This window comes from Haliotis cracherodii, unplaced genomic scaffold (genome assembly GCF_022045235.1).
Source record: "Haliotis cracherodii isolate W230 unplaced genomic scaffold, xgHalCrac1.p SCAF_4, whole genome shotgun sequence".
In the NCBI taxonomy this organism is placed as follows: Eukaryota; Metazoa; Mollusca; class Gastropoda; order Lepetellida; family Haliotidae; genus Haliotis; species Haliotis cracherodii.
In genome coordinates this window covers 42,512,032-42,584,120 of record NW_027266297.1, presented here as the reverse complement: position 1 = coordinate 42,584,120, position 72,089 = coordinate 42,512,032, and the positions used below count along the sequence as shown (strand labels likewise).

Here is a 72,089-nt window from a genome sequence, read left to right as displayed (position 1 = left end):
TGTGGATGGCATTTTTTGTGGCTGGTGGGGGCTCTACCACAGCGGGAGTCATCTTCCAAACTCTCTCTCACGCTTTAATTCCAACACCCAACGGTAATTTCCAACATATCATGGGGCAGCCTCCCTATAAACAGCATACAACCGTTCATTAATATTACGTTATGATTGCCCCCTAGGTTAAAAAGTGTGATGGTCGCTCTATACTCAGTTTGTCCATTTCAATGTTAATAGCCAGGTTCCTCATCAGAGTCGAATTACATGACACCAGGGCTTATCGAAAGGAGTATTCATGTACATATACAAGTTAGATTAAGATCACTGTTCGCCAAATACATTCAAACAAAGTCCGTGCTGCTTACGTTGACAGAAATGGGAAGTAAATTATTGGAGATTGTTAGTCCCCTGTGGTGGTGGACAGAGACTCACGTAACTATGCGTTAGGCTTGGCGGCGATTTGAAGTGCATTTCATACAAATCTCATAAGCTTGATGTTAGAGGAAATGCCAAAGTCATGTATGTGTCAAACGTTTACTGCCTTTATTAAACCCACGAGCTCGGGTATAGTGATAACAAACGTAGAAACATGAGACGCCTAGGGGAAGCAACTTTGCATAGTTTATTGCAGCGACTACATGTAGGTCACCCATACCCTCTCACAGAACGAGGGAGAATCTACATTTCAATGCGACACATACAATTCAATATAAAGATAAATCATACCTATACTAATATTCAGAGATTCATTGCACATAAAATACACAAAACCGAAGCAAACAGCATGCACGAAGCACATGCAGTCGAGCCACGTTATCAGGAACCCAGCAGTGCCATTCCAGATAGATCAAGTAACAGAATTATAGATGCATTGCATTACAATTGAATGGCTACACAGGAAATGAAGAACACAATATATGTGACAACGGTAACAAATTGAAATGTAGTTAGCCAACAATGATTAGTATCAATGGTGACAAATTATGTACAGTATGTATTTGCCTTCTCAGGGACAGAAGCAATCACTATTTAGTCTGTCACTTGACAAAATCAACAAAGTGCAACTCTCAGCTCAAGCTTGTTAACCCACAGCTTGGTCGTTGTGAGGACACGCACTTTTATTCTTTAATCCGACTTCAGTTCGAGACATCAGTACAGAGAAAACCTTGTTCGCGATCACAAGGTTCAATTGTCTTCCAAAATAAACACACGCTCAGAAGCAACTTATAACACATTATGTTCCCATTTTATAGCATTCGTATTAGACAGGCAGACAGACAGACAGACAGACAGGCAGACATGCAGACAGGCAGGCAGACAGACATACAGGAAGACAGGCAGGCGGACAGGCAGACAGATAGACAGACAGGCAGACAGGCAGACTACTTATTTCAGGCATCCAACCTACAAGACATTATAACATACAATTATAGTACAAACATGCATACACAACATTTCAACTCCAAGGGTGAAGTAGCAAAGTCCACTATTTCATAACACCAGTGTCTTTCATGTTACTACTTTGGAAAGAACCCGTCCGATGCTTTTCAAAATATTAGTATAATCAGCTGACATTAGATTTATATGTGTTCAACTGTAGGATGTTAGGAGGAATTCAACGTTACTCAAAACATTCATATATATTTGTCACATCCATGTCTAGCACACATCACCATAACGTGGTATTCATCTTCCACCAGGCTCAAATCTCATGAGCGGCTGGATGTACACACACATGTCCACCACACTCAATGGTTAATCTAAGCGTGTTACATCTGAACATCGATATCGCATTCATATCATACAATATGTGTCCGAGAAACTGATTCCCAATGTATACGCCGTGATATAACTGGAATACTGTTAAAAGCGCCGTTAAACCCAACTCACTCACCCACTCCTAATGTTTGAGAAACTTGATTTAATTATCAATGTTGCCGTTACATGATTAGAGAATACAATACTTTCATGATATCACGTTCTGCTTGAAGCTCATTACCACGTCAGAACCTACGTCAAATTTATTGCAACTACTCAAGTTGTATTTATTCGTAACAAAGGTACACATGAAATATATGCGTCAGCACAACATCTGCCCAGAGGTAATTAATTTGAACACCTCTGTCTCCATTTCTTCTATTAATGATACTTTGGCATGCCCAGAAGACTAAGAAATAAACTGTTTCCATTAATAATGCACCCAGCATTAAAGGACCATGGCCCTAAAACATTTTATATTGAAGTAACTGCTGACATCAGAAACACATTATTGTAACATTTAGTCATCAATTCTTGCCAAGAACAATCTTCGAAAATCTCATTTTCATTTCTCGTTCCTTGTGTTATTTCGTATTTTATTGCCAGTGTATGCTTCCGAAAGATTGTGTATTGCCTCCATAATTGTAATTGAGGTCACATGGTTTAATTCCCTTATTTCAATAACAAATGTGCAATACTTTTGTGTAGAGAAGCATCGGGGACAATTCAAACAACCATAACTCGTCTTTCGATGGTATATAGGCAATAATTGTTTGCACGTTCACAAGACCAACTGTACAGTGAAACTCCGTTAATACGGACTGCAGCGTTTCCTGTGGAACAGTGCGGATAAATATCCGTATAAACGAATCATGGGTACGAGGTAATGGCCACATAATGTTAATGGTGGTAACGTAGCAACAAGTCATGGCACGGTGATCGGGGTTTACTTAACGTGCATTATGTTTTGTTTAAAATCAAAGTTGTTGCCTCATTGGTGTCCAATTACATAGAGTCTCACCAGATTATTATCATAAACTTTAGCCCCTCAAGCTGCGCACATTATACATGTCTACAAATTTCCAAAAAGCTGTATCTCCCATTTAAATGCATCACATCACATTATGTGTATCGTCCCAGCAAATCATACATCTGTTGGTGTGCTATTGACTGGTTGCCTCCCGTGAAGATTCCGGGGTAGAATAGGTCTTCAGCAACCCATACTTGCCGTAAAAGGCGACTATGCTTGTCGTAAAAGGCGACTAACGGGATCAGGTGGTGAGGCTCGCTGATACATGTCATCGTATCCCAATTGCTTGGATCGATGCTCATGATCTCAATCATTGGATTGTCTGTTCCAGACTCGATCATTTTACAGACCGCCTTCATATAGCTGGAATATTGCTGAGTGCGGCGTTAAACAACAAAAAAAAACAAATCTTACACTAAGGGAACCCATTATCTAATGAAAAAAAAATGACCAAAACAAACCATAAGTTTAATTTTATTTTGAGTAGACCTTTTTGTGGTAAACCCTTTGCGTCCCGACAAAACATCCCCTCCAAAGGCAGTTGTTAGCTTCGTACAATTATATTACTACTGTAAGATAGTGATGCATTACTTCCGACCCTACATACTAGATCATCAGCTTGTAGTGTCCTCTGCGTTCTCAGGTCCATTGGCTGGTCAAATATTGTTATCAAGGAAATCCAGAAAATGTGTTGTTATGATAGCATATGATTTAGTGTTGCTGGCCTCAGCGGGTGAGATCATTTAGGGGCTATACGATCACACCCAAGGACGTGAAGGGATATTGGGTTGATGAGGTATTACTGAGTAAGGTATGGCGATGGTTTAAGGCTGACCTAGCATGATAAAGTGGTTTAGTCGTAATGTTTTTGGGCACTCAGGTTCAGAGACTGTAGCAGTTGACGTCATTATCTGCTGTAGAAAAGTACAGGGACATCACGGTAATGAAGTGCTTGTCGCAAGCTATGTACCATTAAATAGTGCCTTCTCATCCTGCTGTGAGGTGGGGTCTGTTTGTCTTTCACCAACCATAATAGCAAAGTACTTGGTCATAAACACTGATCTTAAAAACAGGGTTTTCTGTGTTTGAATTATTTATATTTTGTACTTGCTTTGATATATATAATTTAACCATGTAACCACGCTGTATCACTATATTTAGAAGGGGATATAGGCTCATTGGTCTCCTGAAGCGATGTCTAGTGGCACATGCTTTCATAAATGGTAATGTTGTATTAACATATGTATTGAATTCTACTTGACTGGAAAGCACCTTGGCACGACTCAGTGCGTTGGCATAGCTTGATACGTGTGTCACCATAACCCAACAACCAAACCTCTTGTGCCCATCAGACCTCATTACAAGCTTCCAAAGTTTCAAGACTGAAGCAAACCTACACCATCTGCACTTAGACAAGCATGTGAATGTGTAAGCGGACATACACTTACCCTTCACCTTACTCGTAAGTCCTCTCGCTTTATCCAAATTCATTCATGACCCTATTCAGTAGTTATTAAGAGGAGTCATATCCCCATCATCGATTGGTATAATGAGCTGTAGACTTTGTTGCAACGTCATATCGAGCATACAACGTTTGAAAAGGTCACGTTGAATTGTGCTTTACCGTGGAACACAATGGTCATTTTGGACTAGGTTTCTTACTTCAACCCCCGCTGAAGACCTGTTATCGACTGGCGAAAACCCAGATTAGTTATCCATGATTCAACTGTCATTTTACCTTCTCACTAAATCGCAGTGTCAGATCAACGTAAAACCTATTTCTACGTCATGACAACAAACGTGTAGTTGTTTCTAGGACCAAAACGATTCACGGTGTATCGACCCCAAACTAAGCTCAGCCAATGTGAAGAATCGAACGACGTGCATAAAATTCTCCATGAAGTTCTTGTGTTGGGGAGTATTTCATAGTATATTGAACGTGTCAGATGTCTTACCAGTAGAACGGGCTGACTGATATCAATGTTTGTATAATGACATTTAGCAATATTTAGCTAAATGGTGTTATTGGCCCGCATGATAAATCTACCTTAACTTATAATCTTAATGTAATTCAAGGCATATCCAAGTTTGTTTGTTTGTTTGTTGTTTAACGCTGCACACAGCAATATTCCAGCTATATGACGGCGGTCTGTAAAATAATCGAGTCTGGACGAGACAATCCAGTGAGTGAGATCATGAGCATCGATCCACGCAATCGGGATCGATGACATGTATCAACCGCGTTAGCGAACCTGACCACCCGATCCCGTTAGTCGCCATTTACGACAAGCATAGTCGCCTTTTATGGCAAGTGTGGGTTGCTGAAGACCTATTCTACCCCGGAATCTCCAAGTAGTCTATATCCAAGTAGTCTATGTACATCATGTATTCCCTTTCGTCCACATGGACATATAGGGGCACACTCATCCATTCATACACATGCATATTCAAGTTTACAAAATCACACTAAGTTACAATCATAATATGATTATACATTCTGTGACTGGGTAATAATTAACACCGTTTATGATACGCAACAACCACAACGATAACACGTGGCCTTGTTACCAAACAAATTCTTCTTGTTATCGTCTTTGTTTGTTTCTCAAGAGACGTCATATATACTACGTCATTTCAAAAACACTCACTTCGCCATCTTGTAACCGCGTCAGTACACGAGTACACTTACATAAAAATTATCCACCCTCCCTTCCCTCGCTCTTGTCGCACCTTCATGTACATTGCAGCAAAATGTAAAAACATTATGAATGTTGTTATCGTTATCGCTGATTATCGTTTTATATCAATAAATACCGTTAGGTGTGGCAAGGTTTGGACGGGCGCTGGACCGATAAGGTTTCGCTCGTATGCTCGGTTGCCTGCTTGTACAGTTGGGGCCCATTCCAGCCCTCATGCTTCCGTGGCTGGACACAAATGCATATAGCTCTCCTGCTGTACAGTAGAGAGCACATGGTTTTCGCTGCTGCTGGGAGTTATCTCCCTTTGCTCGGTCTAGCGCCCGTCTCCGCCTTCCACACCTGGCCTTTTTATATCAAAATATTCTCTTCTGTTATCTAAAATATATACAAATTAAAACACTTATGTACAGCAAGGTTCATTTTCAAAAGCATTCTTAGATCTGCAACGTTGGTGTGCCTAGCTCTGGGATCGTTGTGTGCACAATGATGACACCAGATGTTCTCGAATAGGTTACAAACAGACTAACACCCAGGTACACAATACTGTGAAACTCGCGGTATGGTCGCGGCTCATACAAACATATCTCACTGTGGTGTATTGATTGTACAACGTGGATATCTAACGAAACTGAAAAAAGAGAGTCAAGAAATAGGCTTTAAGTTATCATAAATAGCTTTCTGAAATTTCACAATAGAATCTCTGGTATAAGCTTTGTGCTGTAACACCACAATCATCAAGATGAATATCGACAGAGTGAATATCCTCCATTATTCATTTCATTTATGGACTTCTCATAATGTTCCTTTTGAAATAGGTTTGCCGACAGTTAAACGGTTTTTTAAATTCTTATCACAAGTAAGACTCATGTAACTCTATATAACGCTATCAAAATACTACTGATAATAATCCGAATTTTTAGCTGATTTATATTTCATGTTATTCAGAGTCACGATTGTGCATGCAAAACGATCTGATTGACTTTTATATTATTGTTCAAAGGTTAAAGAATATATGTCACTGTTACCTAACCTAAAAAACATTTGAGTCAGCGTTTTATATTTAAATAAAACATAATGATGTTTTGTAACACTTAAACTCACTGGTTAAGTAAAGGCGTCCTTAGGTCATTCGGTGTACGAAACTACGCAGTGATATTGTAGTTACTGATGGGGATTGCCTATGCATGTATTAATATGCTGTTGAATGTATGGATGCAAGCATTATTGTTGTTTGTATACGTTGGAGACATGGGTTTGTGTGCGTGGCGGCGCGGGTGCTTCCGGTAGGGCAGGACATGCTGACCTTTTTCGTGAACACCTAATGCTATCAAGGATATTCAGTGATTCATTCGTATGATTTGCATTTATATGCTGCTCAAAGGAAATCTGTTTAGTCGGATGATTGAGAATGTTTATTTAGCAGACATACAAACAAACAGACATATCGTTTTGATGTATCTCCTCTTACAGTAATACGGTAATAAAAATATGTGTAATCAAAACAATAATGAGCCACCTGTTTACAGTTAAGAGAATAGACATGGACTATTTACACAACAATTGGTCATCACATTATTATTAATAACCCAACAATAATAAAACAAACTCAGCCACAATGGTATAAAAGTTGTTTTCTCCTTTCGAGTAAAAGATTGCAGGTTTGGGCAGTAATACTACACAATTCTGCGTGTGATCAGATAGCAGGCGTGAGTCTATGAATGTTCTTTGGCGTTGATAGCAAGCGTGGGTCAATGTATATATGGGTGTACATAGCAGTTGTAGGTAGGTCAATGTATGGAAGGGAGAAGATAGCAGGCGGGGGTATTTGTATGTATGGGCGTATAATATTTCTCACCAACTGACATCTTTTCCGCAACGCCTCTCCTCGATAGACATGTGCTATCTCTTCAAAAGTTAAGATTCATCATTCATAGCTGTTTCGATGTGTTTTACAGGTTTCTTGGCGGCCATAACTTCTTAGTCGATCTGGTCGCTTTAAAAGTCATGTTGTGAGCGACCCGAAATGTATGGACTCCAAGGATTCTTGCTTCCTCTCGGTAGCATAGTGATGAATTCAGGTCTCATCACCTGTCTCTACCCTAAAGTGAAAATCATTAGGGTTGCGATTACATCTGGTTAACGGGGCATTTGAGGTGGTGATCCGCGTAGCCTTCATTTCATCCGATAGCATTCTAGGGACGCATCGCGTACAATCATTTGACATATATAGATGCCAATGAAGCACAAATTCTATTGATCCATATTTTTAACTGGAACTCTGTGGTCTCCTCTAAGAGGGGAGTGGGAGGGGGGTTGTGGGTGACAGTGGTCTGAAGTGTCCATTAATCAGAAGCCGGTTGTGAACGGCATTTTTTTTGTTGTTGTGGCTGGTGGGCAGCGGGAGTCATCTTCCAAACTCTCTCCCACGCTTCAATTCATTCACCAAACGTTAATTTGCAGCATATCATGGGGCAGCCTTCCTATAAACAGCATACAACCTTTCATTGATATTACGTCATGATTGGCCCTCCAGATTAAAAAGTTTGATTGTCGCTCAATATTCAGTTTGACCATTTAAATGCTAATAGCCAGGTACCTCATCAGAGTCGAAGTCAATTAACAGTAAGTCACTGGAAGAAAGCGCGCCAAATTGTGAAAGGTGAATCCACAAACACATTCAATACTAATATACTGAGTCAAATTAAAAACTTCCCATTTTTAAAAGTAATCCCATATATGATATACAACGGACAGATGTATCAGAGAATGTAATTTTTAATCATTAATGTCCAAAGAAGGATTTTGATTAACGGTAACCATAATTTGTTCCAGGCACCTACGGTATTCGGTAATAACATCAACAGTTTAAATCATAAGTCCCAAGCACGAGAATCTGATGGCACACAAGTTCAGTAGCGTGTATGGCCACCATGTGCGTTGACAACTGCCACACAACGCCTCCGCATGGACCTTGTGATGCTTGTTAACACATGATTGGGAAGACGACGCCATTGTTGCTGCTTAATGGTGCCAAGATCTTGCAGATTCTGTGGTCTGTGTTCTGGAGACTGCGCAGACTTCTGCCAAGAGCATCCCAGACGTGTTCGATGGGATTGAGGTCGGGAGACCTTGACGGTCAGTCCATGACGTTGACTCACGCATTCTGAAGGAAATCCCTTGTCAAAATTGTAGTGTGGGGTCTGGCATTGTCGTAGCGGAAGATCAAACCGGGTCTATGTGCTGCCATAAAAGGCAGATGTTCTGGTGCCAGTACCTGGTCGCGGTAAGCAGCAGCGTTGAGGTTGCAACAGATGACAAGAAGCCTAGAACGTGCATTGCCACAGAAAGCACCCCACACCATGACACTTCCGCCTCGAAATCTGTCAACTTCCTGTACACAACACAGGTCGTAATGTTCATGACGGCGCCTCCACACCCTCGCCCTACCATCAGCAAAGCGAAGATTAAATCGGGATTCATCACTGAAGACGACTTGATTACATTTCCTCTGAGTCCATCGTAAGTGTCGCTGTGCCCACAATTGAAGTTGACGTCTGTGTAATTGATTCAGAATCGGCCCGCAGTATGGCCGTCGTGCTTGAAGGTGAGCAGTTCTCAGACGGTTTCGAACAGTTTGCGCACTCAGTCTACCCCTAAACAGTTCATTTCTCGTTGATGTAGCCGTCAAAAATCGGTTACGGAGGTGACGTAAGACAATCTGACGATCCTCTGACATGGTCTACCTGGCCGAGGGCGATCAGCGGTGGTACCCGTTTGCTGTAGACGCGTCTGTAAATCATAAACAATCCGTTGACTACAACCCATCGTCCTTGCGACTTCAGCTACGGACGTTTCCGTCTGCAACATGACGATGGCACGTTCACGTTGCACATTTGAAAGGCGTGGCATGAAAAATGGCCGTAAAGACTTTGGTTTTCTTGTGTTTTTCTTTTTTTGTTAATGGCTGCTAACAAGTATGGCTGAAAACACGTGCGGTATTATGGCCACGTGACCAGTTGCACGTGAAAAAACACTTTTGCCACTATAGTGCTGTGCACATGATTTTGATCGATTCACCTGCTCAAAAACGGGTGTTATCTGAAGACAATACGTGGCCATTACTGTTTAAATACACAATAAGGGCCCGCAATGATAACTGGTTAAAATTTTAGGATTGTGAAGTTTTTAATTTGGTTCAGTATATATGTCAACAACCCAGATATACCAGGCTCTAAACGTTCTGACATCTCCTCGTATCTACAAACCTGCATATGATGTGTCCAATCAATTGTATAACGTCTATAATCAACAATCTACATATCAAGTTTCAAACCAACTTTCTGCAAATAACCTTTCGTACCAACAACCTTGCTTGAACTTTTGTCACCAAAATCAGATCATTTCGTCTGATGACTGCAAAAGCACCAACACTACTCTAAATTCAATCAAGTTCAGGAGTACCAAAAAGGTAATGGCCGCATATTGAAACGACAGGTCGATGTCAAACGAATTAGACTGAAGGATGATTCTCAATAGATAAAAGGGGTGAAAGTGGCCATCTACGTTTCCGTGTTTGGTAGTACTCTAGGATGTACAGCTGGGGATGGTAGTGAATACTCAACAGCAAAATGTATGCATGCACTCTCCTCCTCATCAGAGATTAATGGACATCTGTCAGACAGCTGTTGTCTATTGCAGACGCTGCCATTGATTTCATAGATTCCATTGTTCTCATTTATAAATGTATATCATGGATAAAAGTGTGTGCATAGGGCCTCTGGGTCTTCATGTAATAAGTCTCCCTGACAATATCAATTTTCATTCGAGAAGCGGACACTGATTGGTAGATCAAAAGCTTTGCTGACAATAACAGCATAATATTTCATGTGCACGGTTATGAGAGGAATACAACATCAGAATGTTATTCTTTTTGTTTTTCATCACAATATTGTGGAAAATAGTTAAAAGCGACAAAACATAATCACAAATAATATCTGCTAAACGAGTCATTTGTACTATCTGACAACATAAACAAATGTTTATGAATTAATATCAAATAGTAATGATACCAGGTGTTCCCGAAAAGGTGAGCGTTTCTAGCCCCATTAATGACACCAGTCACACACACATTACAAAGCAAGTCAAGTGTCCATGTTATGTTGGCGTACAATTAGTGGTATGTAAACGCTGTGATGTAGGTACACCTCAGAACCCAACTCAACGTCGTGAAGAGACAGTGGCGTCAAAACACGTTCCATAGGACTTGACAGACAAGGAATTAATGCATTGTATATATCTTGATTCGACAATCAGACATTTGGAGAAGAAAAAAGTGCATTCTGGACAGAGGTACAGAACATATCGTATGGAAGTTGACATCTTACTGGTTCAAACGCATCTTGACTTTCGATGTTCTTGAGATTCTGGGAATCGACATTTATATAAAATATGTAGTTTAAAGCCATTTCAGAGTTCAACACTATGTTAGGCTTGGACTTATGATAACATGCCACTTATAAAGCGTATGAGTTCTCCCCAGAGAGAGGCATACTCAACATACTCAACTATTATTACCCCAGAAAACTACTCAGAGCGCATTCAATTTGCATTCGGACTTCCCTCGGGAGTATACAACCGAAGCTGCCTTTTAGGCAGTAGAAAGGTTGTATTTTGCTGGGTGGACAACGGCAAATTGGCTGAGGCGTCACGATATGTTGTGTGACTCGGTGTGTTTAACTTAGGAACAGGACAGAAACTCGCAGAAGTCCAGCTTGCTTGGCACCCATCCTTCTACTCACCACCGCCAGCTTTCTTTGAGATAATTTGACTTGTGACTCATGTCCAATGTACAGGAACATGTCTTAATGTAAACTTATTTGTTAACTCAAACTCCCTCATGTGTACCTGAATATTAATAGATAAATTTCACACATTAAATGTTAGACTTAGTTTGAGTGTGTTGTTGGGGATTTAAAAGACTAAAACATCAGTCATCACGACATTTTCTTTCGAATTATTCTTGTCTACGCAGTTGATTTGGCTAACATGGAAGAAACCTCACTCCGGTGATACCGACTGTAATTTATCTAAGCAATAGCACGTAATATTTGCATTTCCCTTTTTCTTACCCCCGCAATCCCTTCAAGAGGTATTGTGTGTAAGTCAGAAGTTAATTGATCAGAGAGTCATCATTCAACCAGCTGCAGAGGAGATGAAAGAGCGACGCAGCTTGACGGATATTGAGAGAATAGGGGATTTCGTTTTAAGTCCAGGATCAGTTCGCAAATCTGGATGTACAAGCCACACCTACGTAGTGTCTGACACAATTAGTCATGAGCACTGTTAGACTTTCATATTACCCGAGTTCTTTGTTTCCTAGGCTGATGTATGTCCATGTGGTCTACATTTCAGACGTCCTTGAATAAAACAAACCTATCACATTTAGGGAATTAACCAAGTACTTGTGGGCTAGGAGCAGTGTCCGGGTGGGGTGTCCATGTTAACCTGCGGCACGATATCTCAGTGGCCTAGCACTTTTGGACAGGCATTAGTCCGGTCTAGTACAATCACACACACACGCACGCACGCACGCACGCGCGCGCACGTGTATGCTCGTCGCTATATAAATATGCGATCATATCTCTGGCTGGCAAAAAATAGTATTCTTTACAAACAGCGTATCTCCATCATGTATGTCCAAAGTTAATTTAACCGAACATGACACCCCACATGAACATGATGGATCTTGTCGCTGGTGTGGCCTACACATTGCTCTGTGTCCAAAGGGCAGGACTTCTGCAAATTGACGTTACATATATAGGGGATATCCCGGAGTCAGAACTGCAGCTGTGACCAGATGTTTAAGCAGGAGACTAATTATGCCCCGTTAGCTACCGTAGGTTTCGTGAGGGCAAGACTATCTGTTTATTGTCTGCTCAGGAAGGTAAAGCCGTGTTAAGTAACACGAAGTTAGTGCAATCGGTTGTTGTTACTGGTACATAGTTATCCCCGTCATCAGGTCACATGAGTGCAGTGTCAGGGCAGCATCAGGACAGTATCGGGAGAGGCCTCTTAAAAGTGGGTAGTATTTGCTTGAGAGGCATAAACAGCAATATATATTATGTTGGAATCAGATATATATTTTTATATGATTTTGTTTTTATTCTTTGCACTTTGCCATATTTTTAAATCGTCTATATTGCTTGATATCAGCGTTGTCACTGTTTATACGTTGTTAAACAACTCTCGTGTGTCTACAACAGTCACGCATCTGCCTGGTAGTTCGGCTATGAAGCAAATATGCTATTGCCTATTGACTTAGAAACACATTTTTAGACGTCAGTTGACTGATCAAAATACTGATGTTATATAAAACAATACCCTTAACTCGCAAAAACCGATGTATTGAAACAGTACAATAAATCAACGTCACTACGTTATGTGACTTATGATGTTTGGATGTCTGACAGTTAATACTCTCAGAGCCTTTCAAACATTTGAAGAAGCAAATTCAACCTGACACACATGAATACTTCATATTCTTGAACACAAATTGTAAAAAAACAGTATTGGAAACTCCATATATGTCCGTGAAATGTACTACCAAGCTGACAAAACTAAATGACAGACTAAGAGCACTTCTCTCTGACACAAACACATTAAAGTGGATTTAGCTATTAACATAGAGCATGTAGTGATGATCTTAGGGATCAATACGGACCGCTTGGATCAAAATCTGGTCGCACTTCAAAAGAGAGATGTGGTCAGACGACGTCGGTCTGGTGTCGTCATGGAGGAGGCATCTCTCAAAAGCAAAGACATAGTTCTTCCATCACCATAATGACTTCAGTCGGAGCTAATTTGACACTACAATGCTATGCCTTGTCTGGTGTTCTCTATCATTTAATCAGAAGTTGAAGAAATAATTGTTTACATGTCCAGTTAATCAGATCAATAAGATGATTTATGAACTCAGAACGTGTTCAGGTGAATCATATATAATATAGTGTGTTACTGAATCATGTGTTAAAAAGCTGATTTTCTTTGTTATATTTGAAGTTTGACATAACAGGTGTTTCGAAACATTGGTCACCACTAATGCGCTAAACATCTTATAAGTTGAGGGTCACGAAGTTCTTGGAAGAGTAGACGTTGTCCAATAAATTTGAATAAACCTGAGTAGAAACAACACCGTTTGCATTGCATAATTTCAGTGTACTTTATGCAGTCTGCAATTTCAGACGATTCGGGTGTATTTTAAACGCAAATTCTGACCTCAAACAAGCTCTTGTGACTCTGGGTCCCACGTTTTCAATTATATATTTTCCCACTCAATCAGACGAAACTGAAACGGACTGAATCCTCTTTGCGATGATTTTATAACCCGCACTTCGACATTTCGTAATCCTGAAACGGTAGTTCTTTGGTGAATTGTTATGGAGTATGATCAGCCCCACGCAATCAAATATTGTATGATTGCCGTGAAACCTTTTCTCAATGTTTCATTGATTGTATTTGGTTAAACAAAGCTTGTGAAAAAGTTAACCACGTTCTTGAATCCCAAACTAAGGTTCATTCCCCCATGATCAACGAATCCTTGACAAGATTTTATCAATGACGTTGTGTGCCTGAAAAGTGTTTTAGTAATTCAAAAGCATAATTTTCTCCAATTATCCAGATTTCGAGATACGAAAGGTTGTGGATTTTGGCATAAATGTGTAACCGAAACGGCTATGCGTGACATGTGATGATTGATTATACGGCTCTGTTGGATAAAAGAGGGCTATATTTTGATTCCAAGGTTCTCTGAATTTGTATAAATTGAAAATAGATTAAATAATGATGCATAAGGAAATAATCCAGGAAAATCTAGTAAAGCCTTAAGATATGTATCGAGTTCAAGAAAGTGAGGCTTTACAATAGTTGCATGACTCTTCAAAACCAGGATATATATATGTGTATATGTTAAAAATTTTAACAAGCACAGAACTTAGACGCATAATAGATGTCTTGTGGTCATGAACTACACAAATTCAACTTCCTGTAATTTTGAAAAACCTCACTGCACCTCTCGACAAGATTGTATAATTTTCGTCCTACTTATAGAAGACCATAAGGGGAGTTGAGCATACAAAACTAAATATCATCTGACAGTAAATGCACCATAACCTTGTCCTAATATAGCATAAGAGATGGTATTTCAAATCATCCGGTTTCAACCCACCCACACAAAACCCTTTGTCATTACAAGCTTCTTCCTTTTCAGGAAGCGTACTGCTCATTTGACAAATTTGTCGGAAATGGAAAGATCTTCTCCACGTCATTTTGATGCACTGAACAATATTAAATAAATAAAAAGAAATAGTTTCCGTAGAATACTTATGCTGTTAGATCTTTTTAATAACTATATATATACTCTCACAAAAAAGAAACGCAAAGCCAGATTTGTGTGAGGTATGAAAATACATTTATACGAGGAACAGTACAAGGTATTGAGCCAAAATGTTGTGGAGAGAACACTTGGTGATTGTAGTCATCTCAGTTATAGGTACATAAGAAAAGTCCAAGGCGAAGGTCAGCTACCATCAATAACGCGTGTGTCCCCCGTTGGAATCGATAAAGGCCTGACATCTCCTGCCCATGGAAGAGACGAGTATGCGAATCACATCCTTGGGAATGGTAGCCCACTCGGCCTGCAACGCAAAGCCAACTGCTGCAACGTCTGGGGTTGTTGTTGGCGTCGGCGGTCTATCCAATTAATCCCACAGGTGTTCAAATCCGGTTCAAATCTGGGGATCTGGAGGGCCAGGGGAGAACATCAACGTTGTTGATGTGTAGATAGGCTCCTGTGATCTGTGCTGTATGCGGTCGAGCGTTGTCCTGCCCGAATACACAGTTGCCGTTGGCTGCAATTGGGAGGACGCGTGGGAGAAAAATTTCGTTGATGTATGGCTGAGCCGTAAGATTGCCCTGGATATTGACCAAACCTGTCCTGCCGTAAAGAGAGATAGCCGTCTACATCATAACGCTACCCCCACCAAACCTGTCCACTTCCTATACGCATTTTCCGGCGTCACGTTTTCCCCGACGTCTGTAGATCCGTGCTCTTCCAAATCTTGATTCGTCGCTGAACCAGACATCTCTCCATCGTGTGGACGACACCAATGCGGTCGTTGTTGACGATGTTGTCGACTCAATACGAAGCATTGAACGCGAGGTGGCTGTGGTCGTCCTTTCACGTAGGTGGCGCAGTCGGATGTAGCGATCATGGACGGGAGTGGTTCCGCTTGGTCGTCCCGATCTTGGCCGATCACGTGTTGACCAATGCTGTTGAAACCGATCCAATAGCCTTGTGATGTGACGGGCGCTACATTGAAAACCCTGATTACAGCTGATCGTGATTCCCCTGCCTGCAAGCGGCATATGACGTTGTTTGTTTGCACTTCTGTTAATCGTGACATGTTCTTGAACTGTCACTGTTCGATTGACGCAGCCAGGCAATCAAAAACCCTGCACTGTAAAACCGTTAATAGTGCTGCTGTGCGTGCAGTGCGTGCAGCTCCGTGGCCCCAATTGTTAATACACTGGGTGTTTATTTCCGAATCGTACGTGTTTCCCAACTAATGGTTTGCATGTATTTGTTGTGATCATTTTGATCCGGGAAATCTGTCACTGACACTATAACACATTAAACCTCTTCGTTTTGCACCTCTTGATCCGCTAATTGTGCTTTTATGGCCACAAAAATCCGTTTTGCGTTTCTGTTTTTGAAGAGTAAACATGTAAGTCTACAAAGTGGAAAGAATAGGTATCGTTCTTGCAGCTTGTTTTTATTCTAAATGAAGACACTTTTTCCATGTGTTCCTAACAATGGGACTTCTGTGCTGTATTATAACTATGTATAACAACGATGGATTCTTAAAATATGACCACCTGAAAAGAAAGCTGATACATTTTCTATAAAGTTGAAGACTAATTAGTTTTTCGCTAAACTTAAAACAATTTTAAAAACATGACAAGATTTTTTTCATCAAATGTTTGCTTGTTGAGTACTAGTAATAGGCAGGCAATTTGTCTTTTCAGCACAATTGAGAAAACAATTTTTAGTTTATTACTGCCATTCTACTTTCATTAATCTACCATAATTATATTGTTGCACAACATCCATGATAGATTAACAATACAAATCAACTACAGAGAAATAAAACACTTGATCAGAATTACAATGGTCTTTTCCCTTGAGTAATTTTTAAACGACAACGCCAAAGAACAATCAGTAGTTGGTTCGAAGATTGACGCCGTTTATAACGTTTCGTGCAATGGCGCCGTGCGATTAGAGTCAATCAGCTTCTACTACCATATTGTCAATTCAGTTAAAAGGGGTACACTTACAAAACATGCTAGTGAAGCAGACAACTTTTTAGAAAATCGCTTGATCATGATAATTCTTTTAATCTGTTTCATGTGTACCCTTTCTCTCGATGTTGACATCCCCCGGAAAGTAATTTTGCCTTGACCTTTACTTTCGTTATAGGGTGAAAGATTTTTCAGATCACTTGTCTGTCGTTTTAGATGTTCACGTAAAAGGTTTCATTAATGGCGAGAAAATCTACTTGTACTGGACCACAGCCAAAGTGTCCAAGAAATAATGGATGAACTTTGTTATAGATGAGTGGCCTTCCATTTAAAGCACGGCGGGATAATCTCTGATTAGGTAGACCATTTTATACATTGTTAAACCTGTCCTCGAACCAGTAACCCCGTTAAATTAGGGGCTATAGACATTATGGATTTATTGGAATGGGAGAGACAGTCTGGGTGAGATGTACAGAACAATAATATACTTTGGTGTTTCGCTCCACATGCAAATTTCATTGTGAATTCCTGCAAATAAATAATATATTTCTCAAGTATGAATTTAGAAAAACCTTTCTTATTATTTGAAAAACTGAAGAGTTAAAAGGTATTTTTACGGTTCGATTCTTTATTTCTTCTTGTTTTGTCTCGAACTGGATGAAGGATGTTCCTGCTGATAGAATGGCAACACAACAAAAGAGACAATTTCCGGACCTGCGAGCGGTATCGTTCCCATTTAAATAGTCTGGATTAACAAATGTTAGTATTAACGAGTCCTTTATTTTGAGTAATGTCGTTTGTTAATAGGACGAACAAAGCGGGGTTTCCGGACTAACGATACCAACATCATATATTTAGCGTGAAGTTAGCAGATTGTTTGTTCTCAATATTCGTTTTTCGAATAGCCTAAAACAAACTAACAGCGGGTTTGTTATTCAACAGGCTGTACGCTAAACATTCATATGAAGTCCGTTTGAAACTACTAACGCATGTAAAAAGGGAGGAAATATTCTGACGGATACATCATCTTCTAACAACTTTTAAGGTATTCGGTACTTTTAAATAACCTAACTAACAGCGGGTTCGTTATTTACTAAATCTATAGCAATTGTAACTAATATAAGATAATCTGTCATCCAATTGTTGTTGAGTTATTCCGTAAAAACGAATGAATTAAACTAACCCTCTCCAAAGTTTAGGCTTCTCATGAGGCTCAATTAATAATCGATCGTATTCGTATGCGAACAAAGCATTGTACTCAAATCTAGGTGTCATTTGTGTCGAAAAAAACACAGACTCTATTACAACTATTATTGATTATTATTTGTCCTTGGCACTATACGCTCACTTTATACCACATTTATTTCTTTACGCGAGGTGGCTACACGACGATTGAGGATTATATATATGGAACGTTGATGAAACGTATAGAAACGTGTCCTTTGAGAGCTTTAGTGAAGCCTTGTTTTGTATCTGTGGTCACAGCGGCCATATACACGGTTTGCTTATAGGAATGCTGACGTCACTAGAATGGTCGCGGTGACGGTCATTGTACAAGTACGTCAACAGTTTCACATTCAAGTCACATGCAATTCAGCAATCGCTGTGAGAAAATGCGCATCTGTACACACAACTGACGGACGGTTCTTTGGCAGGTTGACGTTGGCAATAACAATTAGTTTAATCGTCGGAATTCTTCGTCAAACATATGTTGTATGAACGTGGCTCGAGTTATGATTGTTGTTCCTAGAGTATCCAACAGGTTTCAAAAATAGAACAAATGCTGCTTCTTGCAATGACGTTGTGGACACATGTCAACGCGGATTTGAAGGACTTTCCAGGTGTTTTTTATTCGGTAAACACAGAGCCGGGAGAAATAAGGTGTCGACCCTATAAGTTCATCGGAACATTCATTCCATGATTGGTAATAAACGGGAAATGACCTTCATGTTCTAGAGGCAATTTTCAGTCTAGACTTTCTTTGTAGTGTCCTATGTGAAACTGGGGTATTGTGTAGTCATGGTAGCTATTAACTGCTAGATTGATATACATCATAAATTAGAGTCAGCAAATATTCAAAGTGGTGTTTGAACGACATGCATCAAACTGGGATTAAAAATTTGTCCGATCTGGTGACACCCATAATTTTAGTTTACTTTACTTTTGAGTGAATTCTGAAAATGGTCAATTCGTATAGACAATCATCTAGACAATCACCATCTGGGAATACGATAGGTACTTTATAACCGAATAAGAACCATTACATTGCGAAACATTTACTTCACATGCAATGCCATGCAAAGTAATGTCAGATACGTTATCCTTGTCATATGTAATTACATCAAAATAAAAACCATTTGAACTGACGTTCTTTACATTCAGTCCAGTGTTTGATTTATCCTATTAACAACAACCAAAGTGACAATGCATCAGTTTAGAAAATGGAAATATGACCAGCTGTTAATCTGTAGCTGATATTGACAATTTGCAGTTTTCTCATTGTACAAATAAGTGTCGTATCAAATTCTTTGACATCCGATTTCTTATTCCAGAATACCATTGTGCCCGGAACACCTAATAATAAGCACTGTTACTTTGAATGTTTATGCGAGAGCAGACTTTTTCAAATGTTTGGTTCGTAAATGCAAGGAAAATGGCAGATTGTTTAGCATGACCTCACATCTCACCACAGACAATTGCTCTTGAGCACAGAGTCTGCCATTTGAGGCTCCGTCCGGATGACCAATGGAGACAGAATGAACAAACACCTCGTTATCGCCTCACAGGAAATTGGTTTGCATGACAATTACCGTCGCAGCGGGACATGATGGCAACATGCTCGAAATGGGCTACTGAGCTCTGCCTGTACGCCCTCATCGATAATTTTTCAGTGACTGTTGACGCTTCTGTATCTTCCTCCGCAGCATGTTTGCCACAGACAACTAAAAGCAAACTTCCTATGTAAATCAGTCTCGGGGGTTTACTCGATGTAATGATTTACCAGAACGTTTTGTCGATACGGTCTCCCTACCTGGATATTCATGGAGTATGGGATTTACAAAAGATCAATGCTCATTAAAATTGATTTCTGTCTAAATGTAACGTTTTAAAACCTTCACGTATTGCTTGGTGGTTGTCAAAGGCAAATCTTTACTCATTCCATAGTTTTGACCACATTATTGATTTTAGTTTATCCTGTTAGGTGATGTCAATACAGCAAATTCCCTTATAAGTCGAACTGGAAATAGTTATTCATCATTCTGACAAAAGACAATATTTTTTCTTCCATATCCGGATACCATCGTTCCGACAAAGGCCATCTTAATACTAATTCCAAATGGTAAGGAAATTACGATTCAAAACAAAATAAACTGATGTTCATTGCGAGCAAACTAAGCTATTTTGTTGCAAGACTTTCAAGAATGCCTTATCAGGACGTCTATTTCTGATGATTTGTCGATTTGTCTTTAAAAGATTCTGGCCGTCTATCAACGGTTGTAGCGTAGCTACATCCGTACACGTATGGCTTTAGGAGAGCATTGACGAACTTGAAGTATCGTACTCTATGGCTGGATATCATGTCATAACAGTTGACGATGCAGCCATATATTGTTCTGCATACCAAGAGCAATGTTGGGTTTGCGGTCAATATGTCAGATGTATATGGTATCTACCCAGCTGCATGTCAATCCTATTTACCCAAATGACTGTTAATCATATTTACCAACCTGCCTCTCAGTTACATTGTATGTTTACCCATCTGTCTGTTAATCATGTTTACCCACCTCTGTCAATATATGTACCTAGCAAGGCGGTTGTGCAACATATATCACTGTGTCAATCTACCCCACGTATGTCCAATTTCATTCACTCTCCTGCATTCAGACCTGTTTAATTACCAACCTCTCAAACGTGCCCACCTGTTTGGTAATCTGTTTACCACCTGCATGCATATCGGTTGTCATTTGAGTTCCTACTGCCTGTATGTTCCAGTGGAACCAACAGTGGGCTTGATAAAAAGATAGGAGTAATTGAGTAAACATTTACACCGCCTTTAGCAATATTCCAGCAATATCACGTCGCGGGACACCAGCAATCGTCTTAACAAATGTTATCCAGATTCGACCCTCAGAATGACATTGAGGCTACCCACTCGCTTCAAAAGACATATGCTTCCCACATTAAACTGACACCCGTGGTATAACTGGAATACTGTTCAAATCGGCGTTAACCCCAACTCTGTCAAAAAACATATGAATACATATGGTTATACTATCATATTATTATTTGCATATGAATTCGATTACACATTTCAAGACTACATACACGTCACTTGCTACATTTGCAAAAAAAACTATGTTTCTGACAGAGTATTTTTTTTAAAAGATCATGTTTCTTTTTATCTAATGAAATTAAAGCAACAAAAACATGTCTAAAATCACAAGAAATCTCTTGAGTCAAGTGTACGATTCCGGCCATGAATCACTATAAAAAAGTAATGACACCAGGTGTCGCGTCTTCAGCAACCCATGCTTGCCATAAAAGGCGACTATGCTTGCCGTAAGAGGCGACAAACGGGATCGGGTGGTCAGGCTCGCTGACTTGGTTGATGCATGTCATCGGTCCCAATTGCATGGATCGATGATCATGGTGTCAATCACTGGATTGTCTGGTCCAGACCGCCGTCATATAACTGGAATATTGCGGCGTTAAACAAACAAACAAACAAAACAGGTGTCGCGAAAAGATGAACGTATGCTGTGCTTTGCCAAATTCCTATTAATGATCGCCAAACCCACATTTCTGCTTGCGGAATTATTGTTTCATAAGCATTAACTTACATCGCAAATTCCATCTAATTCTCCATTATCAAACATGTTTGTATCCCTTACAACATGAACAGATCCAGACTGCTGACACCCTCACAAGCTGTTCAAACACCCTCAAAGTTCTGAGTCTAACTACGAAGAATACATACTACACTCTAACAGTTTGCATTTGTTAAGTATAATACATTACATGCTAATTGGCAGCATTTGAACCAAATATACAACTCTGTTTATGAAAATGGAAAAAAAACTGGCTTTAATGCTGTCATAAAGTATCTTCAGCTAACTCCAACAGCCATTCCTGCGGACACGATGTCAACTTTAGGGGACTGTTAAGAGATGGCAATTGGGGAAGGGGAGCCTTGGAAATGATCAAAGATCAGCCACCACGAAGTAAAATGTTGATAAAACATTATATGATTATGGATGATCGATGACTCACCACACAAGGGCCATACAGTAAGCATCTCTCAAGAGAGAGTTGAGAACATTCTGAAAAATTAACTGGTCATGACAATGGTTTCAGTAGCCTCGGTTCCAAGCACAGCAAAAAAAATGCAGTTTCCGGTATCCGGATACCTGCCGGATACCACCGGACACTTACCCAAAACGCGTCCGGGTATCCGGTGGCAGAAACCTTGCCGGATACCAGATCCGTGGTATCCGGCATGGACACCTCACCTGAAAGTATGCCACCTGGAATCCGGGTATCCGGCACCGGATACCTCACCGGATACCTCATTCTGGGTGTCCAGGGATCCGGCACCGGATACCTCATTCTGAGTTTCCAAAAACATGTCACAATTTGGGGGGTGCATTTTGTTCAATTAAGTGTGAAACACCTAAAAATATATTGGAAACTAACCATGAAAATTGAACATTGCTGAAGGTATCCGGCAGGTATCCGGCAGGTATCCGGATGCAATTTTTCGAGATGTCTTTCTCCTAGTAAATAATGTTAGCCTGGGCATATCAGATAGCTGTAGTAATATTCTGTGTTATTTTGGTTGTAAATATCCCCTTAAAGTTGAGATCTATGGGCAGGTACTTTTGGTGAAAACATTTTTCAAATTCATATATATTTCATTTTAGATGTTCAGCGTATTAAATGAAAAGCATTCAGTCCTGGTATGATGGTATCCTTACATTTCATCTTCATATTCCCAGTTTGTTCTAGCTTCTCGTGGTTGAAGCGCTCGATTCACCACATCGGTACATTGCTTGGTGTCACCCATCATGATATTGTTGGAATTTTGCTCATAAAGTGACATGACACCATATTCACTCTGACAAAACAAATGAAAGTCATTGGCTATGTGCTCACTTGGGCCTTTGTTCCTGGTGAGATTAAAAGATTATTTTGGAACTGTATCAGTACTTGTTACATCTTGACAGACGAGTTTCATTGAAGTTTGAAACAGAATATCATTAACCCAAATGGGTGCATCCACAGAAAACACCTAATAAAGTACCGGTACATAAAAACATCAATGTAATTTTTCTACTGACATGGAACTAAAAACTTCATTCAGTGAGCTGTATTAATTGTTGGAAAACATTCAGGGCATTAGTATATTTGATATATGTTAGCACCTATGTTATGAATGATCAATATCATATTTCTTTAAAGAAGCAAAACAAAAAAATTTGTTAAGATAACAAATCATATTTATTGATTTTATGACATTTCATTGGTTCAGTAACCAAAGGTGTTTGCAAGAACATTCAAAAACAGAAACAGATGCTTCAATGCCATTTTCTAAATAAACAAATCGGTCAAATCTCAGAAGAATTTCAAGGGAGAAGAATATCTAAAGTCAATTATGTTTGTGCAGTAAACCACAAAAGTCATTCAGATTTGTATAGTCAGCGTCAGTGTACACCACATAAACATAGTCTCACTGCTGTGGTATTAATTCCTTTAGACTTGATTAATGTCGTAATAAAACAACCTACAGAATCACACTGATGTGGCATTAGTCATTCAGAATCATCACTTTCTGAGGTGAACCTGCTAGTTGTTCTGGGGAGGATTATTCATCACCCTGAGAGTCCTTTGTATGACTTGTCTGATCTGGTGTCATTGTGAAATCCAGGTGCCTGAAACAATTTATAACATCTTTAAGATCTTGTTATTAAAAATATAAGAAACACACATATATTGACAAAGGGTAAAAAGTTGGTTTCTCAATGAGTAAGGTAATGACAGTTTATCAAGCAACTGTTAACCAAACCATGTTAATCAATGTAAAAAAGCCATAGCAAACAGTAAATTTTACAGAAAATACAAAATTGTAATTGATCTTCTGAAAACAATTCCTGTAGTGCCATAAGGCAGGCTCACCTGATTTTTTCTCAAATGTTTGCATTACATCAAAACATAAGGAAGGTTAAACAAGGCAATGCAAATTGCATAAAATAGGTTCTTATACATAAAACAGAACTACCGTATTTGATGTAATAAGCGCCTCGCTCTAATAAGCGCCCACGGGAATATTTGCTAATATATTGTCTCGTTAACAATCCCAAATAGCACCCTTTCCAATTGATCAATGTATACAAGACTTATTTATTTGCATATAATACTCATTCGTGTGTGATATGCACCCTTAATTATGGGGAATTTCATTCTGGAAAAATATATTTGTCGTACATTAACATTTCAGGCTGCCAGCATAAAGCAGGAAATTTTGAGAGCGCCCTGGGCGCTTATTCTGTCGAATACGGTATTCATAATTATCAAAACTTTCAATCACACAAGTAATGTAAGTGATCTCAAAATATTATATAATGAGTGTGCAAGTTAGTATAGTTCCACACAGCTTTTAGCAATATTCCAGCAATATATCTGCGGGGACACCAGAAATGGGCTTTTCACACAGTACCCATGTGGGGAACAGAACCCAGTGCTTCGGAGAACGCATTACCCACTAGGCTACCAAATACAAATATCATCTCAAATACAAAAGTAAGTAACATTAGGATTTCATACAACAGATATTTTCTCCAAATATCAAGTCACTATACAACTGATTGAATTACTGATTAGAGAAGCAAGGACATATAAATGTAGCAGCTGAATCAGGCTTAATTTGAATCGTTCCTTGCTTCAGTTGCAATGGGAGCCACATTGAAAATAATTATCTCACTTATTATTGATGATTAATATCTACCATTAATTGGTAGGCCAAAATAGACACTGATACAAAAAATCAACTGAAAAGAACCACCTGAACAATCGACTAAAAACTATGTATATTACATTTGGGGGACCTTATTTCAGCTGCTGGCAATAGCATGGGCGGATACAGAGGGGGGGTTGCTGTGGTGCGCACCCCACTTTTTATTTCGAAAATAAATCTTTATTTCTGTATAAATTTCCACCAAAGACAATAAATAGCTGTAAAAAAGCTGTATCCGCCCATGATTAGTCATGAGTAAAATCATTATCATATTTTTATCATTTATCCTATCTTTAATTAAGATTAACAATAACGGGAAAAGCTGCCAAATATATTGGTCAAGTGTAATCATAATTTAAGTAGTTCTATTTGGTTTTGGAACTTTTCAAGGGTCATTGTAAATATATGTGTATTCCTATTTGAATACTCGTTTGATTGTTATAAAGTTACACAGTATTGCATCTATCGTCTGTTTCTAAATACAGTGGAACCCATCTTTGACTTGTGTGACATAATTGAATCATACCCCAAGTGCATTGCTATGCATCTGCACAGAGTGGTCAAAGTCCTTGTCACACACATAGTTTGCTACAAGGCAGAATCCAATAAGTACAGTTGAGACATCAGGTTGTATCCAGACAAACTGTCTGATAATCTCAAGTATGGTCTTGGTAGGATCAAGGGATGTAGCTAATCCTAAATAAACATTAAACAAATGACATAATCTCTTCTACAGAACACTTGATCAAAGCCTGCCCCACCTTTGATGTTTATCATCTTGTTACGCTCACAACAGCTCATTAGCAAGATGAACTCAATGTCAACTCATGGTGGATTAGGGATTAACAGGGCAATTAGTGTCAGGTGGGTATTATCACTTGCAATTATCTGTTAATTACTTAATTGAGTAGTGACGGCTTAGTTAGTTTCCAACCACACTGACAAGTCAGTTTACAGTTTACTAGTAACATGTTTCTGTGGACCAAGGAAATGTATCTTGCCAGATACTTAAAAAGTTCTACTCATAAGTAATAAAATAATGACAGTTTTGATATGCAATTCTCCCTACAAAGACATTTAACATTTGATATACATAAACTGTCTGTTGAAACTATGATGATGCTAATATACAAGTCGCACAAAACAACTAATTCATATACTGGTACCTAGCCAAACATACATAATTTTTATACGCGTATGCACATGCTTGTACATATATACCTCTACTGGCACAGCACACATACAAACAATCATTAGATGGATGTAATCGTTGAAAAAATATTTTACATACACAAACAAGTGAACAGATTCTGTAATAGCATGGTTAATATTGGGAGATGTTTAAGCATTTCCATTTTCACAGAATCGAAGGCATATCCTTTCAGGACTCAGATCAGCTTGTAGTGATTTAAATTCACATAAAAATGATTCATGTGAAATGACCTATCCCGCACGTGTGGCACCTGTTATAAAAATACCATTCATTACTTATTTGTGTGTCCAAATTATGCTATTATTAGAAATAATAGGTATTATTATACAGCATGGATATAAGAAAGCTTTATATGGAATTGTTGAAAATTATGTACAGGAAAACATTGAAATAAATCAATCAATACGTGCATTTATCTCAGAATCTGGTAGATTTAATCAATATAGACTTCTCCTTCATTATCTAATTATAATCAGATGATTACATTATTGCTCAACTGATAGTTTGCAATAGTATAGAATTAGTATTTTATTAATAATTATTTTGTATTTGAGCATCATTTAGATAAGCCAATGAAATAAATATATGTTTAAAACACATGTAGTAGAACATATTGCAATAGTTAAGACCCGAAAAGAAGTTATGTGTAGGATCCTCAAAATGGTATCCACAAGAGCAGGTTGTAGAATCATGTTGGTGTTTGTTGTTTAACTCTGCACTCAGCCATATTCCAGCTAAATGACGGCGGTCTGTAAATAATCAAGTCTGGACCAGACTATCCAGTGATTGACATCATGAGCATCCATCCACACAATTGGGATACAATGACATGGATCAACCAAGTCAGCGAGCCTGATCAGCCGATCCATTAAGTTATCTCTTACAACTAGCATAGGTTGATCATGTTGATGGGGACTAACTTCAACCTGGAATCCCCATGTGAGTATGTATGCGGCTGTTAGCTTTGTTTGATGTTTAACGCCACACTCAGCAATATCGCAGCTATGTGGCAGGAATCAAACCTGCATGGGTCTTCAGCACGAAGAGTGAACGCTTCAACCACTAGGCTACCCCACCACCCAAAATTCCCCCATGATAAAGTTGTCATCATGGTTATTGTTCAGCTAGTTCAAGTGAAAATGTTCATACCCTTAAAATGTCTTATCTTCCACTTCACGATGATCTCTGATGCAAAACTTCCCTGTCATTAAAGCTGTTCTTGATTCTTCACATCTGGAAAAATATGTTGAGGCTATTAATCATCTCACAGAGTAAAGGGAGTATATGAGATAAGACAGTGAGTCACATTAGCATACAAATTATCCAGTTAAAGTAAACATATTTCTTCATTATATACATAAGCATATACTAACATATGATAGACAGGCTACTTGTTATATAAAAATATAATTATATCCTGATACATTTACTTACATGTTGGTTATGAAAGTTAATGTGTCACATGTGACAGGCTTACATGTGGTAAATTACTTTAATACGTGATCATTGTAATATTCACATATTCCTTACCTTAATGTGTCACTTCAGCTGCCAGCATTACCTCAGCTGCAATCTCAATATTTGGCCAGTTTTGACGAAATGACCGATTGTGTTCAGTGTATAAGCTGGGCCTCGTCTCTAATATAACTTGGCGCAAGTTGACGACGCGCATAGAGAGCCGGGAACCAGCTTATGTCGTGTTAAACTAGTTCCCGGCTCCCTATGCGCGTCGTCAACTTGCGCCAAACAATATTGTGATATTAGAGACGGGGGCCCAGCTTTGTGTTAACCCGGAACAAGCCAATTTACCCATATTCCCCTGCGGTCCAGGGCGCCATTTTAGAACATGGATGTAAACAAACCTCGTGTATAGATATACACCGTGATGCTTGATTACGATAAGCTTACCTCGTGTATCGATAGATTGTTCTCATTCACCTCCACCACGGAAATGCCGGCCGAAGTTCCTCTGAGCCATCCACAACGCGGAAGTCAACAGTATTTGGAAAGGCGATTGGCAGCAAATGCGGATGCCAGGTACGTAGCAGGGCTTCGTGACCTTATGATTTCCGTGCAGAGATCTTATGGAATGGATTGATTTAGATATTTTCCTGCTCTACATACTTTACTGTAAACGCCAAGGGTCCTTTTTTTAGTATTATGGTCAACTGTTTGTTATGACGACAAGGATTTGCATAAGGGGCGTAATGGATTTGTGGTCAAAACAAGATGATCCAAATTAGATCGGCTTTTTATAGATAATGAAGAAATGTACAAAGATCTAGGAACGATTATTAACTCTAAACTTTTGTGGGATGCTAATACAGACTATAATTTACAATAATGGCCACCAAAGACTTTACTTTTTTTACGCTTAACATATTTTTATAATTACACTGTTATGTCCTTGTTTTGTATAAGCTTCATAATTAAATAATATATTTCTGTAATGTGAATGCTACTTATTTTTGCAGAATGTCTGGATAAATGAATGAGTCAGTCATCTGCACAGCATCAATGGAAAAAGGGAAGCAATGAGGAACAAGAGAAGAGTAGCAGTGAGTGGTAAATATTTGAAATTATTCTGTTTGGTTCATCATGTTCATGTAGCTATTCTGCAAATATTTCTTCAGTTTGCTTGTTCTTTATCACCTGTTGGCATGGATGGCCTAATTATCAAAGGCACCACAACTTGCTGTGCATAGTTGCATCTCTTGGGCTTGACAGAAACCAATGGTCGTGGGCTTGAATCGAGGGTAGCATCATACACTTGCTTGTGGGTTTCATCAAAGTGGTAAACATGTAAGACCTGCATCACTTCGGGCTTTCTTCCCATTTCACTCATTTAACACCACATCCAACAATAGTTCAGCTAAATGACAAGGATTATAAATAATCAAATCTCAAATCTCAACTAGGCAAACCAGTTATGAGCTCGATCAAGACGCACCGATGATGACTGTTATGGACAACATCCCACGTTATTGGGTACGATTACGAGCGATCAATGAGCCCACTTGCTACCTCATCTATTACTTTGGCTTGTATGGCAAGCATTTTTAAGAGATGTCAGTTAATGATTGTTTCAACTCATCAGCATGGAACAATATATATCTCAAATGTTTGGTATATAACAAAACTCAAAGACGATAAATTAAGTGAATTTGCTGCCTTTTATCTGTAAGTACATGTTGCAACGATTCTTTTTTATTGCTACAATCTTTATACATAATTTTGCAGAAACTGAAGTCCAGCTTGAGATACCCGGATGACTGGTTGACAGTCTGGAAGGACCCTTCCAGATACAGTGATCGCTCGCTATAACGCTACCAATGGGGTCCAAATAATTGGTGGGCGTTATAGACGATGAGCCGTTTAACCGAGGCCGAGGCGCGCGCTCGGAAAATCTCAAATCATCAATATGTGTTTATCTCACGTCACATCAAAATAGTATATATTTTTATGGACCTAGATCTACCTGTAATATCATTCATTTATTAAATCTGTCACATTTCACAATGTCTGAAATACGTATTCCATTTCAATTTATCATTTTTAATCGATAAATTAAAAAATTATTCACTATTTCCCGCGATGTTATTGAAAATAAAATTCTCTGACACACATTTCGACAACGGGTCCACATCAAAGAGCAAAATAAAGACGTTTTAAACAAATCTTTAAATATATTATACAAAGTGATAAATAAAATCAACAAAAATATATCTAAAAGTAATCAAACTTACATCTAAGTTATTATTTCCATCGTTTCGTGCGATCGCGTGTAATGTAAGTCAAATGACATCTCGGCTTTCGTCGCCTTGAATTCTCGGCTCGGACACAATGTTTAATGCAAAAATATATGCATGAAAAATCTTTGTCACAGCTCGTAACCTAGCACGATACATTCGCGAAGTTCCATATTTTTAATATATATCGTGATTTCCTGCTTAAAACGTTCAGATTAACACGATGTAACAAAAAATCTTTTGCCAACTTCTGAAATTTATCAAACACGAGCGTGGTATCACAGCTATAATTTGATTGGCTGCCTGAGGTCACATGCTCAAAATTGACCAATCACGAAACTTGTAGTAGATTTCGGCAAGAAAGCGTCATTAGAAACAAATTTTAATCCAATGAAATCGCTTGTTATATCTACGAAAAAAACCAGGCGATGTTACGAAAGCGCGATTACGAAATGAATGACCGCCGTGTTGTGACAGCAACTACATGTGTGTGACAGTGTCGCCTCAAATTTGATTGCCTCACTAATTAAGAATATAAACTTCGCTTGTGGTTCTCTTTTATTGCATGCATGCGCTTCTAAGATCAAAGGTCGATAGTGTGAAAAGTTAACTAGTTGAACAATCGTATTTCCGGGACTTGCCGCGGATGTTTTCAAACAGATTATTAGAACTCCATTCAGCGATAAACGGTTGATTATGCAATGAGAAGCGTTATGTGCAAATGAACAACGAACAACAATACAATTATGTCTGTGTAAAACTATCAGTAATAAAAGTGTACATAAATTTTGGGAGCCATGCGTTAACGCGCGTAGTAACCGAAGTAGCGCTTTATCGAAGAGCGCAATAGCGAGCGATCACTGTATCAGAAGTGATAGGCAGACAGTGATGAGGAGAATCCTGTTATTTCAATGGGGGCCTACCAAGAAGTTATATCCCAATTGACACTGGGACACACTCACACAGGCTGGTCTGGCTAATGTGAGAAGACCAGCCAATGCCAAGTCGGAGTGGGACCCTTCAAGGACGTTGAAGAAATTATTGTCTTTGGCCATGTGGTAATCACTTGAAAGGAATGATGTTTGCGACTACTTGTCTATAAATGTGGACCCAAACACCAAATAGAATTTTCACAATTCTACTAACACAATGCAACAGGGATAGAGCCGATCTGGCCTCCCCTCATCCTGGTTCCTGTTTTTCCATGGCAATATAGAAGGGAAAGGATATTTGAGGGCAAGTAACTCTGAACTGGTGAGCATGGTCTGCTTATGCTTTCAAGCGAACAGTTATCCCACTCTGTTATGAGTATTGAAGAATAGGAGGAAATTGCATACTGCATCAGGAACCATCATGTGAACAATGTTCAGTGTGTGATATAGGCATATAAATAAAAGAAATTGATAATTTGTTTGTTGTTTATGTTTCTTTAGCCAGGTGTGTAAATGGGGATTTTCCAATATTTTGCCTCACTTTGATAGCCATAGTTATCGAATGAAACCATGCATTGCTTGGACATCTTTGGAATAACACATTGATCTGCTATGTCAAAGGTCAATGTCATAGCCAGACAAAAAAATTGTTAATGGCCAAACTCTTCCTTAGGGCAGGGATAGAAGTTGGCAACAGGTCATACACTTACTTTTTATCCCCCCGGCATATAATACGGGGTGATGTAGCGATCAGCCAGTCTGTCTGTCCGTCCGTCCATCCGTAATCATTTCCTTTTCCAGGGGAAGGATTCCCAAACCATTCAGTGTATTTGATCGAAACTTGGCAAATCTATCAGGCACATACTGAAGTGGTGCCTTTCGATATTTTGGGATTTTTCTAAAAAAAATTATTTTTTTTTTTTTATGGAATGACGTTGGACATAGACTCAATTGGGGATGGGGTTCGTTTCCGGGGCAGAATTCAAAAACCATTCAGTGTATTTGATCGAAACTTGGCAAAGCTATCAGGCACATACTGAAGTGATGCCTTTTGATATTTTGGGATTTTTCTAATTTTTATTTTTTTAAATTTTTATGGAATGAAGTTGGACATAGATTCAATTGGGGATGAGGTTCGTTTCTGGGGCAGAATTCGAAAACCATTCAATGTATTTGATCGAAACTTGGCATTCATATGGATGCGACCATGGTGGATCTTTTGTGGATAAACAATGTATGCTTCTTAAAGAACTTTAAACTGTTGACTCATTACATACAGAATTGCACATTTACTAGTGGTTACTTTACAGACAGCTGCCGGGGGGTTATGTCATCTTTCTGATGACTCTTGTTCTCTAATGTGCCTTTTCCTGCAGAAGTCTAAATAACTCTTATACATATAGTTGTATATCATTGTCATATGTTTGTCAATGTTATACTGAATGAAGCAATTTACAATTGTTTTTGAAATAGTCGCAACTGATATTGAAGGTCAAATTAGCTTTCAATGTCTTTCAGTAAAAATGTTCACAGTAACTGAGGAACAGCTCTCTGTAGTGTGATGAAATCTGGTACATGTCACCCTCAGAGTGAGGCATATTGTGTTTCAAAACTTAAATGAAGCTGGTATGCTCGTAACAAGTACTTGTACCTTTACAAATAATCATATTATCATCTCACTAGGACCAAAGGCCAAAGTGAGCACACAGTCGATGAGTTTATACTTTCACTCAGAACAATCTGGAAGTCTGAACATGAAATTTAAGGGTATCATCATACATGTATTAGAACTGATGTTTGTTCATTAAACAGCTTAACATCTAAAAAGATTGAAAAAATTGTCTTCTCCAAAAGTACATGCCCATAGATCTCAACTTTAAGGGGATATTTACAACTAAAATGACACAGAATGTTACTACAGCTATCTGATATGCCCAGGCTAACATCATTTACCAGGATTAAGACATCTCGAAAAATTGCATCCGGATACCTGCCGGATACCTGCCGGATTCCTTCAGCAATGTTCAATTTTCATGGTTAGTTTCCAATATATATTTAGGTGTTTCACACTTAATTGAACAAAATGCACCCCCAAATTGTGACATGTTTTTGGAAACTCAGAATGAGGTATCCGGTGCCGGATCCTTGGTATCCGGTGCCGGATCCTTGGACACCCAGATTGAGGTATCCGGTGAGGTATCCGGTGCCGGATACCCGGATTCCAGGTGGCATACTTTCAGGTGAGGTGTCCATGCCGGATACCACGGATCTGGTATCCGGCCTGGTATCTGCCACCGGATACCCGGACGCGTTTTGGGTAAGTGTCCGGTGGTATCCGGCAGGTATCCGGATACCGGAAACTGCATTTTTTTTGCTGTGAAGGCTTCTGACCCTCGATCAGAAACGCTCCATGCTTATCATCTCTCGTCGTTTTGAAGCAGATCTTGCTGAGCTATTTGTAACCATAGATCAGTTTGGGGGTCACCGCTATCGGCCAGATAAACACTAAATACAAAACTCTAAACAAGTCAAAGCAGTGGGAATATCTAACGTCTCCTCCGACGAGGAAGGCTAAGTCTATTCCGTCAGCTGGTAATGTCATTTCATCTGTGGAGGTCTTTTTACACCACCAGGAGGAAGCCATCTACGCCAGCATCGTTGGCAGAAGTGTGTGGAACTCGGAGGGGATTATGTTGGGAAAAAACTAGCTATCAACGCAGTCCATCATTGTTAAACCCTTCGTATGTTTTGTCATTACCAAAGGACGAAATTGCTTTGTTACATGGATATTAACACCAGATCCTAAATATATGCAAGCCCGATCAAAAGCAGTAAGAACCCATTCAAATCAACTCTAGAAATATTACTAGACCTCCACCATCACTTGTGGTCTTGATTTGATATGTAGCCCTTCTTTCGCCTGTGCAATGAGTGACCAATTAAATCCCTTTGTCAAACCTCACATATCTTAGACTTAAACGAACTGCATCATGTTTTACCCATGTGATCAAATCGCTGACAATAAACGTCCTAATGTCATTTAAGCTTTGGCATGAACTCTGCCCAAAACCTTCGAATTGACTAAACTGATCCTTTTCTTCCAGAAACCTCCTGAGTGCTTGAAGTTTCTCAAGTTGTTCGTCTAGAATGTGAAAAGTTCTTTCAGTCACTACCCATGACAGGAGGAAGTTATCGGAATCAGATAGTTATAGGTAATGATCTCTGATGTGTCAATAAAGAGCGAGTGAATATTGTTAGGGTTCGGCCAAGACTCTGAGTGACAAATTGGATGTGCTCAAACAACAGGTTTGGTAATGTTTTTTTCCCTTTAGTATTCCAGGCTGTGGTAGATTTTGCTTTGTTGGAATTTTTTATACCAGTGGATAGCTATAGGTAGTCTGGCATATTTCATTTTGTACAAATTGAGCTTCGTGATAAAGGAGTGTGTAATCATTACCATTGACTAACAATGAATCTTTTGAAAAAGACAGCTAAATACCATTTAGAAACCGGGAATGTTGGGGTTAATGATTGTTGGAGAGGGGCTGGAGTTGGGGGATTGGAAAGATTACGTACGAATGTCATTACTCATTATATGTTTATAAACATCCAAACGTCTCATGAAAGGATGAGAGCTTGACAAATGAATATTGCAGATTTTAGTTGTCTTGTTCGTTTTGCATCTATATCCTGTTTGTTGTTTGATTTTGGTTTTTTGGTTTTTTTAATTAATTTTCGTTTTGTTCTTGGATTTTACGCTTTGGTGAGGAATTGGGTTGGGGGCATTAAGTCTCTTGAGATTATTTTGTTTGCTATTTATTTATGGTGTATGCCCGGACGTACGTATGTTTGTGCTTGTTGGAGATAATATGGTTGCGTCTTCCCCTCATAACATTACAGTAATCAATTCTGCAAAGGTCACATTTGAAGGATCGGAGAGGGAAATCCTCCTTTGTTTGGCTAAGCTAACTAAGTGTCGTTGATCCCAAGCTGATGCTGAGACCTGTTGACGTTCACCAACTGGCGTTAAACAACTCTTCCTTGCATTATCGTACATGAAATGAGCTCTTCGTGGTTCTCGTGATTTCGGTATAGTCATATTCAAAATTATTGCACATCAAAAGTGTATCCACCAGAGATCTGACAATGTAAGGAACAGGTTGAAAGGAAATCAGATCACAGGCAATCACATTACAAAACGCGATGACACCAGGAGTTATACAATGTGACATGTTAGATTAAGATCACTATTCACTAAAAAATTAAGAATTGACTGTGTTTTGTTTTCGGTTCATTGAGGTATGCACAGCGGTTTTTCGATTCATACCTCAATGAGCCAGAAAAAATACATCGTCAATCCTTATACTTACATTAGACAACGAAAACATGTGCTAGCTATAATAGTTTAACCAAAAATAGTTGCACATATCAAAGCAGGCAAACATGACAAGATTGATAAACATTCCAGGTGTAGGAATACATATTGTGGCGTGACATGAACCAGGTGATTGTTTAATTTACGTCAAAAGTTGAAACGTCCACAAAGTCAGTAGACAATCAAAAGAGAGTAGAATCAAACCAAAGTTCATGGGACTGCAACAGTCATACTGGTACGAACCGAACAAATATGTCAAGGAGAAAACGGCTGTTTCAAATTACATGATCAGTTACCGTCAGATTCAAACATTAGTTCCCTGAGAATTGGAAGACATATTTGGAAAAAAGGCGTGTTAGAAATGAAACCAAAAGACATGGAATTTGTGGAACCCAGATGAGCGGGAGAAAAACAGCGAGCGAGCCTGCACGTTTGCTGTTTCATTCCTTCTCGGCTTTCGGTCTCAATGGGTAGTATCGACAATGATAATGCGTGAATTTCGCAAAATGTCCTGTGCATAAGTATACACGTGAGCAGAAAGAGATTTCCCTTGATTGTTATATTGGGATTCCCCAGCATTCCGTAGTATTAAATGTAGTACGCCTCGGTGGGCGTGGCTATTTTATATTCACTGGGAAATGAATGCAACACGTGACCAGTTCAACTAATCAGAATGCAGGAATTACATTGAACACAACGAAAATTTAATTATTCAAACATGTAAAGGAAAGCTTACGTTGACAGGAGTGGGGAGTGAAATCCTGGTGTTGGACAGAGCCATGAGCCTCACAGAACTGTGTGTACGCGAGTGAGTGCGGTTTAAAGTCGATTTGAACAGTATTGCTGTTATATTACAGTGTGTCAGCTGATGTTAATAGTATTTATGAATCCCACGGGCATGGGTATGGTGCTGACAAACCTAGAGACATTATGCGGGGGCAATCTAGGGCTCGAGCCCACGATCATTGATTTCTTGCAAGCCTGAGGGAACCAACTGCACAATGCCTTGACGTCTAGGTTATCCGTGTCCCCTCGCAGAACGTGGATGGGATGTTCAGTGTCTCTGTACGCGTGATACCAGGAGATGTTCAAAAGACGAGTTATTAAGTGTGAAATTTGATTAAGAATGTGAAAGGTGTATTCGTCTGTCCGTGGTTAATATAGTGATGTGTCATCTACGATATTATGAAATCCTATTAACAGTTTACTATTTTAATATTTTGATGTTGATCTGCTGACAACTGACATTGAATACCACAGGGATGAACACACATCACTGACTTCTAACATAAAAAATACTTATATGTGTGTACAAACACGACATGACTACAATGTACAAAGCCAACCATAGGTTTACATAGGCAATGTGCTACGCTAGAATGTTAAAAATGAAATAAGTTTATCAGCAAGTAATGCAACTATGTCCCGATCTATTTTACATAAGGTTGCTCTAGTTTTTGTAAACATACTATCACAAGTCTATCAGGAATGTCGACAGTGTATACATTGCCTTCAATCTGGTAAAAGATCAAACTGATGATCAATATCCCTTTTTCTGTTCGTATGTGGTGCATTATCGGAACTTACCCAAAACATACCCATCCTAAGTTTGCTGAAAGCATTTTCAACAACATGATCTTTGACAAATCTACAAATACCAATATCCAGCAAGCAAAATATATATACCACGCCATTATAATGCATATATCCTGCATAAAGAGTATCGTTGCACATGTATGTATTGATTTGGAATTAAATTACATGTATAATGTACCCTTCTTAGAATGTTATCAATTCTAGTCGTAGTCTTGTGGTTAAAGTGTTGGCTGGTCACGTAGATGTCCCAGACTCAATTCACCACATGGGTGCAATATGTGCACCAAATTTCTGGCGATCCCGCCATTATATGGCTTAAATAATAACAAAACAAGGCTAAAATGGAACTCACTCACTCACTCTATATGCAGTTGAATTCGAAGGGACCTGAGAAACAGTTCGACGAGTGTTCGACACATCACATCCGAGGGTTCAAATATTTTCAGTTCGATTTCTGTACTTACATATGTCCTTTTGATCTAAAAAACAGAAATGAGACAACCACTCATTCGACACATCCGATGCAATATATCCGACTGAGATACAAAATATGAAAAGAATTAAGACAATCGCCAAGACCGGATAATAAGCTCGACACAAACGAAAATTCGATGCATACTGACTGTACATAAATGGAAGTGCCCTGAATTTTATATCACGTCACACTGCAGCGTCGTTTGACCTACGAGGGGCGTTCAATACGTTTTGCAACTTCAATATAAGACCAAGTCGCAGAATATCTTTTTCACTTTTATTTTTCAATATAATCTCCATTCACCCCAATGCACGTATTCCATTTGTCCTTCAAGCTTTTAATACCACTTTTATAGAAATGCCCAAGTTGCAAAACATTTCGAACGCCCCTCGTATGTCTGACCTGTGGTGATCACAAAGCCGTAAGGACATGAAATTATGTTCATTATTGGACGCCATGTGCTGCAACAACGACCAATGCAGGGGCAATTACTAATTGATAACACCCTAGTGCCGTAAAGCTGACAACAGATACGTAAGTCACAGTAAATTGACCACTGTGACATTCTCTGTAATATTACGGTCATGTGAAACACAGCATTAATGGGTAATAACAGCCAATAGCCTTGTCGTGGGCATGTCATTGTTCATGTACTAATTACCCGGCAATAGCGTGATTTTCAAATGCACATATTGCGTCAGATGGAATTTGAGAGCGTGTATGCATATGTGTATGCGCGTGTGTTAGGGAGGAGTTTTGTTCTCTGCTTTCTTGCCTATATTACATGACCTACTTGAACTTATAATCAATCCATTTCGTTATTTCTTCGTATCGCCTACAGTCTGACATTCATACCTACACGAAATGCCAGGATACATCTTGTTTGCGTTCGTCTCTCGTAAGAGTACCCTGTCTGACAGTAATCAATTCTGCAAAGGTACCATTTTAAGGATGGTGGGGAAAGAAATTTGACTAAGCTCACTGATGCCCAGACATTTTGACGTTAACTTTGTGCTCGTTTCTTTGACATTAAACAACTATTCTCTTGCATGCACATACATTAAAGAAGTTTGTATGGTTCACTAAATGGTCGTATTCCAGATACTTGCACAGCGTACCCACCAGCGATCCTAAAACACAAATGACCGTTTCAAGGGAAGTAAGAGCACAGGCAATCGCATTACAAAACGCTGATGATAACAGAAGTTATCGACAAGAGTATTCTGCATATATACGTAATATGTTAGATTAAGATCACTTTCTACCAAAAAAAGATTTAACCAAATTAAATCGTTGACATGAATTGGCAGTAAAATATTGGAGATGGTCAGAGCCTCTCAGAACAATGAGTTTGTGAGTTTTGGCTATCTGAGCAGTATTCAGTTATCGACTGACATACCAAGAAACATTAAATGGGCGAATCTAGAATCCAGACATATGATACAATTGACATATTGACGGGAAGCAACTTTGCATACTTTAGTGCAGCACCTTCATGACCTGGTCACCCGTAGCCTCTTACAGAACGAGGGGGTATTTATATTTCAATGCGAGACAAACACTTTTTAACAAAGTTCAATATATAAAAAAAATCATAAATATACTGATATTCAGGGAATATGGAAATACATACAAAATATATTTTCATGACGGGATACTTGCATACACGTATCCACTACCCGAAACCACACCATCATGCCACATTACATGCATACTCAAGCCTTCGCTCTCCTCAAAGCATGCAGAAAGCACATGCCGTCGACCCCATTGTACAGAACCTGGCGGGATCGTTGTGCAACTTCGTGATAATATCCTGACATTGAAAGTAACGAGGCATGAACATCAACAGATCAATCAACAGAATATGATTGCATACGCAAGACACGAAGACCACAACACGTGTATGTGATGACAAATTGAAATGTAGTTCCCCGACAAAAAATTTATAACAGTTGTGATATGATTAATTATGTCCTGGGTGCATGTTCCTTATTAGGCATAGCAGCAATCACAATTTAGTCTGTCCACAAAATGCCACCCTCGCCCTTAATTCACAGCTTGGATGTTGTGAGTAGCGTCACGCGGCTTTCATTCTGTTAATCCGACATCGGTTCGAGATATCGGTACATTCGAGAAAACATTGTTTGCGATAACGAGTTTCGACTGAATTCCAAAACAAACAGAAACTCAGAAGCAACGAATAACACATTTCGAATTATGTTCCCATTTTATAACATTCATGTCTACCGCACATCCCCATTACATGGTATTCATCTGCAACCAGGCTCAGATCTCTAAAGCAACAGGTAATGCATTCACTGTCTTCATGCAGTGTTACTATGTCTCTCGCACTCAATAGCTGAACTAAAGGTATTGCATCTGAACATTGATATCACATTCATGTGTCGAGTGAAAAATCACGTGTGTCTCATGGAGTGACGGGGTGAAAGGAGATATTATCACTAGTGGGGTAGTCACTATTTATTAATATATTTTTTGTGTAGTTGTCTCCCGGATTATGATTTTTTTTATTACAAATGTAAAGTAGTTTCGTATTTGCAAAATCTTAAAAAAATATAAACAAAAGTATAAAAAAAATATTTAGGGTCACGAAAATCCTTTATCATACATTTCGATATGATTATGTACAAAACCAACTTTAACTTTAACTTTAAATATATTCTTGGAAACAAGGAGACCGCTGCTGAAAGCGAAAGAATACACGCTGGTCATGTAACAAAATTGGCGCTTTGCAAAGCGATAAGTCTCGATTGATGAGAAATGAGAAATTTAAAGTTTATAAAGAAACATTTTCGAGAGAATAATAAACGGCAAGAAGTGATATCTACACCATAAATGACCATCTGTCATTATTTTGCCTTGTCAATGTGGAACTAACGTATAACGGACTTCAACAGTTTGTGCACGGGCTTGCCACGTACGATAAAGGGAGACAATTTATGGGGAGGTAAGGGAAGGAAGTTCCGTCAAAGCGTTATGTTCTCTGCAATGAAAATATCACTTTTCTCAACTTCAGAAAACTCAGAAAACACATTCTGCGACATCAAACCCCGTTTCACATATACTCAAATCACATGTGTCTCAACTGTAAGAAGTTAGGAAGAATTAAACGTTAGTCAAAATATTCATTTTCTCACATCCATGTCTACCACACACCACCCATTACGTGGTATTCATCTTCCACCAGACTCAAATCTCATGAGCGGCTGGACGTGCACACGTCTCCCACACTCAATGGTTAATCTAAGCGTGTTGCATCTGAACATTGATATCACATTCATGTTATACAATATGTGTCCGAGAAACTGGCTTCTAATGTATGGATAATTTGATACAATTATCAATGTTGCCGTTACATGCTTAGGAAGAATACAATACTTCATGATATCACATTCTGCTTGAAGCTCATTATCACGTTAGAATCTACGTCAAATTTATTGCAACTACTCAAATTGTACTTGTTCGTAACAAAGGTACACAGGGTAGTATATCCGTTAGCACAACATCTGCCCAGAGGTATTTAATTTGAGTAGTTCTCTCGCCATTCCCCATATGAATGATGCTTTGACATGTCCAAAAGACTGAGAAATAAAATGTTTCCATTTAAAGTACCATTGCCTTGAAAATCTTTATATTGAAGTAACTGCTGACATCAGAAACACATTAATTCAACATTTAGTGATCAATTCCTGTCAAGAACAATCTTATTTTTCATTTTCATTTCCATGTGTTATTTCGTATTTTATTAACAGTGTATGCTTCAATTCTGAAAGATAATATATTCAATTCCTTATTCAAATAACAAATATGCAATCGGGTGCATCGGGGACAATTGAAACAGCCATATACTACTCTTACGATTGGTTGGTTGTTTTGTCGTTTTACGCCGCACTCAGCTATATGACGGCGGTCTGTAAATTATCCAGTCTGGGCCAGACAATCCAGTGATTGATATCCTGAGCATCGATCCACGCAATTGGGATCGATGACATGCTTCAACCAAGTGCGCGAGCCTGATCACCCGATCCCGTTAGTCGCCTTTTACGAAATCATAGTCGCCTTTTACGGCAAGGATGAGTTGCTGAAGGCCTATTCTACCCCGGATCGTCACGGGTCTACGAATTAAGGTATATAGAAAATAATTACTTGCACTTCCACAAGGTCAACTGTACAGTGAAACTCCGTTAATACGAACGGTAGCGGATAAATAGCTTAATTAACGAATCATGGGTAGAGAGTTATGACCACATATTGTTAATGATGATGACGTAGCAGTCATGGTACGGTGATCGGGGTTGTTTTACATCAAAGTGGTTACTTAATTGGTGTCCAATTACATAAAGTCTTACCAAATTATTATTAAAAAAACTAAACCTCAGCCCATCAGGCTTAAAATGTACCTATCAATAAATATATCTGTATCGACTTTGCCGAATTGTGACGGAAGCCGGACAATGAAGAGAGAGTGAAGCGATGAGGTCACTCCACCGTGGTTTGTCTGGTCTTACGTCCCAGTGACACTTTCGAACAATCACATTACTATAAGATAGCGATACATCACTTCCGACCCTACATACTAGATTATCAGCTTGCAGTGTCCTCTACGTTCTCAGGTCCATTGGCTGGTCAAATAATGTTATCAAGGAAATCCAGAAAATGTGTTGTTATGATAGCATATGATTTAGTGTTGCTGGCCTCAGCTGGTGAGATCATTTAGGGGCTATAGATCATCACACTCAAGGACGTGAAGGGAGATTGGGTTGATGAGGTATTACTGAGTAAGGTATGGCGATGGTTTAAGGCTGACCTAGCATGATAAAGTGGTTTAGTCGTAATGTCTTTGGGCACTCAGGTTCAGAGACTGTAGCAGTTGACGTCATTATCTGCTGCAGAAAAGCACAGGGACAACACGATAATGAACTGCTTGTCGCCAGCTATGTACCATTAAATAGTTCAAGGTGGTAAACAAGATGCAAGTGCTGCCATACACCTACTCATCATGCTGTGAGGTGGGGTCTGTGTGTTTTTCACCAACCATAATAGCAAAGTACTTGGTCATAAATACTGATCTTGAAGACAGATAATTCTGTGTTTTAATTATTTATAATTTGTGCTTGATACAAAACTTCAACCATGTAACAACGATGTCAAACTACATATAGGGAGGGATATAGGCTCACTGGTCTCCTGAAGCTTATGACCATAAATGGTAATGCTGTATTAACAGTATTGAATTATACGTGACTGGAAAGCACCTTGGCAGACTCGTTGACATAGCTTAATACTCGTGCCACCATACTCCAACAACCAAACCTCTTGTCGCCGTCAGACCTGATTACACGCTTGCAGAGTTTCGGGATATTGCTGAAGCATACTTACACGATCTGCACTCAGACGAGCATGTGTTTGAATTTAGTGAATATGGCAGTGGAGATGTCCATCACACACATTCAGTTACCCTTCACCTTACTCGTTAGTCCTCTCGCTATGGTATCCAAATTCATTATAACCCTATTCAGTAGTTATTAAGAGGAGTAATATCCCCATCATCGATTGGTATAATGAGCTGTAGACTTTGTTGCAACGTCATGTCGAGCATACAACGTTTGAATAGGTCACGTTGAATTAAGCTTTACCGAGGAACACAATGGTTATTTTGGACTAGGTTTCTGACTTCAACCCCCGCTGAAAACCCTTCATCCACTGGCGAAAACCCAGATTAGTTATCGATGATCCAACTGTCATTTCACCTTCTCACTAAGTCGCCGTGTCAGATCAACCTAACACTTAGCTCTACATTATGAAAACCTACACATAGCTGCTGCTAGGACAACAAGATTCACGACCCCAACTAAGCTCGCCTTGAGAGTGAGCTATCTTTACGCATGATATATAGCAATATTCCAGCACCATCCAGAGTCATTTCATTATGTTCCGTTTTGATTCATTTTGCCGATAGTTAAATGTTTTTGTAATTGTTGTGAGGAGTAAAAATGAGTATGTTACTCTATAGTCACGTTTGTGCTGGCAAACGATCTGATGGATTTTTATATTACTGCCTACAGGTAGAAGAATGTATGCCAGGGTTAGCGTAACCTAAAAAAAACATTTGAGTTAGGATTACATATTGTATATCAAAACATGACGTTCTTTTGAAATCCCCGATTAAGTAAAGACGTCTTTAGGTCATTCGGTGTACACAACTTCGCAGTGATCTAGTAGTTATTGATGTGGATTACCTATGAATGCATGTATTGATGTAATATATGGAGGATGCATGTGTGCATGCAAGCAGTAATGTAGACTTGTAGACTAACATTTAGTCTAGGAAATCTTATATCCCACAATATCCTTCAATCTCCATATGCTGTGGAATAGAGCTAGCTAGAGCTGGCTAGACTTGCTTTAGTATGGGTTTCCTGAGTATTATTGTTTTCATAAAATAAATATATTCCACAGTCATGGTGCAGGACTAGCAGTAATGTTGCACTGGGTAATAATATTAGGTACCGGAGGCGTGGGATTGTTAGATTGGCGGATGCATCACTAATTTTCAGTGATTCATTCATAGAATATTCACAGATATGTTGCCTTTTACGCACAATGGAATCTGTTGCGTTGTATCATCGAGACTGGATTTTCTCTTGCGCTGACGTTTTATATTCATGCATGCATGGACGTAGACACAGACAGACAGACATAATTTTTATAACGTCTCAGCTCATATTAAAAGTCATATAGTAACAGAAATATGTATAATCAAAATATAAATGAGGCAGCCTTTTGGGGTTATGATAGTCTCTTATTTGCATTAATATAGACATTGGCCATTTACACAACAATGAGTTGTCACAATATTATTAATAATCCAACAATGATAAAACAAACCTAGCAACCATTGTATAACGATTGTTTTCTCGTTTCGAGTAAAGCATTGTCAGGATTGTGTAAATAACAGGCATGGGCCTATGTATGCTTTGGCGTACATAGCACGTGTAGTTCAATGTATGGATGGGAGTAGATAGCAGGCGTGGTTATTTGTATGCATGGGATAAGATAGTAGGTGTGAGTCAACGTATACATGGGCGTGGGTAGCAGGGACGGGACAATGTATACAAGAGCGTATAATGTGGTCTTGATTGGGGTTCGAGTCCCGGTTAGCCCCGATGATGTTTCTGTTTCTAAGCACTATACCCGTGCTCATGGGTTTCACCAAACTGGTAAATATAAAGGTATGAGACCTGCATCACTTACTTTTCGGGCTTTCCTCCCATATCAACTGACATGCTCTGTCATAACTGAATTAATGTTCAGTTCTCACCTCACCTCACCTCACCTCACCTCACCTCACCTCACCTCACACACTCACTCACGAACTGCAAAATTGTGGTTGGTGCTGGCTCTACCAGAGCGAGAATTATCTTTCAAACTCTCCCCTACGCTGAAATTCTTTCACCTAACTTAAATTGTGGCTTCTGATTGGGAAGCCTTCCCATAAACAACATACAACAGTTGATTAAGAGCATGTTGTGATTGGCCCCATGATCGCTCTATACTAGGTTTGTCCATTTAAATGCGAAGCGGATGGGTATCTCATCAGGTTCGAAGTCAATTACCAGCAAGTCACTGGAATGAAGCGCGCCAAATTGTGAAAGGTGAATCCACAACACAATCAACACTAATATATGCCAGACTCCAAATGTTCTGATATCTCATCGTATCTGCAAATATAGTTTCAAACCAATTGTCTCCATATAACGTTTCTAAATCAAAAATCTAAATATAGAGTTTCAAATCAGCTTTCTGCAAATACCCTTTCGTATCAACACTCTTTATTGAGCTTTGGCCACAAACTATCAGCTCATTTCGTCAAATAACGTTTACAAACATTCATCAGACTGCATCATCACCAACCCTCTAAATGCAATCACGTTTGGGAGTACCAAAAGGTAATGGCCGCATATTGAAACGACAGGTCGATATCAAACGAAGGATGATTCCAAATGGTTAAAAGGGGAGAAAGTGGCCATCTACGTTTTAGTGTTGGTAGTTCTCCGAGTTGTACAGTTGGGCATGGCAGTGGATACTCAACATAAAAATGTATGCCTGTACACTCCTTATCAGAGATTAATGGACATCTGTTGTCTTTTGCAGTGGCTGCTATTGATTTCATAGCTTCCATCCATCCTTTGTTCTCATTTATAAGTGGGGCGGTCGGGTAGCCTAGTGGTTAAAGCGTTCGCTGGTCACGCCGAAGACCCGGGTTCGATTCCCGATCCCCCCCCCCCCCCCGATCCCCCCCCCCCCCCCCCCCCCCCTCACTCAGTCAGTCACCCATTTATAAATGTATATCATGAATAAAAGCGTGTAGCATAGGGCCTCTGGGTCTTCATGTAATAAGTCTAACTGACAACATGGTGGATCAAAAGCTTTGCTGGAGAAACTCCTGTTGTGAGAGGAATACCTGAGAAGACATATTAATTTTATTTTTTATGTTTCATCACTGTATGGATAATAATTTAAAGCGACAAAGCCCTTTTCATAACCAAACAAGATCTCTTCTAAAAGAGTCATAAACATCATAAACACATAAACGCGTATCGGCATAATCTCGACTTTTGACGTTCTGGAGATTCTGGGATTCTACGTTGATGTAAATTATATAGGTTAAAGCCATTTCAGAGATCAACACTATATTAACAGATGTGTTAGGTTTGGACTTATGATAACATGCCACTTATAAAGCGTATGAGTTCTCCTCAGAGAGAGGCATGCTCAACACGGATACAATTACTACCCCAGAAAACTAATCAGGGCGCATTCAATTTGCATTCAGACTTCCCTCAGGAGTATACAACCAAAGCTGCACATTAGGTATTAGAAGTGTTGTGTTTTGCTGGCATATTGGCTGAGGCGTCACGACATGCTGTGTGACTCAGTCTGACTGTGGGAGGGGACAGAAACAACTCGCAGGTGTCAAGCGGCATCATTCTACTCACCACAGCCATTCTTTGAAGTAATAGGATTTGTGACCCATGTACCATGTACAGGAACACATGGCCAGTTGCAGCTAAGTCTTCATCTATAGACCGCCTCCGTGGTCTAGTGGTAGAGCGTCCGCCCGGAGAGGGGAAGGTCCGGGGTTCGATCCCCGACCGCGTCATACCAAAAGACGTTAAAAGATGGTACTTGTTGTTACACTGTCTGGCGCTCGGTATTAAGGGGCTAAAACAAGGACTGGTCGGCTCGAAGTCAGTATACTGTGTCTGAGTGGGGTATTCATGTTAAACTGCGGCATGGTATCTCAGTCAGCTAGCACTATAAATCGGCATCAGTCCGGACTAGTACAAGCAGCCACACACACACACACACACGTGCATGCACGTCGCTATATAAGTGCAATAATCTTGGACGCGACGTTAAACCCAATTTCACCTCACCTCACCTTCATCTATACTTAATTGTTTACTCAAACCTCATCATGTATACCTGAATAATAATGGATAATTTTTACACATTAAATTTTAGACTGTTAGCTTGAAGTAGAAATTTAGTGTGTTGTTGGAGATTTAAAGAACAAGATATTAGACACCATGAGATTTTCTTTCGATATATTCTTATCTACGCAGTAAATCTAACTGATTTGACCTAGTACATGGACAAAACCCTACTCCGGTGATACCTATTGTACTATTATCAGTGCAATAGCTCGTAATGATTTCGCTTTTTCTTCGTCTTATCCAAGGGACCCTTCATGAGGTATCATGTGTCAGTCAGAAATTTATTGACCAGAGAGTCATCATTCAACCAGCTGCAGAGGAGATAGGAGAGATACACAGTTTGACGGAGATTGAGATAGTAGGGAATATCGGTTTAAGTCTAGGGTCAGTTTACAAATCTTCATGTACAAGCCACATCCACGTGAAACAATTAGTCCTTAGCACTTATAGACTTTCATATTACTCGAGTTCGTTGTTGCCATACGTTAATGTACGTCCATGTGGTTTATATTACAGATGGCCTTGAAAAAAACAAACAATTTATTTATGGGATGAAACAAGGACTGGTCGACTTGAAGCCGTGTCTGAGTGGGGTATCTTATGTTAACCTGCGATATAATATCTCAGTTGGCTAACACACACACACACACACACACACACACACACACACACACACACACACACACACACACACACACACACAAAACAACAACAAACAAACGCAATATGAGTGCAATCATATCTTCCACTGAAAGGCGACACTATTCTTACCGAAACAACATGCCCTTGTCACCCCACATGAACATAGTTGATCGTGTCGGTGTTGTTGCCTACACATTGCTCTGTGTCCAAAGGGCAGGACTTGAGCAAATTGACGTTACATATATAGGGGATATCCCGGAGTCAGAACTGCAGCTGTGATCAGACGTTTAAGCAGGAGACTAATTATGCCCCGTTAGCTACCGTAGGTTTCGTTAGGGCAAGATTATCTGTTTATCGTCTGCTGAAGCAGGTTAAGCCGTGTTAAGTAACAAGAACTTCGTGCAATCGATGTGTGTAACTGGTACATAGTTACCCCGTTAATCAGGTCACATAGAGGCAGTGCAAGGGCAGCATCAGAGCAGTGTGGGGACAGGCCCCTTACATGTGGGTAGTATTTGCTTGAGAGAAACTTTATATTTGAGTGACAAGGAACTGTAGGAATGATATGTGTTTGTGTTTCTATTCTTTGCATTTTGATTAGGTTTATATATATTCTATCATATATTGATAGTGTTCTTACGTATCAGTAGTGTTAGCGTTGGTGGTTAATATGATTAGTCGAGATGCAAGAGTATACCCTAGTTGTGAAAAGCTCTTGTCTTGCGGTGACGTCCCAGAGTCGACACAGTTATTGCAGTCTATTGCTTGAAATCAGCTACGTATGTTATCACTATTGTTATATTGCTCTCGTTTGCTTCAATGGTAACTTATCTGTCTAGTAGTTCGGCTATCAAGCACATATGTTATTGCCCATTGACTCAGAAGAACAATATCCTTAACTCGCAAAAACAGATGTATTGAAACAGTACATAAATCCATATAACTACGTCTTGTGGCTTATGGTGTTTGGGTGTCTGACAGTTCATACTCTCAGAGCCTTTCAAACATACGAAGAAGCAAATTCAACCTGACACACGTGAATATTTCATATACTTGAACACAAATTGTAAAAACAGTATTGGAAACTCCATATATGTCCGTGAAATGCATTATCAAGCTGACAAAACTAAATGACAGACTAAGAGCACTTCTCTCTGACACAAACACATTAAGTGGGTTTAGCTATTAACATGGAGCATGACGTGATGTTCTCAGGGATCAATACGGACCGCTTGAATCAAGATCTGGTCGCACTTCAAAAGAGAGATGTTGTTCTGGAGTCGTCATGAAGGTAGCATCTCTCATGGGCAAAGAGATAGTTCTTACACCATTGTAACGAGTTCAATTAGAGCTTATTTGAAACTACAATGCTACTCTTCGTCTGGCGCCCTCTATCATTTAATCAGAAGGTGAAGAAATAATGTTTTATTTGTCCATAACATCACACTCCATTTAATCAGATCTATAAGATGATTAAATTTCTAATTCAGAACATGTTCCGATGAATGACATAATAATGGTGATATACTGCATCGTGTATAAAAGAGCTTATCATTAAAATAGCATTATGAAGTTTTTAATATGACACAACAGGTGCTTTGAAACCTTGGCCACCACTAATGCGCTAAACATCTTATAAGTTATACATCCTATAAGGGTCACGAAGTTTCCTAGAAGAGTAGACGTTGTCCAATAAACTGGAATAAACCTGAGTTGAATCAACACGGTTCCCAAAATACATTGCATAATTTCAGTGTGCTTTAAGCAGCTCTGCCAAGGTCTTGTGTCTCTGGGTCCCATGTTTTGCATTACATATTTTACCCACTCAATCACACGATATAAAATGGACAGTATAATTTCTTTATATTGATTATGAATGTTATAACACGCACTTCAACATTTCGTCATACTAAAATGGTAGTTCATTGATAAATGGTATGGAGTATGATCAGCACTACGCCATCAAATTGTGTGAGTGCCGTGAAACATATTTTATCGATTGCAGTTGGTCAAACGTAGCTTTGAACAGTATTGCAATTACAACACAGATTGTGCAAGGAAATCCCGAAGAGACGAAGGTTGGTCAACGTATTCTTGACATGGTGTTATGAATGACATTGTGTTTCGGAACAGTATTTCAATACTTTAAATAAATAGTTTTCTCCAATTATCCGGATTTCGCATTAACAGCCTTGCGTTATATGTGATACTTGATTTTGCTATATTTTATTCCATAATTCTCTGAATGTGTATCACCCGAAAAGAGATTAAATAATGATGCATAAAGAAATAAGCCAGGATAGTGCAGAGGTATCGCCTAAAGATACATGTATGTATCAAGTTTGAGAAAGCGAGGTTCAGTTGCCTGACTCTTTAACACCAGGGAATATATGTGTACGATCCGAGCATGTTAAAATATTGAACAAGCACAGAAAATAAACACATTATCGATATCTTGTGGTCATGAACTACAAAAATTCAACTTCCTGTATACTTCCTGAAAAACCTTCACCGCATGATTTTCGTTCAAGAGGTCCTACCAACAGACCATATGGGAAGTTGAGCATACAATACCAAATATCATCTGACAGTAAATGCATCATTGCCTTGTCACAATATAGCAAATGAGATGGTATTTCCAATCTTCCGGTTTCAACCCACCAACACAAGAACCTTTGCCATTACTAGTTTCTTCCTTTTCAGGAAGCGTACTGTTGGCTGAGGAATTCGTCTATCGGGAATTCCGTCATTTTGTGGAATACATCATATTACAAATCTATCGAACATGGAAAGTGATGCTCAATGTTATTTTGATGCAGTGACCATTGTTACATGCAACAAAAAGTAATACTTTTCATGGAACACCAATGGTGTTAGGTCCTTTTGATAAAATATATATTTATGTTAGTCTACACAGTAGAAAGAAAAGATATCTTCCTGATAACGTGTATATATTTCAAAGGGAAGATACCTTACTCCACTTGTTCCTAATTAATGTTTTTTCTGCGCTGTATTATAACACGCCATGCAATGTGTAACAACGACGGAGTCTTAAAAGAAAACACACGCATTTACATTGAAGTTAAAGACTGATCACTTTTTCTGATATGCTTAGAAACAAATTTAGAAACCGGACAAGATGGGTTTTTTTGCATCAAATGTTTACATGTTGAGGACTAGTATTATGCTGGCACTTTGTGTTTTGCAGCGCTTTTTGCCTCTGACATTTGTTCGGTTTACAAACATTGAGAAAATTTCCGTTTTGTAGTTCCAACCCTATTCCGGCAAGCTAACTACAAACACACACAACATATATACTCTTGTCATAAATCTACCATAGTTATATTGTAGTGCAATTTTCATGATATATTAATGAAAAGAATCAAATACAGAGAAATCAAATATATCAGCATTAGTTTTGATTACCACCCTGCATTACAATAGTCTTTTCAAGTGATAGTAATTTCAAAAGGTTGACGCGCAATCAGTGTTAGGTTTGAGGGTTAACGTTGACGCCGTTTATAACGTCTTATTGTGAAGTCAATTAAATGGGGTATACTTGCAAAACATCCATCGCTTGATAATTTATTAAACTAACATCCTGTTTCAGAGTGTAAACATTATCTCGATGTAATTTTGCCTTGACATTTATTTTCGTTATAGGGTGAAAGATGTTTTCAGACAATCACTTGTCTGTCGTGTGAGATTGTCACGTAAAAGGTTTGATATATGGCGAGAAAATCTACTCGTACTGTACCACAGCCAAAGTGTCCAAGAAATAAAGATGCACTTTGTTATAGATAAGTGGCCTTCCATTTAAAGCACGGCGGGATGATCTCTGATTGTATAGACCATTTTATACATTCTTAAGTCTGTTCTCGAACCAGTAACCCTTTTAATAAGAGGCATTATGGATGTATTTGAATAGGAGAGACAGTTTTGGTAAGAAGTATGGGACAATACTTTGCCGAAGTGTTTCGTTCCACATCCAAATTTCCTTATGAATTCTTTTCAACCATAAGTATGAATAAAAATAGTACTTTTATGCTTTAAAAGAACGTATTTAAAACGTATTTTAACAGTACCATTCCTAACTTCTTCTTTTTTGTCTCAAACAGGATGATGGATGTTCCTGCTGACATAATGACAATACGAGAAAAGTCTTTGGATGCCACAGTCAAATCCCATTCCTGCGAGCGTTACTGTTCCCATTTAAATAGTCCGGATTAACAAATGTCAGTGTTAACGAATCCTTTATTGCAAGTAATGCAAGTAATGAACAAAAGCGGCGTTTCCTGGACTAACGAGATCAAATATAAGATATTGCTGAGGAATCGACGATGTATTCAACCTGTGATACCAATAACTGGAACTATACACATACCACTGCACCCCAGACATAACAACATTTAAAGTATCACACGACTGACAATGTAAGAAGTGCTCGGCGAGTGACGTTTCTTGACTAACATTCGATATTGAGCGTGAAGTTAGCAGCAGGTTTGTTTTCAATTATTCGTTTTTCGAAACCAGCAGCTGGTTTGTTATTCGATAGGGTGCATGTTAAACATTCATATGAAGACCTCTTCCAACAGCTGTTAAATTATTCGGTACGTTTAAATAACCTAACCAACAGCGAATTCGTTATTTACTCAGTCTATAGCAACTGTAACAAATATAAGATAATCTATCATCCAATTGTTGAGTTATTCCGTACTCTTAAATGAAAAACGAATGAATACCGACTAAACCTCTTCTAACTTCAGGCTGCTCATGAATTGGTTGGTTTGTTTGTTGTGTAACGCTGCACTCAGCAATATTTCAGCTATATGACGGCGATCTGTAAATAATCGAGTCTGAACAAGACAGTCCAGTGATTCATATCAAGTAGTAATGGATCGTATCAAATAGCTCTCTGAAAATGCGCATCTGTACAAAAACTCACGGACGGTTCTTTGACAGTGTGACGTTGGCAATATCAATAAGTTAAATCGTCGAAATTCTTCGTTAAACACTATATATGGTAAGAACGTGGCTCGAGTTATGATGTTCCAAACGTGTCAAACAAGAGTCCAAAATAGAACAAATGCTGCCACGTGCAATGAAATATGTCAACGCGAGTGTGAAGAACTTTCCATGTGTGTTTCTTCTTCGGGAGAAATTAGGTGTCGACACTATAAGTTCATCGGAACATTCATTCCATGATATGTATTCAACTGGAAATGCCAATTACGTTCTAGGGGCGATTTTAGGTCGAGACTTTCTTTGAAGTTCCCTGTGTGAAACTGGGATATTGTGTAGTCACGGTAACCATTAACTGCTAAATTGATATACATCATAAATTAGAGTAAGCAAATAATCAAAGTACAGGTTTGAGCGACATGCATGAAACTAGGACTTCAAATTTGCCAGAGCTGGTGACCTTTTAATTTTAGTTCACTTTACTGGCGAGTGAATTCTGAAAAAGGTTAATACGTAAAGATACTTATCTACAAAACATTGGAACTGGGAGATGCGTTTGGATTAAGTAGTAGTAGTAGTAGTAGTAGTAGTAGTAGTAGTAGTAGTAGTAGTAGTTCTTCACATTCAGACCACCAGTGTGTTATTTTTTCTATTAACAACAACCAATGTGATGATGCATCAGTTTGGTTATAAATGGAAATATAACCAGCTGTCCCTCTGTAGTGGTGGTTGACAATTTGCAGTTCTTCTCATTGTACAAATAAGTGTCGTATCAAATTCTTTGATATCCAATGTCTCATTTCCTAATACCATTGTTCCAGAAACATCGAATAACAAGTGTTCTTACTTTTAATGTTTATGCTAAAGCAGGCCTTTTAACGTTTAGTTGGTAATTGCACGGACAATGGCAGATTTTCGGTATGACCTCACATCTGACCACAGACAATTGCTCTTGAACCCGAACCCTCCCGTGTCCATTGCCATTTGAGCCTCTGTCCGAATCACCATTAGAGACACACTCGCAGAGCTAACCAATAATTCTTTATCGCCTCACAGGAAATGTATTTGCATGACAATTACCAACGCAGCGTGACATGATGGAAACATGCTCGAAAAGGGGCAATTGAGCTCTTCCAGTACGCCCCCATCGATCATTTTGTAGTGGTTGTTGACGCTTCTGTATCCTCCTCCGCAGCATGTTTGCCACAGACAAATAAAAGCAAACTCTCTATGAAAATCAGTCTTGGGCGTTTGATTTACCAGAAAGTATTGTTAAAACAATGTCCTGTATATTAATTGAGTTCCGGATTTAAACAAAACATCAATGCTCAGTGTAAAAATCCCTACTGATGTCAGTCAAAATGTAACGTTTTAAAAACTTCACGTATTGCTTGGTGGTTGTCAAGGCAAATCCTTACTCGTTCCAATGAAATAGTTTAGACCACATTGATTTTAGTTTATCCCGGTACGAGATGTCAATACATCAATTCCCTAATAAATCGAACTGGAAATTCATCATTCTGACACAAGACAAAGTTTTTCCTAACATCCGGATAATATCGTTCCGAGAAAAGCCCGAATTCCAAATGGTAAGAACATTACGACCAAGAACAAAATCCATCATTGTTTATTGCGAGTAAAGAACACGTTCTCCTTACAAAACTTTTATGAATGCCTTTTTCTGATCGTTTGTCAAGAGCTACGTGGGCTTTAAAGATTCTGGCCGTCTACCAACGGTTGTAGCGTAGCTGCCTCCATGGCGCGTCTGACTCTAGAAGACCATACATGAACCTGAAGTATCGTAGTCTATGGCTGTATAGCATGTCCTAATTTTGGACGATGTGACATATTGTTTTGTATAACAAAAGGCAGCGTTTGCTGTCAATATGTTTACCTAGTAAATCGTTTTGCACGACACATGACAACATGTCAATCTGTTTACCTGCATGTATGTCGGTTGTCATTTGAGTTCCTACTGCCTATTGGAGCCAAAAGTGGTTTGATAAAAGATAGGAGCATTTACACCGCTTTTAGCTATATTCAATGTGATGGGCTTCACCAATGTGATCCAGTTTTGGTCCTCGGAACGACAAGAGAAAGCTTTAACCACGAGGCTACCCAACCGCCTCAAACGACATAAGCTTGCCTCCCACATTAAGCTGACACCCCGTGATGTAACTGGAGTACTGTTCAACTCGGCGTTTAACCCAATTTTGTCCAAAAAAACCATATGAATACATTTGGTTACACTCAATTATTTGCATATGAGTTCGTTTGCGTATTTACCAGTGAGGTTAGAGACAGGTTTGAATAAGGGGTTATTTACATTATCCAATGTATTCTTCTATATTTGTAACATTGCCGTACTTTGGCCTGCAGCTACCTCACAATAATTCTGTTTTTCACGGTAATAATTGTACTGGAAACCGGTTTAATACCGTTGTTGTCTGCGAAGACGTCACATCAATACGATGTTCGCCTCCAGATCGATCAATACTCATTATCAGAAAGTAAAGCGTTTCAGAAACTGTTAAAATGAAACAACTATATTCGATAACTGACATGATCAACATTCAGGTCACTCAATAACCCCTGATTCAAAACATGTGGTTATATTTCGATGACTTGCAGTACAATAACACATATTAATATTAATTAGAACCCATATTTTCGAGATGCCAAACGCAATGACTAATAGGCGAGTAAAGTAATAATTAAATAATGCTATATTTATTGTGGCAGTTACTTGCATGACTACACACTGCCTGAACTGTTCAAACTCATCGAAGTATAATATTACCGAAGGGTTATGTTGGCAATTAAAGCATATGCGTCACCGTTGACACAGTGTTATCATGTTATATTTGACGTGAGTAATGTTTTGAAAGAGAATGATAGTGTTCAAAGAACATGAATAACGTCTTCGGTTTGGAAATCTGAAAGAAAGAAATGCTAAGTTTACTGTAGTTCAGCAACACCAAGTGCAGCAGAGTACACAGTGGATTCATTATTGTATTTTTGGTGGGACGTCAAAGTTTCCTACACTTCCTGAGAATACAAAGATCAACGCCATGGAGGAAACACGCGTTATAATGACGAGGTAATTAAAATAAGAAGCAGCACACTCAGAACCTTTTGCCTTGGTTCCATTTTCGTACCTCACATGTGTAAAATGCATCATGAATGTGTTAGGATATAAACACCAAGATGACCTGAAATGAGGTTGCCAGATCTATTGCTAGACAATCAGGCAAACTATTCCAACTGAATTTCATTTGAATGATGGATCATAACGTTCCACAGTTTATAGGCAGCTACCTTGGAAGAGTGAACTAGCTAATTACATCCATCAAATTAAAGCCATAGAGTATATTACTGCCTGGGCTTCTGGTATAAAAAAATCACGTTTGGCCTGAACCGTTTACATCTGTTAGAAATAGCTTAACGATTCGATCGATGGCTACATTATTCGCAAAGTACAACGACACGATCTGCGACTGTCATATTTCAATGTTATAGTAATGGGGTGACGTTCGCTAAGGTCGCTTTAAGGAATGGGGTCCTTAAAGCTTATTGTAAGATAGAGTTCTGTAAAAACTGCTGTGAGACTTTTCATAGTGACAAACAAATTCACTTTGCATCAGTAAAGTATTTTCTTTTCCAGATGCATTGAGATCATATGGCGGAATGCGCGCAATTTTTTATGTAAAAAAAGCGACACAACTTCGAGTCGATTATACGATTGCGACTATATCATGAGGTGTTTATGAATCAAATACTATCAAACAGTGTTCGCGAAAGGGTGAGGGTATCCTGACCCACGCGTGGCACCCGTCACACACACATTCAAAGGCAAGTTAATTGTTCACCTGAAAAGCACGGCAACATATATCACAAGTCACAAAAGTGAATCTGTATCGGATATCATTTTTGTCACTGATGTGTCAAATTTGGAAATGTCCTCCACATATCTACCATAAAACTTTTTGAAAGCTTACTGGGGCCTTGAATGTTGTAAAACAACTTTAGGCAAGAGTCGTATGACGCTCTTTGAAATCTTCATTGAATCAGCATGCTTGATTGTGCATATTGTGAGAGATATGGTCACCACGTTCAGTAACAAATGACCAAAGGATCAAGGAATGAAGTTTTTCCTAAAGTTTGTCGTGGGGATTTGTGCTGTACAAAATTGACAAATCAACTGTTTCGACAGAATTGAACTTGGTGCTTTTAAAGATCAGACGTCAAACCAATTTAACGCAAATGTTTTTACAGAACATGTTCAAGTGAATGATATCATAATGATGTTTTACTGTATTATATGTAAAGGAGCTGATATTTTTATTATACTCTCAAGTTATTAACATAATACAACAAGTATTTCGAAACTTTGGACACCACTTATGCGCTAAACATATTACACGTTGTGGGTCACAACGTTTCTTAAAGTAGAAGTAATTCAAACAGTTTGAGTAAAATCAACACGCTCCAAAAATGAATTGTACGAGGGCAAAAAGTTATATGGGCCATAACAAAGAGAACTAGTCAATGTAGTGGCCGTTTGTATATTAGTTACCGCCAGTTGAAATTCATGACTTCATGGAACAAGCATATGGATATAAGTGTCCTAGCTATTCCAATGTTGAGCAGCTATGTTTAAGGTTTGGAGAACAAGCCTTGGTGATGACCCTAGGTCTGGACATCCCTCAACTTCCATCAATGAAGATTCAATCAAGGAGATAGGAAAGGGCCTTTTCTGTCAGACAGACGTATTACCATTGCTGAACTTGCGGAAAACACAGGTCTAAGCCAAGGATCCATTGAAACTATTATTCATGAACAATTACATATGAATAGATATCTGCTCGTTGGGTGCCAAAGTTTCAAAATTCTGATCCAAAGGAAAATAAACTGACATTGCCAGAGACAATTTAGAACTAATTGACGATTTCTTCAAACTGAAAAAGAGATTAGTAATGGATGATGAAGCATGGGTCAACATCAATCCATGGAACGGCACCATTACCAAATAAGTTCAAGTCTTCAAGATCTGCGAAGAAAGTTATGGCCACTGTATTCTGCGAAAATGTGAGCTTCCTCACCCTCCATTCTCGCCAGACCTGACACCAAGTGATTTCCTCCTGTTTCCTAAACTGAAAGAACTCCGTAGAGAGCGCTATGACAACAATGATGACCTCAAAGCTGCCGTGAACGGGTTTTCAGGGTGGCTTAAAAAAATTCCTGACTGGAACTGAAAAGCTTTATTAACGATATGAGAAGTGTATTTTAAAGCAGGGAGATTAGGTTGAAAAATAAAATTTAAAAAATTCACAATTTTTGGTTTTGATTGTTAGGCTTAAAACAGACGATTGAGGTGTATTTTAAACGCAAATTCTAACCTCTAACAAGGAAAACCAAGGTCTTGTGGCTCATAGTCCCATGTTTTGTATTATATATTTTACCAACTCAATCACACGAAAATAAAAATGGACATTGTAAAGTCTTCACGATTATTATTAATGTTATGATACACACTTCAACTTCGTAGTGTTTATGATAACTCACGATTGAAGTGGTGTGGGAAATGATTAGTACCATGCCATCAAGTTGTATGAGTGCCGTGAAACCTTTTCTCATTGTTTTATTGATTCCAGTTGGTTAAACGTCACAAAACAGTTTTTCTATACCATCCCTGTGTGTCAACTTTTGTAGAAGGAAACCCCGAAATGACAGGTTGGGAAGAATCCCAAATAAAGTTCAACGCCCATGATCAACGTATCCTTGCACGACTAAGGGACGTAACTCTATCCAGCAAATTGTACCGTCAGAAACCGCTTGCGTGCCGACCCTTTAAGGTGAATACGTGTTTAGAGGAAGTTTGTTTGTTCGTTTGTTGTTTAACGCGGCACTCAGCAATATTCCAGTTATATGACGGCGGTCTGTATATAATCGAGTCTGGTCCAGACAATCCAGCGATTGATATCATGAACATCGATCCAGAGGAAGTAAATTATCATGTCATTCTTGTCAGTCTGGATTTATTCACTTGTTCTTGAAATGTGTTTCGGTAAGTAAAATTCTCTCAGTAAGTTTCGTTCTCAACAAGTAAGGTTGTGGAATTTGACATGGATGTGTCGCCACAACAGCTATGACAGGTGACATGTGATAATTGATTATAGGGCTCTGTGGGACAAGAGACGGCTATAATTTGATTTTAGGATTCTCTGAATTTTTATCACTATAAACGGGATTAAATAATGATGCATAACGAATTGCCAAGATTATACAGAAATATCGCCTTAAGACATGTATCGAGTTCGAGAAAGCGGGATATTACAATTATATTTGCCTACTCTTGACCACCATAGTTTATATGTGTATGATCTTGACATGTTATCAATTTGAACAAGCACAGTAACTGGACACATTATCGATGTCTCGCGGTCATGAACTACACAAATTCATCTTCCTGTAATTTTGAAATGCTTTCACTGCAGCTCGTGACAAGATCCTATAATTTTCGTTCAAGAGGTCCTACACTAAAGAAGACAATAAAGGTAGTTTAGCATACAGTCCGAAATATCACCTGACAGTAAATGCATCATTACCTTGTCACAATATAGCAAATGAGATGGTATTTCAAATCATCCGGTTTCAACCCTCCCACATGAGGACCGTCATCATAACTAGCTTCTCCCTTTTCAGAAGCGCACTGCTGGCTCAGAAATCCGTATTCTATACGGAATTCCGTCAGTTTGTGGAATAAAAAAAATCTGTCGGACATGGAAAGATCTTCTACTCGTCGTGTGATGCATATTTTATAGAAATAGCAAGAAATATTGTTTATAAAATACTTATGATGTTAGGTCATTTTATTAACTATATACACATGTAAATCTACACAGTGGAAGAATAGCAATCGTCCTGGTACTGTGTTTATATTCTGAATGTAAGATACTTAACTCGATCTGTTCCAAATAAATAGAAATACACATCATTGTAACATCGCCACGCAATACGTTGTGTAACAACGTTGGGTTCTTAAAATTTGAAGATCTTAAAAGAAGACACAGGCATGGTCATTGAACCTGAAGACTGATCTGATGTATATATATATATATATATATATATATATATATATATATATATATATATATATATATATATATATTAGATGTATCATTATCATTAATGATAAGAAACTAATACATAGGAATAAAACATATGAATGGTAATATTTCCTACCTACCTTACAGTTATCTTTTCCCAGTGGTAGTAATTTCACAATGTCAACGCTAGAGACCAATCTGTGTTAGGTTTGAGGGTTTATAACGCCTTAAATTAAGGGCCAAAGGCGACGTGCGATTATGCTAAATCAGCTTCTACTACCATATTGTGAATTCAGTTGAAGGGGGAAAACTTGCAAAACATGTATAGTGAAGAACATAACTGAAAATAATCGCTTGGGAATTTATTGAATTAACACCCTGTTTCAAAGTGTAGGCTAACTCGATGTTGACATCCTCCAGAATGTAGTTCTGCCTTGACCTTTAATTTCGTTACAGGCTGGAAAATTCTCAGACAATCACTTGTCTGTCGTGTGAGATCATAACGTAAAAGGTTTGATACATGGCGAGAAAATCTACTCGTACTGGACCACAGCCAAAGTGTCCAAGAAATAATGGATGAACTTTGTTGTAGATGAGTGGCCTTCCATTTAAAGCACGACGGGATAATCTCTGATTGTGTAAATCAATTTATACATTGTTAAGCCTGTCCTCGAACCAGTAACCCCGTTAACTTAAGGGCTGCAGACATTATGGATTTGTTGAAATAGGAGAGGCAGTCTGGTTGAGAATAACGGGGCAAAAATATGCTATGGTGCTTTGTGCCACTTGCAAATTTGATTATATTATTTTACATTGTTTCTTTCTAAAGTCTGAATTGTAATTGTTAAATATATTTAAAACATTGAACAGTTGAAAGTATTTTAACGGTACATTCATAACTGTCTTTCTAAGCTCGAACGACATGAAAGGTGTTCGTGTTGACAAAACAACAAAGGTCTTTTGATAACAAAAGAGACATGATGTCATGCAGCCAAATCCCCTTCCAACGAACGGTTCTGTTTCCATTTAAATAGTCCGGTTTAACAAATGTCAGTATTATCGAATCCTTTATTCTAAGTAATTCCGTTTGTTAACAGATGCAATGGAAATACCTTATGGAAGATCTTCTATCTGTGAAATCAATAACTGGAACCACACACATAAGAACATTTAAAGTATCACACGACTGACAATGTAAGACGTGCTCTACGATTGACGCTGCTTGACTTACATAATAATTGAACGTGTAGTCAATTATTCGTTTTTAGAATAACCTAAAACAAACCAGCAGCGGCTTCGTTATTCAATAGGCTGGAACAGTCATATGAATACATTTTAAATATCTGCATGAACAAGACAGCATTTATTCTAACGGATAAACCAACTTCCAACAGCTGTTTAGATATTCGGTACTTCTGATTAACTACAACCTAACAAGCAGCGGGTTCGTCGTTATTTAGTCAATGTTAAGCAAATGTAACAAATATAAGATAATCTATCGAACAACGGTTGTTTAGTTATTCCGTACTCTTAAATAAAAAAACTAATAAATAAAACTAACCTGCTTCTAATTTTGGGCTGCTAGTGAGCCTCAAGTATACGTAGCATAGCATTGTTCTGAGGAACACCAGTGGACTCATGATAATAATCGATGTAGTTTTTACTCACTTTAAATCACATTTATTTCTTTATATATATTTTGGAACGTTGATCAAACGTATAGAAAAGTGTCCCTTGAGATCCTTCAGTGAAGCCTTATTTTGTATCTGTGGTCACAGTGGCCATGAACAAGGTTTGCTTATAGGCATGTTGACGTCACTAGAATGGTCGCGGTGACAGTCGCCTTACCACAGCGTCAGCAGTTTCCCATTAACCCTGCAAGTCAGCATCAAGTCATTTATACATGTACATCATATCAGAGATAGCAAATTATTCAAGAGGTGTTTACACGACATACATCAAACCAGGACTGCATAATTTGCCCGAACCAGTTTTATTTTACTTTACTTCTGAGTGAAATTCTGAAAAAGGTTTATAAGTATAGATACTCATCTACATGACATTGGTACTGGGAGAAGCGATTTGATTATGTAGTAGTGGTAGTAGCAGTGGCAGTGGTAGTAGTAGTAGTAGTAGTAGTAGTAGTAGTAGTAGTAGAGATATAATAGTAACATGGGTAGTTGTAGTCTCGGTGGTAGTAGTAGAAGCACCAGAATTAATAGTAGTAGTAGCAGCAGTTGTTGTGATGGTGGTTGTAGTTTTAGTCAAAGTAATAGCGATCTTAGCGCTACGACTATCGTTGGACTCTGTTAAAGTATAGGTAAGATCTCTTTGTGTGAAGAGGCTCTGTTTTTCCTGTTTAGCAACCCCTGCAATAATTGCTTTGGAGTACATACAGGAAAAGTCATACCCGCGTCAATGACGTCGAACATTGTAATCACACGATATAACCTCTCTGCCAAATATAAAAGCGTTAGGTTACAAAAAATAAGACGTTCTTCAGTGACAATGCACCAGTTTCACTTTGAATGGAAAAATAATCAGCTGTCCCGCTATGGCTGTGGTTGACGGTTTATTCCCTTGTACAAATAAGAGACATATGAATTTCTTTGAAAAGCAATTTCTCATCCCTGAAGGCCATTATGCCCTGAACACCGAATAATAATCATTGTTACTTTGAATGTTTATGTTGGAGGCTTATTCAAACGATTAGTTGGTAAATACACGGAAAATCGCAGATTTCAGCATGACCTCACATCTTACCACAGACAATTGCTCTTGAGCACAAACCTTTCCATGCCCACTGCCATTTGGGGCTCTGTCCGGATGACCAAAGGGGACACTCTCGCAGAATGAACAAATATGTCTTTATCGCCTCACATGAAATTCGTTTGCATGATAATTACCGTCCTAGTGGGACATGATGGCAGCATGTTCGAAAGGGGATATTGAGCTCTTTCAGTATGCCCCCATCGAAAATGTTTTCAGTAGCTGATCACGGTGATTTATTCTCCTCCGCAGCATATCTGCCACAGACCAAAACAATAAGAACAGCACTTTATTTCACTCAGGCCGAGTGCATCGGCATATGAGGTGCTAACAGTATTTTACATTGCGGTGGACAGAACCGGGAGTTTTTAAAATTTTCATTAAAATGTTTACAAATTTACATAGTTCCTTTTGGACATATATCTATGGCAGTTAAATAATTGCTGGAGTTGTAACATATTTGATCTTTTTTAATAGTGTTTTGTGATGTACATGTCCCTTTGTTCATTTAGATATTTACATTTGAAAGTGGAATTCATCACCTACGTCAAAACTACCACACAACTTGCATAAACGTTCATTTAACGGGGTTTTATTCAATCTTCCGGTTTCTATTTGCAGGCGGCGAAGAAGACGTCTTAAAAAACTGCAATTTAAAGGATAAGTGGGGAGTAATGCTTTTAAATATGTTTCAAGTTTCTTGGCGATTTCAAAACCACAATATGTAGAGTATTTACTAGAATTTGAAATATCCGCTTTCCAAGATTGCCAATATGTATCGGAGAGAGTTTTGGAAACATGATTTCAACCAGGAGGATGATGTAAAACTCTGTGATATCCAGACATAGGAAATACCTGATTCATCCAAAATATTTTAATAAAATATATCCATTTAAAAGCCCGTTGATTTACAATTGAGTCTATATACAAGACTGAATGCAATACAAATAAAAGTTTGCTTCGACAAGAAATTTAACATTCTTAACTTAACATCTAGACAAGGTGGGGTTCTACCAAGTTCTCCATATTCGAACCCACACTGCCAGAGTGAGGCAACTAATCGCCAGCACACAAAGTCAGCGATGTAACCCACTCAGTTACCGAGGCTTCCAAAAAATGAAAGTCCGACAACTGGTAGTCTAGATCACGAACTTTGTGTACCCCTCTGACAAGTGTACATTGGCACGTCTCCCATGCCTCACCTGGCAGTGTGGGTTCGTATCCTTCACGCATTCCTTGGTGATCGTCAAAACGAAATCCTTGCTCGATCCAATAACATAGTTTTGACAACATTATTTTATCCCGTCACATGACGTCAATACAGCCCATTCCCTTATACGTCGAACTGGAAATAGTTATTCTTCATTCTGACTAAAATACGATGCTTTTGCTCCATATCCAGATATCATCGTTCCGAGAAAAGCCAATCGTAAGGCTAATTTAACATTGTAAGGAAATTGCGATTCAAGACAAATTCCATTGATGTTTTATTGCTAGAAAAGAAAACGTGTTCCTTACTAGACTTTCAAATATGCCTTACAAGGCCATCTACTTCTAATAATTTGTCACGGATCACGTGGCTTCAAACGATTCTGGCATTCTACCAACGGTTGTAGTGTAGCTGAATCCATAGCATGTCTGGCTTCGGGAGAGAATTCACGAACTTAATGTATCGTGGTCTTTGGCTGTATATCACGTCGACAATGCAGACACATTGTTTTCTACACCAAAGCTTGTGTTTGCCGTCAATACGTTTAACCTAGCAAGGTGTTTCCACGTACATGTCAATATGTCAATCTGCACCACGTATGCCAGTCAATCATATTTATCAATCTGCCTGTCAATCATATTTACCCAAACATCTGTCAGTCATGTTTACCAACCTGCCTCTCAGTTATGTTTACCAACCTCTCTGTCAATATATGTACCTAGCAATGCGATTGTTAAACATACATTAAGTCAATGTGTCGATCTACCCCACGTGTGGCACTGTATTCTATTCACCTGCCTTTCAGACCTGTTTAATTTATTACCAACCTACTGTTCAATCATATTTACCCTCCTGCCTCTTAAATATGTTCCCCCACCTGTCTGTAAATCTTGCCTACTAGCTTGCCTGTTAATCTATTTACCCACCTGATGTCAATCCTGCTGCCTGGATTTTCCGATGGAACCGACAATGGACTTGATAAAAACAGGAGTAAGTGAGAAAGCATTTACCACGCTTTTAGCAATAATCCAGCAATATCACGTCGTGGTATCGCTGCAATGGGCAGCAAAAATGTTGACATTACGTGATATAACTGGAATACTGTTCAAAGCGGCGTTAAATCCAGGTCACTTACTCCGAATGCATGTGGATATACTCGCTTGTAATTCACATATCTCGTTTGCGTATTAAGGGACAGCTTTGCATACGGGGTTATTCATATTAACCATTGTAATCGTTTTTGTTAGTGACATTGGTGTGCTCTGACGCGCTGTTACCTCACAATAAATCGTTTTACAGTAATTATGTTACAGGTAACTGATTTGATATCGTTATTTTTCTGCAAGGAAATCACATACGACCATTCAAAACGACGTTAGCCAAAGAATCGATCAATACTCATCAGAAAGTTAAGCGTTTAAGAAACCGTTGGAATAAAACAACTAAATTCGATAACTGAGGCGTGAGATATAATCAAAATTAAGGTCAAACAATGTCACCTGATTCGAAATACGTGATTAGATAACGCTGGCTAGCTGTGCAATGACACATAATGATATTTGACTTTCGACATGCCAAGCGCAATGACCACAGGGCAGTTCGATTGATATGAGAGTTACTTGCATGTCTTATCTGCCGATCCGTGAAGATCCGGGTTAGAATAGGTCTACAGCAACCCATGCTTGTCGTAAGAGTCATCGGTTCGGGGGCGGCAGCGTTATGGTATGTATTGGATTACAGCAAGACAGAGAACCCATTTGATAGTGGTAGAGAGAAATCTCAATGGACAGTGCTACCGCGACGAGATCATCAGCCCTGTTGTTCTACCGTTTTTTGCGTCGTCATGGCCCAGGCATTACCTTTCAACATGACAACAGCCGGCCTCATATTGCTCGACTTGTTCAGGATTCTCTTCAACAAAACAACGTGAATGTCATCCCCTGGCCGGCTCGCTCCCCTGATCTCTCACAAATCGAGCACATGTGGGATGAGATGGATCGGCGCCTTCGACGTCAACCACGTGTTCCACAGACACTCCAGGAACTTCGAAACATGCTCCAGCAGATATGGACAGATATCCCACAGGACTTTGTGCGATGCCTACTCCATTCCATGAGACGAAGATGTGTTGCTTGTATCGCAACCAGAGGTGGACACATTCGCTATTGATTTGTAAATTGACATTTTGGCATGTTCATGTTTTTTTATGAAATTACGCATTTTCTGAAGTCAGTATGGCAAATTAAACCATTTGAACACTTACAGGAGTCTTTTTTATCTGTTGCAAAACGAAATTGTTTCAAATTTGCATTAAATCTTATTCAATGTCACAGGAACTTTTATTGTTCAGTTTATATTACTTAAGAGTTTTATGTAGGCAATTTATGCATCACCGTTGATAAAGTGTTATCATGTTTTATCTGACGTGAGGGCTGTTTTGAAAGAGAATGAAAGTATTTTAAAAATTAATGACGTCTTCAGTTTGGAAATCTGTCTGAAAGAAATGTCAAGTAGCCCGCCAACGCCAAGTACAGTAGGATGCATTTGCCGAGGACACACTAGATTTGTCCCATGAAGACCCATACTTGTCGCAAGAGGCGACTAACGGGATCGGGTGGTCAGGCTCGCTGACTTGGCTGATGCATGACATCGTAATCAAATTGCGTAGATCGATGCTCACGACGTCAATCACTGGATTGTCTGGTCCAGACTCGATTATTTACAGACTGCCGTCATATAGCTGGGACATTGCTGAGTGCGGCGTTAAACAACAAACAAATAAACACAACAGACTAATTATTTGTTCGTGTATGTTTTGTTGAAATGTGGGGAGTTGATAATGGTGTATTATTTGATGAACAGATCTGACATAATCACATATACACTCAAGCTACGTTTAGAGGTGTCGAACTGTTGTGAAAACGACAATGGGCTGTTAACGAGCGTTGGAGGTAGTGGGACGTCAAGGTATTATATACTTACTGAAAATACAAGGATACATTAACAGCATGGGACAAACACGTGTTGTGAATGATGAGGTAATTACATGGATAAGCAGCACACTTACAATGTATTGACCTGGGTCTATTTCCGTACCTCATACCTGCAAAAAACGGCATCAAATATCAGGATCTACTGCACCTGAAATATCAGACCAACAGTTCCAACTTAATTTCATTTGAATGATGTATCATTATGTTCCACAGTCTGTGGGGAGCTACCTTGAAAGGTAAATAGTGACATCCATGAAATTGAAGCCATAGAGTACATTACCGCCTGAGCTTCTGGCGCAAAAAAATGATTGGCCTGAACCATTTACATCTCTTTGATATCGCTGAACGATCCGATCGATGACTAGAGAAGCGCAGCTTCTTTTAACAAAACGATCTACGACTATCATAAGTCAATGTTGAGGAAATGGAGTGACCTTCGTCTTAGGTCTGAGATCGCTTTTATGATTTGTTTGTTTGTTTGTTGTTTAAAGGCGCACTCGGCAATATACGACGGTCTGTAAATAAGCGATTGTACAATTCCGACCATGTCATGAGCACTATCAAATCACTATCAAATAGTGATGATACCAGGTGTTCGCGAAAAGGTGAGCGTATCCTGCCCCACCGATGGCACCCGTCAAAAACACATGCAAACACACGTCAATTGTTCACCTAAAGAAACCTTTTGTTTAAGTTAAAACTGAGAATTGCATCAGACATAATTTTAGTCACTGATTTGTCAAATTTAGAAATGTCCTCCACATGTCTACCATAATTCTTTTAATATTTTTACGGAGGCCTTGAATGTTGTAACCTCGATCAAACAACTTTTGAATCTTTATGCATAAATCGAAATATGAAAGAGATGTTTGTTTTTGTTTGTTTGTTGTTTAACGCCGCACTCAGCAATAGTCCAGCTACATGACGGCGGTCTGTAAATAATTGAGTTTGGTCAAGACAATCCAGTGAATGACATCATAAGCATCGATACACGCAAATGGGATACGACGACATGCGTCAACCAAGTCAGCAAGCCTGATCACCCGATCCCGTTTGTCGCCTCCTACGACTTTTACAGCAAGCATGGGTTGCTGAAGACCTATTCTATGCCGGATCTTCACGGGTCTCATCTTTTTTAGTTCAGGTGGGTAAATCAGTGGAAGGGAATTGGCTAAATGATTATTATTGAACGAAACAGATCATCGATATACCTGAAGGTGAAGTTAACTTCTTGGCCAAATTCCCTTGTTTTGATTTCGCCAATCGGAGCAGATATTCTGTTCATATGCATAAAGAAACATCTCCTCATAAAGGGGAGCACAATTGGTGCCCATGAGGATGCCTACTTCTTGCCTCAATGCCTCAACACCAAATTTTACAAAAAATGTTATCAATGAGGAATTCCAGAATTTTACATAATTTTTCTCAGTAAACTTCAGATAACATTTGCCTTCATCTGTGACAAATTGTCCTAAACCTTGGAATGAGTGGATGAGTTGGGTTTAACGCCGCTTTTAACAATATTCCAGTTATATCACGGCGTGTCAGCTTAATGTGGGAAGAAAATCCGAAGTGATGCAGGTCTCAGACGTTTACCACTTTGGTGAAACCCACGAGCACGGGTATGGTGCTCACAAACCTTGAAACATAATCGGGGCGAACCGGGATTCGAAACCCACTACCATAGGTTTCTGGCGTGCCCAAGGGACGCAACTCTCCACAGTGAATCGCGGCGCCTTAGACGACTGGGCCACCCGTGCCCCATCCTGAACCTTGCAAGATAGAGAGGTAACAATATCTATGGTTCCCATGTTTAGTGACAAATAACCAATGGATCAAGGAAAGACATTTTGTGGGGTGGGGTGGAGGTAACAAAGTTGAAAAATCAAATGTTCTGACAGCATTGAACGTGGTTCTTTTCATAGATCAGACGTCAACCCTCTTTAACGAAACTGATCACGCTTTTACTTTCCTTCAATATATGAAAACACATGCTAACACATTTAACCTGGTATTTAATATCAAGGCTTGCTAAATACTGTAACAATGGTTATATGACATGAGTTAGAAATGTTTGTGATTGTGTTATGTTTTTTTGTGGGATTTTTTTGTTTTACCTTTATTAGAGGTGGCTTGAATTGAGGTCTATCGTCGCGACGCGTCAACAACTTTCTTATTTACATAGCGACGTGCAAACAGAATAAGGGTCTTGAACGATCACGAATCCGAATATTATGGCATGCAGACCATTTATGAACCATATCGGGGCGGTCGGGTAGCCTAGTGGTTAAAGCGTTCGCTCGTCACGCCGAAGACCAGGGTTCGATTCCCGACATGGGTACAATGTGTGAAGCCCATTCCTGGTGTCCCCCGCCGTGATATTGCTGGAATATTGCTAAAAGTGGCGAAAAACCATACTCACTTACTATGAACCATATCATCTGCAGGCTGAAGAGACCAAAACAAGACCGTCGTTATCAGAGTTATTATTGAGATGAAAGACAGCTAACACTATAAGCGTAGACGACACTTCTGATATTTATCAATGGATAACACATGCAATCAAATACTGCAGTGTTCGGGGTTCACAACTGCAAGTGCCACTTGAACGTGGATGTCTAAGATTGTTTATGAACGAAAGCGGCAAGTGGAACTGCCCACACACCCACGTGGTTAATCAGCTTGGAGTGCTCTCATAGTAAATTTGACCTACACATACGGTCACGTTTGGGCAATTTAGCTGACCCGCCGTGATATAACTGGAATACTGTTAAAAGAGGCAATTGCCCACTCAGTTGAAGAAGTAGTAATGATGGGGGAATTATGAGCACCAGCAGTGTTGAGAAGGCAGTAAAAGTCACAGTAGAGTTGTCGAGAGTAGCACTAGCAGAGCCGGTGGTAGTAGTAGTGATGAAGGAATAGTAGTCTTGATGTCGGTAGTGATAGTAGTAGAAGTAATAATGGTAAGATCCGGGTTAGAATTGGTCTTCGACAACCCATGCTTGTCGTAAGAGGCGATGAACGAGGATCGCCTGGTTTATTGCATGTCATCGTATCCAAATCGGTGGATAGCTGCTAATGATGTCAATCACTGGATTGTCTGGTCCAGACTCGTTTCGTTAAACAACAGACAAATAAGTGACAGAGATAGTAATAAAAGTATAAGGGGCGAAAGAGGACGTGGCAATGTAGGCGGTAGAAGACGTGGTTCCGGCGCTAGTCGCAATGTATGTAGTAGTAATATCAGTAGTTGTCATCAAGGTAGTAGTAGACGCCAGGGTTGGTATCGGGCGGTGATGTGATAGTGGAGGAAGACCACGAGGAGGTGGTGATACGCCGTGTCATACGCTACAAAGGACACCACGACACAACGATCCCCCATTGAATCATGAGTGTTCGTCATATTACAAATGCAAGAAATCTGACCAGTTATACAGGCCATATAATTATTTTCATTGCGATCATAGTGAATGTGGCTTTTGCAAGACAGGAGACCCGTGAAGATCCGGGGTAGAATAGGTCTTCAGTAACCCATGCTTGCCGTAAACGGCGACTATGCTTATCGTAAAAGGCGACTAACGGGATCGGAGTGATCAGGCTCGCTGACTTGGTTGATGCATGTCATCGATCCCAATTGCATGGATCGATGCTCATGATATTAATCACTGGATTGTCTGGTACAGACTCGATTATTTACAGACCGCCGTTATATAGATGGAATATTGCTGAGTGCGGCGTAAAACAACAAACCAACCAACCAACCAAGACAGGACTCTCCTTTGCCTGGGGTGTCGTTCTAAAAGACGCCATACGCATGACTCAGATACAGAGAACATTTCAAAACACTTGAGAAACGAACATCGTCAAGTGTTGCATTCCTGGGCCAAACGTAGATCATTCCTATACTGTATGGCATCATGTCCCGTCCAAATGTTCATCATACATGATGACATTCAAGTTCGATTTTGCTTGTAAAGGCTTTTTGCGTGAGATCATGTGTAAAGGAATTCATTTGCTCTATTTGCAGTTTAATTACTTATTGCTGAAAAAGAACAGGTCATGTTCAAAACGAAATTCATGCCTTCAAAAATCCATCTGTATTTGCTGATCGTACAATATCATCCTGCTCAACAAATTACAGCCGCCCCTTAATCATACTAATTGAAGTATAAAAACACATATTACTAAATCATGCAAAATATTGGTTTTTTTTGTTTCTGCGCTTGGGTGAACATGCATGTTACTTCTGACCGACCGACTTCTCACTTTGAGAGCTGAGCGTATAAATGAACAACACACAAAATCATATCGAAAATATTTCCCCCAGTGACGAAGATCTCGTTGGTGCGTTATGTAGCCCTGTAACATTTATCATATTAAAGCCGCACGGGACCGTCACCGCTTCAGCTGAAAACAAAATGTTGTTTCCAACTTTTGTTGGTCCTGCCGGAAGCAGGATAAACTACATGTATTTGGACGGATATCTAGACTTTGGACGTTGTAAGCTGCTGCTGTGCCATAAGCGTCATTTCAAAGCTATTTTTTGTGGTACAGTTTCCGAAAGTGTTTGTTTATGAATGAACATAGACAACTTTGTGGTCAAATCAACGAAATCGAAAGTCCCGATCAAACGAAAATTAGGAGAGTTGATATTGTGGCTGAAAACATCCAAAATGTGAGCAATACATTCCCTATTGATCTCTTGCAGAAAACTCTGCGTGGAGATCCGGTTGTCTTTTTATATTATGAGGGTGACATTTCCCTTTCTTTGAAGCCGTCACTGACATGATATCCATGCAGACTCGAATTTGTTGATTTTTGCTTTTTTCCATATCGGGTCCTACAGTTAACCAGAACTTCTTAGGCGACCACATTGATTTCCTGATTTTCCATTTCCAAAATGATACGGACAGGATGTAATTTCAGCTATAGATCAAGGAAACCGAACCATGATGATTGTGCACAGAGGATACCGGTGGTACGAGTGACCGACTGTAGCTCCGAGATTCAAAGTGCGGCGGCCGTGTTTAACTGTTTAAGTGTTCTTACAATTGTTCTCTGTACTGACAACAATGCACTTGAATTAACACTCGACGAAATTCTTAAATGAAGTTGTTGAGCGTAGTTGCTGCCATCTTTGAACACACAATAGCAGGAACTCTTAAATAGTGCGCATGCATAGAAAAGTGACTAATGCCTATGTTTGGGCATATAGCAATATCTTTGACCAACGGTCTGGTCTAAAATGCCACTCTCATTCTTGGTAGAGTCCATAGAAAATCCTCTCGTTTTGTAAAATGGTGCCCCAGTCGTCTAAGGCGCCGCGATTCGCTGTGCAGAGTTGCGTCCCTTGCGCGCGCCAGAAACCTATGATTGTTGGTTCGAATCCCGGTTCACCCCGGTTATTTTTCAAGGTTTGACAGCACCATACCCGTGCTCGTTGGTTTCAAGAAGTGGTCAACGTCTGAGACCTGCATCACTTCGGGCTTTCCTCCGACATTAAGCGACATAACTGGAATACTGTTAAAAGCGGCGTTAAACCCAACTCACTCACTCTCGAGAGAGTAAGTGATCATGATATCAAGGAACAATGGCAACAAGATGTGACACGAGACATTTAGCCAGCAAATACGAGAGCTCTCGAAGTCTCCCAAATATCAGGTTTCTCGCATCAATGGATGAGGGTGTTCTAGGCG

The 72,089-nt window shown here is 39.1% G+C and overlaps 2 long non-coding RNA genes across 2 annotated transcripts; one reads left to right on the top strand and one right to left on the bottom strand.

The window, feature by feature from the left end:
- Positions 1-23,329: 23,329 nt before the first annotated feature.
- Positions 23,330-27,726, bottom strand: LOC139479681 (uncharacterized). The gene is made up of 3 exons (XR_011654357.1): positions 27,591-27,726; positions 27,210-27,293; positions 23,330-23,765 (listed from the first exon to the last, which is right to left on the bottom strand). It is a non-coding gene; the product is annotated as an uncharacterized lncRNA (long non-coding RNA).
- A 142-nt stretch (positions 27,727-27,868) lies between these two features.
- Positions 27,869-29,365, top strand: LOC139479682 (uncharacterized). The gene is made up of 3 exons (XR_011654358.1): positions 27,869-28,097; positions 28,535-28,625; positions 29,301-29,365. It is a non-coding gene; the product is annotated as an uncharacterized lncRNA (long non-coding RNA).
- The last annotated feature ends 42,724 nt before the right edge of the window (positions 29,366-72,089 follow it).